Consider the following 72,089-nt stretch of genomic DNA (forward strand, 5'->3'; position numbering starts at 1 on the left):
TGGAGGTGGCCGCCGAGGGCGATGTTCCAATGGAAGATGTCGAGGCGAGGTCCGAAAACGCCGCTAGGATGGAGGGAGAGAGAAACTGCTCGGAGACCGCTAGGGAAACAGGTATCGCGAGGGCGCTGATCGCCAGCGAAAAGAAGCCTCAGCCAGTGGAGGAATGGCTCGAGAAGGAGATCAACGGCAAGACGTTTAAGCTGGGGAGAACCTTAGATAGCGAGACGTAAGACCAAATCGCCAAGGTGATAAGTAGACACCTGGATGCATTTGCGTGGGCTGCTTCAGACATGCCGGGAATCGACCCCGATTTCTTGTGCCATTGCTTAGCAATGGATCCCCAAGTCAGGCCTATCCGCCAAAGAAGGAGAAAGTTCAACGAGGAGAAAAGACAGGCGATCAAAGACGAAACACAAAATCTCCTTGCAACAGGCCACATCAGGGAGATCCAATATCCAGAATGGCTCGCCAATGTCGTTCTGGTCAAGAAGAGTAGCGGAAAATGGCGGATGTGTGTTGACATCACAGACCTGAACAAGGCCTGTCCAAAGGATTCTTATCCTTTGCCGAGTATAGACGCCCTGGTAGACAGTGCATCAGGGTGCAAGTTACTCAGTTTTCTGGATGCCTTCTCAGGGTACAATTAAATCAAAATGCACCCCATGGATGAAGAGAAGACTGCCTTCATGACGGAAAGGTCATGCTACTGCTACAAGGTGCTGCCCTTCGGGATGAAGAATGCGGGAGCCACGTACCAAAGGCTAATGGACAAGGTGCTCGCACCTATGCTCGGAAGGAATGTGCAGGCATACATTGACGACATGGTCGTAACGTCCCTGGAGAAAAACAAGCACGTCGCCGATTTGGAAGAGTTGTTCATCACAATAGCCAGGTACAAGCTGAAACTGAATCCTGAGAAGTGTGTTTTTGGCGTGGAAGTAGGGAAATTTCTGGGATTTCTCCTGTCGGAGAGGGGAATCGAGGCCAACCCCGAGAAATGTGCCGCCATTTTGGCGATGAGGAGCCCCGCCACTGTGAAGGAGGTGCAACAGCTCACGGGGTGGATGACCGCCCTATCCCGATTCGTATCGGCAAGTGGAGAGAAGGGCCACCCATACTTCCAGTGTTTGAAGAGGAACAACAGGTTTGTCTGGACGAAGGAGTGTGAGGAGGCCTTCATAAAGCTCAAAGAATATTTGGCGAGCCCACCAGTTCTATGCAAACCCCAAGCCACAACGCCACTCAGGCTGTATTTTGCCATAACCGAGAGGGCAATAAGCGCAGTGCTCGTCCAGGATCAAGATCAGGTCCAAAAACCCATCTATTTTGTTAGCAAGGTGCTGCAAGGCCCAGAGGTGAGGTATCAAGCCTTAGAAAAGGCAGCGTTAGCGGTTGTATTTTTGGCGAGGAGGGTGCGCCATTACTTCCAGAGCTTTACGGTGTTGGTAATGACTGACTTGCCCATCCAGAAGGTTTTGAAGAAACCAGATGTAGCAGGAAGAATGGTGAAGTGGGCGGTGGAGCTGTCGGAATTCAACACCAAATACGAGCCCCGGGGATCGATCAAGGGGCAAATTTTCGCTGATTTCGTGGTCGAGCTGTCTTCCGAAACAGCGCAAAACGCCAAGGATGACTTTCGTTGGTAATGACTGACTTGCCCATCCAGAAGGTTTTGAAGAAACTAGATGTAGCTCGAAGAATGGTGAAGTGGGCGGTGGAGCTGTCGGAATTCAACATCAAATACGAGCCCCGGGGATCGATCAAGGGGCAAATTTTCGCTGATTTCGTGGTCGAGCTGTCTTCCGAAACAGCGCAAAACGCCAAGGATGACTTTCGTTGGGTACTCTCGGTGGATGGGTCGTCCAACCAGCTGGGCAACGGGGCTAGGGTTATTTTGGAGGGACCCAACGGTGTGTTGATAGATGTACCGACCAGGTCATCGGGTGTGATGACGTGTCTAGCACGTGACTACGTGAGGCGTGTTTAGCAGAGCCCGTGGCTAGAGAAGGGCGAGTGGTTCAGAAGCTAGTGTAGTCGCCGTTCGTGGAAGCGACGTGTTACAACGTGCATGATCGGTTCTCACCAAGATTGTATAACGTTGACTTGTTAGGCGATTCGCGACCAGGTAGCTTGACATCGTGATAAGTGTCTAATTTCAGTAATATTTCATATTAAAATATAGACACTTATGAGGATTTATTGCTAATTTACATATAAAATAATCCCTAATTTATGAATTTATACCTTTTTACATTTTTTACGATCTTTATTTGAATAAGAGTATTTTATTCCTAAATTTGGTGTTAATTGCAGATTTCTAAGGAAGATTGGAGATTTGGATTAAAAATGAATGATTTGAGCTAAAAAGATAAAGATAGAAGGTCACAGAATGGAAAAAGATGCAAAGAAAGATTGGGCCTTTTTTATGTTTTATTATTTAGCCCATTAGCGCGACACAGGAAGCAACCTAACCCTAGAAAACTATGATAAATAGAGGGCTAGAGACTCAACCCTAGGGTGCCAGATTGAGAGGAAAACACCATAGAGTGAATTGTAACCCAATTGGGAGAATGGAAGGTGATAGAAGTATGCGTGGCTAATTCTACCCTTTGGGATTGGGAGTAATCTGCTCAAACTCTTATGTATTGAGGTGATATTTTATATATTAATATTCAGTTCTTGATTGATTATTGGTATTGTTGTTTTACTTTTAATTTTCCGTGACAAATTGAGAATCTTAAATCTGACCGGGAGGTATTTTTAGGGTTCGGACCTAAACAACAATACTTAACATATTTGAGTGCTAGGAATAGACTTGAAATGTTAATTGCTATTAAACGTCTGAGCTTTGTTCTAAGTTGTTCTTATAATTATGCCAGAGATCGATAGTTAGGGGACATTCTTAAGGATTTTATATGCGAGGAATCGATATAAATGATTTTTATACGGGCATCAATTTCAATCAAAGAACTTAATATTGACATGCTAATCAAAATACTTGAGAGTGAGAGAGATGAAACTAATCCTTATTTTTCCAATTGAAACAACTAATTCTTTGTTTGTTTTCTTATTGATCAGTGCCAACACAATTAATTCAAAACTCTTTTAATTGTTCTGTTTTTATATTTAGCGATTATTGTACTCGATAATTCACTGTTCCTTGTGGGATCGATATCCGTCCTTAGGGACAATTATTACTTTTGACAAACGCGGTGCACTTGCCGTAAAAAGTCATCAAGTTTTTGGCGCCGTTGCCAGGGAACAAATTTGATTTGTTGAGTATAATTTCCTAAATATTGTAAATATTTTATTTTTTTATTTGTTTTGATTTTGTTTATTTTATTAAAATTAGATTTGATTTGATTTTAGTATAGATTTGCTGTTTAAAAATAAAAGAAAGTTGTTGATTTTATATTATTTTCTTTTCTTTTCTTTACGTTATTTAATTTAGTTTATTTTTATTTTATTTTGTTTTGAATTTGATTTTGTTTTATTATATTTTATTTTAGTTTTTTTAGGATTAGTTTAGGTAGTTTTATTTATGTTTACGTAACTGTTACTTATTTATTTTAATTATATTTTATTATTAGTTTTAGTTTTTATTTCTACGTAAGCTAGTAAGCTAGTTAGTTAGAATATTAGTTGTTTACAATTATAGTTTTCAATTTTTTTTTTAACTTTATTTTATTTCTAGTATTTATTTTATTTTTTATTTTTTTTAGTACGTTATTTTTTGTTTTTAGAGTTTTCTTTTATTCTGTTTTTAGTTTTTATTTTATCTATATTTTTTTTTATTTTTATCTTCCAATTTATTTTATTTTATTCTTTTTAAAGAAAAAAAAGTTCTCTGTTTTTTTCTCTCCACTAATATGTTTTAGGAAGAAAGCAATATGACAGAACAGCAAGCACCACCTACTAGGAAGACACTTGGAGATTATGTCATGTACCAAGGACCAAGACATTTTTCTAGTATTGCAATACCTACTACTACCAAGGCCTTGGAAATAAATCCCGATTTTCTCACTCTCATCCGTGCCTATCAATTTACAGCAATAGAACATGAGGATCCATATTCACATTTGGATACATTTTATGAATTGGTAGGAACAATGGGTTTTCAATCAGGTGATCTTGAAAATGTTTATATGCGCTTGTTTTCTTTTTCATTGGCAGGAAAGGCTAAGGAATGGCTCAAATCACTTCCAAATCAGAGCCTCACTAGCTGGAAGGATGTAGAGGAAAAATTTTTGCAAAGATTTTTTCCAATTTCTCGCTACATCAAAGCAAAGTCTGAAATCTCTATGTTCAGACAAGGAGCAAATGAAGTCTTTTGTGATACATGGGAAAGATTTAAGATGATATTGAGAAAATGCCCAAATCATGGGTTTGAAGATATTTCTCAACTGAGCATATTCCTGAATGGTCTCAGATCTGACATAAAGATGCTCCTAGAAGCTGCAGCTGGTGGCACAATGATGGCCCTTGGTGTAGAACAAGCGACAATAATTATTGATGCATTGGCATCAACTGATTATAAAGCCCAACATGATGGACAAGATCTTCAGAATAAAGGGTTGTTAGAAAATGCACTCTTGGCTAAAAATAAGATTCTGACACAGCAGATTGAGCAACTAACTGCACAAATGGCTAAATTGCCCCAACAATTATATGTTGTTCATTCATCTCAAAGCCAAAGTCAGTCAATCAGGTGTGATTTTTGTGGAGGTGTTCATCCTAATGGTCACTGTTTTTATCAGAACAATTCACCTGAAGTTGAGGATCCATCCATGCTTGAAAGAATGAATAAAGTTCAAGACGCTCTGACAAAGATTGTGAGCGCGCAGGACAATATTGTGAGAGCGTAGGACAATAGCATGGCCATGATTAGGAGTATAGAGATCCAGATGAGACAGCTGACCAAACAAATTGCGATAATGTAGTGGCTGAAAAAGAAGAAAAAGATGAGATAGAGGGGAAGAGAGATGAGAAAGAGAGAAGTGAGGAGGAAAAAATAAAGAAGAAAAGTGAAAATAAGGAGAGAGGAGTTTTTGAAAAAGATTTATCATATCCTCATTCTCCTTCAAAAAGCGAGAAGGAAAGAAAATTCTTTGATAAATTGCTCCCTAAAAATTATTTTGCAGGAAATTTGAAGCAAGATTCAACATTTGAAAGATTTCGAAAGAATAGGAGCTATATTGAAGAAAAAAATATAGAGCTGGAGGATAGATACAGTGTCATTATTCAAAAAGGCTTGCCTAAAAAATTGAAGGACCCAGGGAGTTTTAACCTTCCCGTGTCTATAGGTGCTTTATTAGTAGCCAATGCTTTATTGGATTTGGGAGTAAGTACAACGCTATGATTGTTGCACTGGCATGGGACATGGAGGTCGAGCAAGTGGAAGGGAACAGCTTGCCCATCAGTGATAGGATTCCCAGAGTGGACATTCGCTGGTGGCAAGGTTCCCCCAGCTAGAACATGCATGGTGTAGCAATAAGGAAGGTACCACTAACGACAAGCGATTGTTACTGACTTGAGCGTCGGAGCGCCACCGGCCGCAGAGGCGCCACCTTGTGTTTTCAGGTTCTCAGAGAGGCTTTCTGTGGTGTGGACTTGAAGGGCACGTGGAGTCAAGCTGGTGAGGAGGTTCGTGACGAGGCAACGCTCTAGCGCTAAGTCAACCGGCAGGATCAATAAGCATGAATTGTTCTTTTTCAGTAAAATTATAACCTGTTGTTTCTTTGCTTAACGTGTTGTTTTTCTGATTCAAGATCACATGTATGACTAGGAAAGAGAAACATATTCTTGTCTTTTGACCATTGACTGACATGCGGTTTTTGACCAACAAATTGATGACTCCACCATCCAGGAAATCATAACTGAAAAGATTTATTGATTGAGTCATGAAAATTCAATCTGAAAAATTGATTTCCAAAATATTCTTGCTCTAATGTAAACTGAATTATGTTGCACATTGTGAAAGAAAATCTGTACAAAATCAGTTTTCATAATATTTTGTCTGATCTTACACTCCTTCTTCTGACCTTATTTTCTTCTATATAAACTTGTGTTTGAATTAAGTACGACCTACAGTTAACAACATTTCTGTAAAATTTGTCCAAGTTACCTTCACTTTGTGTTTTTCTATCACCAATGCACTAATATTATTCTGATTACTAGTTCCTTATCTAACATAGTCTCTAGCTATTTTCCTTTTCTTTTCATTTTGTGCAGTTAAAGCAATACTAAAATGGCATCCTCCACACCAAAAAAGAGAAGAACCTGAGAGCAACCTAGCAGTAACCATGAAGTGCTTGAGAATTAGTTTGCTTGTGATACAAAAGCCATCACAACCTTCATGCACGAGATGAGCAGAAAGCATATCAACATTCCAAAAGTGCTGGAATCTTCTTGGGTGAAAAGTGAAAATTTGGAAGAACCAAGAGCTGTCCTTACACATCAAAGGCTGAAACATTTTCTAGAAATGACTGGAAACATATATCCAAATTTAATAAAAATCTTTTACTTAAATCTCACTCTTGATGGAAAGAATTTGGTCTCATACGTGAAGGGGGTCAAGCTGACCATTACAAATGAAGTTTTGAACAACATAGTTGGGATAAAATATTCTTGACTGAAGGTAAGCAGAGGGAACACAACTGGCATTTAGGAGTTCAATAAAATCCAGTTCTGCAGAAGCTGTGTAAGGAATCCAGCTCAGCTTGAGAATCGGTTCCATGCAGGTAATTTGAACTTAACCCCTCGCTTTTTAGCTTATGTCATTGCATGGCAACTCACACCCAAAGGTAGTAATCATGTTGTCCTTCATGAGGAAGATTTAATTTTGGTGTATTGTATAATGAATAGAATTAAAATCAAATGGGTCTGCATTATGATGGAACACATGGTTAAATCCAAAAGGCTCACAGATTATAGGTTTCCATATGCCATTTTTGTTTCCAAACTCATTGACTATTTTGAGATTGACACCACTGATGAGAGAAATGAAACTATCAAGGCTGTTAGTGAGATAGACAATGCTACTCTCGCCAAGATGGGTTTTCAGAAGGAGGAAAACGCATGGGTGTACAGAAGGAATGTTGCTCCAAGAATGGAACATGAAGCATAAAACCGAGGCCATGCAGATGAAGATGATGATGCTCCACATGTAGAAGATTAGACAGTGGAAGCTGCTAAGGCATCTTGTTATGAGATGCATAACTCATCGCCTCACAAAATGCATTCACTAGCCTCATCTATTCAAGAGGAGTTTGTTGCAAAAGACATGAATGCTCTTGTTGCTTACCATGAACCTGAGTATCATGGGGAACCCTTATCCAGGTTTGAAAGGCAAGTTCTTCATCGCATGGATATTCTTTCTGCTGACCAGAGGGCTTATTTTGAGATGACACAAACTAGATTTCAGAACCTAGATCATCAAATTGAAGGCATTCAAGAGCAGCTTCCAGAGCTCTATTATAGGGACAAGTGATTTTTCTTCTATGTGCTTCATAAACTATTTTTTTTCTTCTGAACTATGGTTTTACTTTTATGCATTGGTTTTTATTTTGGACTGTAACGTGCTTAGACACTTTAAAACTTTCTCTGAACAATTATGCGTGTATGATTATTGCTTGCTTGTCTTTTTCTTTATGCCCCAACCCTGTTTGATGAAAACAAAGGGGAAGACGAAGTTTAGGTGCAGGTGCAGGTATTATGCATGTTCTACATGTTCTGTTTTGTTATATTTTTTTTATGTAGGTACATTTTTCTGTGAAAGCCCTGGTATATTTTTTGTCCAAGTGCAGAAGCTATAGATTTGGCCATAAGTCTTCCTTCAATGCAATGGGGATTTGTCTCCATCAAACAAAGAGAAATTGTTGAAGATAGATGAAGACTCTACTCAACTTAGATAAGGAAGTGTTTGATGAAGAAAATTTGCTTGAAGGTTTATGTACATTGTAATTCATGGTCCTTGTTAGGTTAGAAATTGTTAAATAGTCTTTTGCACTATGAATCTATCTTATATCTCATAACCATAGTGATGAGCTCAAGCACAAGGGTTACTTAAAAGTGTTTTAAAAAATTTGTTTCAAGTTTTTTTTTAAAACTAATTTACTGCACAAAATTTTAATTTGTTGTTTGACAAAACAATTGATTCTTTTTGTACTTGTGCAAATTTATTAAGCTTTTTCAAAATTCTGTTTTAACTAAAAAGTCAGTTTTGTTCACAGTTACCGTTATGAACTTATCTGAAAGTGGTTATGTTACCACCAAGAGTATTTTCAAAAAGCAATATGTTCTTTTGAACTTCAATATGTTATTTTTATAACAGTGCTTAACTGTTTTTGGAAAATCAGTTTGGATTTGAAACCTATAAAAAGGAAGGTTGGTTTTAGGTCAAATCATCCCTTGCAATCATGTTTTGCATACAGTTTTCTAGTGCTTTAATTTAGATTTTGAATTGAGTTTCAATGTTTCAAGTGCTCTTGTGCTGGTGCCTTTTGGTTAAAGATTCAAGGTTCTGTCAAAGTGTTGCAGCTGTAAGGGTCCTATTTTTTGAACTGTTGTATACTGCAATCTAGGTGTTTTCCTTCTTATACTTTTCTTTTGTAAAGGTGTTTGTAATTGTACTTCTTGATAGGGTTTCTAGAAGTAAGTGTGTTGCTGAAATAGAGTGTTTTAGCTTGTGATCTTAGTTCTTGAAGGGTTCAAGAACTAAGAAGTGTTTGTAAAGATTGCTTTGAATTAGTAAAATTCATCTTGGTATAAGATATGACTGGATGTAGCTCTTGTTGAGTGAACCAGTATAAAACTGTGTGTGCCTTTCTCCTTCCTTGATCACTTCTTTAAATCTAAAATCTGATAATCTGTAATAAAATGAATCTGTTGTTTTAAAATTGAATATGTTGTTTTAAATGTTGCTAGGTTAAATCATATACTGTTCTTCAAGATTTTGATAAGGCCTGTATGTTGCTTAATATTCACTGTATCTGTAATCATTGACTGAATAATACCAGTGTTAAAATTCAATTAAGTAATCTTGTTCAAAATTCTTTTGTTTTTGAAACTGTTATTTGTAAGTTCTTTTTTGAAAGCTACTTGTTTAATTGAATTTCTGATTTGATAATCAAATAATATTGTATCTCTTGGTTTTAATCATCAAAGCATTTTTCTTATCAATCTTTTGTGTTAAAGGTAAGATATTGTCACCACTACTTATCTGTACAGAAAGTCTGAATCTAATAACTATGAAATAAAAATCTGTTGAATCTAAAACCAATTTGTTATATTTCTGAAATTGCTTATTGAGATTAGAAAATAAATTTGTTGTTCCTCAAATCAATCTGTTCTTTTCTGTCACGATTTATTAAACAGTTTTCTTGGCCAAAAATTTATAAGTCCAATTCACCTCCCTTTTGAACTTAGACATTAATAAACCCAACAAGGTCAACCCTAGTCTCTATTGGTTGGCTTTCTCTCCTAGTTCTTCTAGGTGTAGGTTGATAATAGTCATTGATTCTAAGGCTCTCTTTCTTAGCGTGGGAGTCACTAGACCTAGAACTATATGCATGTGATTTTTTTAATTTCCTAATGTATTAATCTTTTTCTCTAACAATTTTCAGCTCTTCTTCTAAGATTGCAATATGGGCATCTCTTTCTTTCTTTTCTTCCAAAATTTGAGTTTCATGTTGCAATTGTCTAAGTGATAGTGTTTGAAAATCTCTAGCCAATTGTTTCAAAATGAGATTTTGAAGATTTCCTATCACTTTCACTATGACTTGAAGAATAAGTAGACATGTTTAGAGTTATGTGATAAAAGTAATTTCCAAAGAGAAAGATAGATGGAGTGAAGTAGGTAATTTCCTCAGAAAGGGAGGTGGATCACTGGGATCTCTTAAGTACCAAGCCTTTCCTTTCTTGATACTATCCCACACCACTTTTACAAACCTTTCCCTAAACAATTTACTTAGAGCACAATAAAAGATGAAAACAGAATTTTTGATGCAAGAAATATGCAAAGCAATAAAAAACACAATTGAAAATTGCTATTTAGAAAGCTTTTAAACTAGGCATTTCCTAAGGTAAGGCTTCTTGGCACTTTTGAACCTTAAAGACACATTCACGAATAAAACGAATTTAATCCACTAATTAATCAAAGTCTTGCAAATTACAACTCAAAGAAATACAAAGAAAAATTAGGACAACAAGTTTATGCACTAAAACTAAATTGCCTATTCTATGCACTCCACAACTTGTAGCTCCTTTTGTATTTTGTGTATATTTTTGTGTGAGGTTGTTGTTGTCTCTTGCTTTGCCTCTTTAGAATATTGAACCTAAGATATTCTGTTTTTACCTCTTTAGTGATGTAGCTTGCACCAAAAGTTTTCAGCTCCACAACTCACCAAAGCAAATTAGGTCACTTCCACCAAAAGAGGTCAAACAATTTCAAAGCAACAAAAATCAAATTTAAAATTGAGGACTACTGCAAATGGAGTTCGTAATTGACATGACTTGAAAGAGTGATCAAGAAATTGACAAGAAAAAAATTAAAGTTCACAAGAAAAGGTAACACACAAATTGAATCCTAGAGAGTGGAACTAAAATAGATGAACAAAACCAAAATAGCACTACAATATTTTTGTGTAAAATTTTATGAACTTGTTGAATTTATGTTGGACAAATTACTTCAAATTTGACTTTTCAATTTTAACCACAAAAACTTCAATGTGTAAGCTCTAAATGGGCGCTAGAATTTCATAAAGATAGTGCACCAAATAATTGCAATAAGGTTTTCAAATTCACTGCCGATTTAAATTTTCCAGAGTTAGATTTTTTTACACTCTGTCCGTATTTCATTTGCCATTTTTTCTATTTTGAATTTTGATGTACTTTTTCTTAACACATCAAACTGATCAAATTCATAATTTTTCACCGACATAATTAATTTTGATAAATGTTTTCAGTCAGCACAAAAACTGTGAAACGAGGAAAATCCTAAACTGGAATTAAAAACAACATTGGAAACTTCAAAAACATAATGGAATTGAATGGAAATTGAACTTGTATGGAACTAATAACAAGTGTGAACTCAAATTCAGAATATAACTTGTACTCAAATTAAAAACAAGCAACCAAAATTAACAACAAAAGTACTACATAAAATTGATGACAAATTTGGATGAACATGACATTAACAATACTTGAATGGATTCAAAAATTAAAATGACTCTACCAAATTGATTTGCACCGATTGAAATCTCAATAAGACTCTAATAAAACTAAAACAAAACAGCATTCTCAATAGAAACCTATAAAATTGCAATCGGAATGTTCAAGAACAATTGAACACAAATATAAACTGAACAAAATTTTCCAAAGAGCATTATGATCATAAAATTGAAATTAAAATAGCAAGACAATTAAGCAAATGATGAACAACATGGAAATGAAGCAAACACAAAAAATAAATGAAGAAAAGGCACTTTTTCTCTTGAAGAACCAAAGCTCATGATACCAAATGATGGTGTTGCCTTCATGACCAATTGGTTTCTTGGATTTTTTATGGACTTGTGCAGAAGCTTGATGGATGAAATGGACAAGGAGGGCTCCAATTGAGCAATGGGTTCCTTGAAGGTGGATGAGAGGTAGGGAGAGTGATTGGTTGGGCCATATCACTTGGAGAGGTGAAGAAGAAGATCAAGGTGTCTATCCTAGAGAGTCTAGACAAGGGAGTAAAAAGGCTTGCAAACTTGGGCACCAATTCACTCATATATTGATCTTAGTAATTCATGAGCCAAACACCTCAATTTATAAGAGAGAGGGTTGAACATTTTGGAGCTCAAATTTGAAAATTCAAAATAAAACTCTCCAATAAAAAAATGTCATGTGGAGTCATGTTTTCCATGTCTAGTTCTTTTGTTTAAATTAAATGTGGTTAAATCGGAAAATGAAATATACTTTTAGCATGAATTAAAGGTACAAAATAATTTTGAAGGGTTTCTTTAAGTTGGGGAAAAAGGTGTGGATAATTAAAGGTGGCTGGCTTTGAAGATAAGCCAAGAATGGCTGGCTTTGATTTCTTGTCTAATCATCCTACCATTGACTTACTTAGAGACGTTTAATTTTTCTGAATAGAAATCACACTAAATGACATTTTATCTTGTAGAATTCTCAAATTTTGATCTTATCCACATTACACTACCCAAAGTCTCAAAAATTATTTAAGTTAATTGACACCTTCCCATAGCTAATTATGTTAATGTAATACATGGTACTTTATGAGATAATTGGGATATTTGCATTGTGTTAGTTCTATATGTGTCCTACCATGAAAGAAATACATATGCTCATAAACTTGTCAATTTTAGCTTATATGATAATATTTCTTCAAAACGATGGATCAGTTTACCTAATTTCATAAATTACGATTTCTATATAAAAAATATGTGGTCTTTCAATTTACCACACATTAAGGATAGAAATGAGAGGTGCTGAATAAGGGTTTTTGTGTATGTTAATAGGAGAGAGAATGAATGGAAGGCATAGAGAGACAAAGGAGGAAAATACTCATATATACAAAAATCAATTAACTAATATAGAGGTGTGAAATATATAGGCAAAGATACACGCATAGTAATGACTAAACTAACTTAAGTAATCAATAGTGTAAAAAAACTTTTATATATCCTTTAAGTTTTACTAATTAATATTTTTTTAAATATATTAAACTTTTTAACATTTTGAAAATTACTTTCCAAAATTCACTAGTACAAAAATAAGAAAAGAGCGCTCCTTATTTAATGCGGTTCAGTGCTTAAACGCATTCGTAAAAAACGCGGTGGTATTTTTGAAATTATTTTTATTTACAAATGCGTTTTTTACATTTAGCCGCATTTATAAATGGTTTTTACCCTAAAAATTTTACGCGCTCAACAGTTTCGTTCATTCTCTGTTTGCGCTCATATCTGTTCTTCGTTTTCTCTGGTTGCGAAGTTCTGCATTTTCGAAGGTATGTAACTGCATTGCCCCTCATTCTCTTATTTCCATTGCCCTTAACAACTGCATTGAAATCCAATGGCTTTCGCTTTTCATATTGCTTTCGTTTTTAATGGGTTTCGCTCTGCATTTTGAAGGTTCCATTGCTTCCGCCGCAGTCGCATTTCGCTCTCGCCGCTCCGCCACTGCTTCCGCCGCCGCACTCGCCGCTCCGCCACTGCTTCCGCCGCCGCACTCGCCGCTCCGCCACTGCTTCCGCCGCCGCACTCGCCGCTGCTACCGTGTTTCCTCTTCTCCCCTTCCACTCTTCACCAACACCGTGCCCCTAAAATCCCAGCTCATTCAGAAGAATATACAAATGCGGCTATTTCAAATAACCGCATTCGTAAATCGAATTTGTATTTCTCTGATTTACAACTGCGTGCTGATTAAATGCGGCTCTATAGCCGCATTTGTAAATGTAAAATAGCCGCATTTGATTAACATTTCTGCGCTAGTGATTACTAAACTTTAACATTTAGGATAGTAATGTTTTGTCATTTTTCATAAATAAAAATAACAAATCTTTACATTTGGAATATATACTTCATCCCATCTTAAATCCCCACATAAATTGACCGTGATATTAACTAAGCATTATATTCTAAAGACAAATAAAATCATTGAATATATTTTATTGAAACAATTAATAAAGAATTCAGGTAACATTTTGTTTAAATAGTTATTACATTCATTATTCACTTGGTAGAAAACTTATATACATTATTGTTATATATATATATATATATATTTTTTTTTATCAACAATGAATAAAATTAATAAAAGAGACACTTATGGGGTGTTCCAACTCCCTTGTACAAAATACTAACCAAAGAACAATCAAATACCATCTAAAGCCTATAGGACTGCATAAACAACAGCTAAAACCAAACAGATTATAAGACTAATAACCATATTGGCTATAAGCTTTGCAAATCTCTGAAACCTCCACACATAAACCATCCTTTACTGTGGTCTTTGAACAACTAATTAGAACTACTTCCTTCATAAATGCTGCTCAAAAGACTTGAGACTAAAGTATAAAATTACTAAGCAGATCTAACACCTTCTGGACTCAAGTCACCATAGCATCTTGAACAGCAAGCAAGACCCTTCTTTACACTTGTTATATATGATATTATTTTTTTAAATGATGTATCAATCGTCTTAGTTTGAACGGATCTTATTACAATGGATAAATTTTGGATATACATATCAAGAAATATACTTGAATATATGAAAAGTTTGTATAATTTTTTGGACTTTTCAGGGAGTTTCAAGAACGTTAAAATCGCAAAAAACATTAAATATAATTTTTGCTAAAAATAATTTTTCTTGTAGTGTAAGTTAGGAAGAGTGGATAAGTTTTAGTTTTAGTTGTTAATATGTTTTTAAGATACTTATTTTCTCTTTGTTTTAAAGAATCAATTATGAAAACTTCCAACTTCCAACTTTATTTTAACTTTATTTTAATATCTTGTGTAATGAAGAATTAACAAGTTTATTAAAGAAGTTTGTTAATATGGGCATTGATTGACTATGGTTGTCGAAAAATCGTCATCATTCTCAGTCGTTAATAGCTTATTGTGCACTAGTGTCACTGATTTCTCGTAAGATGAAAGGAGAGAGGCTAGTAGAATTATCACTTCATCTTCATCATCTACGTGTTCTGAAGCTCCATTAAAATTTACATAAGTTTATGAAGATGAATTTTTAATGACATACCTTCTTCATACACAAGCAAAACAACCTCTTTTTCAATAGATAAACCACACTAAATAAATAACATTCTTTTCTTATTTTTTCTTATTTTGCACTAGAATTTGTTTGAAATGAACTTTGTCATGAACAACTTTTTTAGCTTCGGCCACAATGGCATTAAAATATTCTCTTCACAACCTCATAAAGCATATTCTCTAACAAATATAAAAGAATCATCAAAAGTTTCTTTTCCTAACTACTTTAGAGCACGTCTTGCGTACACCCCTTGCTATTTGAGCAAATCTCTAAATTTGATTCTCTAATTATTAAAATTGTTCTTTCCATTAAATTTCTCAATCTTAAATTTTAAAATTAACATTCATCTTTCTTTCAAGAACTGATTATTAACTGTAGATATAGATCAAAATTGGCTTTGATACCATTTTGTTGTAGTGCCAAATTAAGTCCAAAAACAATTAAAGAAGCAGTGAATTAATACTTATTGTCACATATATTAATAATAGAGTTCGTATAAGTATCATTGTTGTACTTTATGTTCAACAAGGATCAACCACCCTTACAAGACTACAACAAGATATTACAAAGTTAGTTACGGTTAGAAGTACTTCAAGACATCCAAACTAACTTAACAGAATAAGCTATTAAATGTCGTCTAAGACTAGAAGACCCTGTCGTAAAAATAAATTTATTACAATATCCAACCCTTAAAATTAGAGGAAGTGTGATCAATGTAATTAAGCATGACTTAATGGGATGTTAGTGTAATTTCTTTCTAAAATTAATAATATTATTAATATCATTAATATATTAATAATGATATATAGTTAATATCATTAATATTATTAATATATTTATATTCTTATTAATAATGTAATTAATATTATTAACATTGTCAATATTGTTAATATTATTAATATTATATGAATATTCACCAACTTCATCTTCATCAACTGTGAAGAAGACCAAACAAAACTGCAGAGAACGAAAGTGTAAGTGGTGAGCATAAACAACAATTTTTAGGTAAAATCGCCATCTATATCTCCACTAGTTGCAATATACAATGGTTTTTCTAAAATGGTTGTGTATGTTACACTGATAGACTACGATTCTTAGGTAAAATCACCGTCTATATCTCCAGTAAATGGAATATACGACAATTTTAAAAAGAACTGCCATATATACTTTCGTTTTAATTTAAAAAAGATCACCACGTTTTGATGGACAATATTTGACACTTAAAACCAGTGAATATAGACTGTCGTAAATAGATTTTTCTGCACTAGTAAAATCTCCTTATTTAAACATAACATTTAAAAGATAAAACAAATAAACTCACTTGAAATTCTTATTTGAGAATGATTTAGAAATTGTGAATTTTTTTAACTAAACACAAGGTAAAGGAATTTCTTGAATCAACCCTTTAAACGACTGTTAAACAACAATGCTTAACAAAATTAAACAAAGATTCGAGCTTTAAACTGTCAATATTTGGATGTATTTTAGAATGGAATCGTTTTTTGTCTTTTGTCTGTTCAATTACAAAGTAACCACTTAAAAAAAAGCATTCTCACACACAAACAAACATGTAAAGGAAAGTAATTAAATATATGATAATATCCCAGAAGTGATTTTGTTATTACATTATAAGCTGTAGTAGTGTAAACATATAAATGAGAGTAATAAGTAAACATAGGACAGTATCTAAGAAGTGATTTTCTTATTACATTACAAGCTTTTAGTATGTTTTATTTTCACATTTTCACTTTATGGAGAATGATATGAGCACCATACTGTGGTTGAAGAGTGATTAACATAGCTGGAGCATGAGCATATGCTGGAGAAAGTTCAAATGAGAAATGCTGTAAAATCATTGACAAAGCCATCTTTGCTTCCAATAAGGAGAAGTTTTGTCCAATGCATATTCTAGGACCCCATCCAAAAGGGAAAAATGAAACTCTACCCTTTGTTGCTTTTAGAACTCCTTCAGAAAATCTCTCAGGATTGAACTGCTTAGCATCTTCACCCCAGAATTCACAGTTATGGTGAACCAAAACAGTTGGGAGGAAAATCTGCACTCCAGCAGGTAATATTATGTTTCCAAGTTTCAAATCTCTTTTAGCAAGTCGATTCATCCCAAGTGCTGGTGGGTATAATCTAAGAACCTCATTCAAAATCATAGTGACCTGATACAAAAAAGATTTGTAGTGAATATAGAGGACATATAATTTAGCATACGATATATAATACAGTACTTACAATCTTTAGGCGATTTAAACCATCAAAACTTGGCTTTTGATTGCCAAAGACTTGCAAGACTTCCTCCCTTGCACGTTCTTGCCAATCAGGGTACCTACTCAGTAACACCATTGTCCAAACCAGCAAAACTGAAGTGGTTTCCTGCCCTGCAAAGTAGAATAGCTTGCATTCCTCGATTACATCTTCAAGACTCATTCCAACATTCTTATTGTCTCCCTTTGCATGTTCTTGAATTTCCTTGTGATTTGACTCCAAAAGTATGCCTAATAGGTCATCATTAATGGCTTCACCCTTCTTTAGTGCTTTCTCCCTCTTGTAAATCATATCCTTCAACGAAGCTTTTATATCTCTGTCAATTTCCTTCATTCTCCTATGGCTTTTAGTAGGTAAAAACCTACAAATATACATTGTTCCATCCCATTAAGTTTGTACATGAAGAGGATGGTTTTCCCTAACAGATAGAATTTTGCTATTGCAAGCTGTAAATTGAGGTAGAACATATCTTTGCCACACATTTGGTAGATGTTACTTGCTAGTAGTCTCAGTTTAACATTGAATGAACCTTTTCCCTATTGAATTTGCATTTAAGAGAAACCAAATATTTCCCTTCTAAATATTCGGTAAATTTGTTGTTCTATAAATTAAATTTCTCTGATTCCTATTATATTTTATTATTGCTAATCATTGTTTCATGCATTCCATATATATAGTAAGGGTAATTTAGTGAAAAAAACTCGTTTAATAGGCTTGAACTTGCTTTACTCATCAAATGAAACCAGCAAGTTACCTCCATCCAGGGATTTGAATTTTTAAGATAACTTGCAATGCAAGTTTAGCTTGCTCTCTTTGAAGTTGAAATATTCTTCTTCCTTCTTCAAAGCTACTTCCAAATGCTGATCGAGCGATAACATCACTAGTCATATTCTGAAGGAAAGGCCATGCATCTATTTCACATGATCCGTCGGAAGACAACATTCTTTCCCATTTGTTAACCAGATCATTGCAACTTTCGAAGAATAACGGTAACATGGCCTGTGGTGTAATAAGGAAATCACTCGGAGTTAGAATCACTTAACTCAAACTAACCATAAAAACATCCAGGCTTCAATATGCATGTTGCTTATAAACCAAATTTGTGTTGTTAAGAAAAGTATATGCTGCTTGCATGCAATATAGTTGCATAAAAATAGCATGCAGAATCTACTTGTGTATAAAAATAACCGTCAAAGAAAAGGACTTTTCTTTTTCTTTCTATGAATTGTGTATATAAATTCAGGTACCCTTTTGTATCAATATTTTGTTTATGCTTACAAAATATGTTGCTTGCCAAATCTATGCTGCATTTCTAGGGAGAGTACATTTTTCCTTGTTAAAGGAGAAGAAAACAAACACATACACGTACAAACGCAATTCCTTAGTTTTTTTCTGATATGTTTTAAAGCATAACACAAATCCATATCTAGCAAATGCAAGCAACTGACCTTTAATTTTTCTAAATTGAAAGCAGGGTTGATTAACCTTCTGTGCTTGCTCCACTTTTCTCCTTCATAGTCTGCAAGGCCAGTTGCTAGTAACTTGAGAAGTGGATTTATATCAGGCTTTGGGAAGTCATAGATCTTGTTAAATATATCTTTGATTTGCTCTGGATCTAAGATAGTCACCCTTGGCGTTGGTCCTAACCAGATAAAAGAATTCTTACCTGCATACCATCGGCAATTTATAAGGTTCAAACAGTTACACTAAGGATAAAAAATAAAAGGAAAAAAAATCAGGAATTAAAGAGGACATGCAACTTTATATGTGGACAGTTCTAATTTGAGATGAATCACAAACCATGGGAACCTTTTGATACACAATGAATGCACTCCTTAAGTGGATTAAGAGGGAAAATAAGCTTAATAACATCATATATTTACCCATACATTTCATTAAATTTTATAGGAAATATTATCTCATAGCATAATATCTATCACCATATATATTAGTTAAGATTTAATCATTTATCGTCCCAATTTCACCAAAATCTGTTATGTTATGCCCATACTGGAGTTGCTTCTAGTGGATTTTGATTCAGCTACATCAGCCAGTGTTCTGTACACATTCACCTTAAGTGAGCACATGCTCAGTTCTTCTGATGTACATGTTTGGTGCTTGTAAAGAGATGTCTTAACCGAATTTGGAAAAGTTTTGTCCCTTTTTGAGCAGCAATCAGGAGTGTCTCTTATGTTCTCTGATTTGGGGCTAGGACATAATGGAAACAATATATTTCTTCTTCAAATTTGTGATGGCATGGACCTTTAACTTCTTCTCTTCCCTTGATTTGTTTTAGGCATGTTTTTCACTGCTTCTGTAATTTGATCATTCATATATTGAAGTTTTCATTGAGAATGCAATTAGTGGCATAAGGAATGAACTTATCCATACCCACCATCAAATAGAGATTTGACCTTGTTTTTCTGAACTTTCCCCTGTTTTGTGAGAATTTTCTCAAGTTGTTGGACAATATTTTTCAAAAAAATGACCTCATTTTTACTTTCTCAGATTAATTGGAAGTTGTAAAGGATAGTGAGTGTAAACTAAGTCCAAATCAGTGTAAAACAAATTTATAAAGAAAGTTTGCACCTACTGTGAAATATCTTTATATAAAGTGGATATGAGACAACACACTTTGTGGACCATAATGGATGAATAAGTCACTTCTCACCTAATAAATTATTTTTATAAAATTAAGTTAAATTTAAAGTTAACTTCTTAATATCTACTCTTAATATATTTTAACTTTTTAACATATTTTAAAATATGTAACAAAAGTTAATATATTTTAAGATCTCTAACAAAATTTAAAGGTGTCACTTCAATGAAGTGAACTAATGAACACACCATATGCAACTCCTCAACGATGTTATAACATAAACCAAAGAAACACAACACAGTGTATAAGGGACCATAAAACACAGTCACTATATGTAGAACATTGAAAAAGAAAAGGGGTGCATGAGCACGAATTATCAAAATAGAAAAGTATTTGAAGAAAGTAAAAAGATGAAAATTGCAAAAAAGAATAGAATCATAAATAACAAACATACCATGTGACTTGACACTATGATTGATATAGGAAGAGACACGTGGAACTATGTCATCAGAGAGATCCATAGGTTTGGACAAGGCTTCCTTTCTCATCTTGAGAAACTCCTTGCTGTCTCCAACCAAAAGCTTGTATGGATTGCCTTGAAAGCCTTGCTCTCTTAGAAGCTTCTCAAGTCTCTTTGGATTGAACCATAACCAGTTCAGAATCTTCCATGCCCATATCAGAAGAAGTATCACTATGAGAGTCAGAGTTGTGGTCCATGCCGCTTCCATTTCTGTCTTGCTTTCTGGGTAAGGCAATGAGAACAGAGAAAGATGATAAGAGATGAAGAAGAAAAACCAGGATTTTTCACAAAGGTCAAGAGGCAAAAAATGTGCTGTCCTACACTACTCTCTAAGTTATCAACTTCAACTTCTCTTTGCTTTTGTATTTTTCTATTTATTCAAACACGAGAGTAACGATGTTTCTTATGTTTCCATTGTAATCTTTAACTTTAATTATTGCATTAAATGTACAAAATCAATTTCATCTTCTAAAATTTAAAGTATTTAATGTGATTTTAATTTTTTTTTTTTGTAAATTTAATTTGATATCAGTATTTTTTAGAAAATTCAATGCAGTCTCAACTTTTTTGAGACAATTCAATAGGACATTTTAATAGAAGAAACTACGTATTGTTTTATTAAAAAGATTTAAGATCATGTTGAACTTTTTTAAAACATTTTTTTTAATAGGATAATTTAATAAAAGAAACCATTTTTAAAATATTTGAGATCTTGAACTTTTTAAAAACTTTAAGACTAATTGTTGATATAGAGATAAAAAGGTAATTAAGTTTAACTTTATTTTAAGATTAAAAAATACTAAGAAATTCAAAATTTGTTGTAGTTTTTGTTGAGAGGAGTTATGTTGGTGTGAATTTATCTAGAAGAGTATAAAGTATTTTATATTTTTATTTAATTATAAATTATTATTTTGTTTTATTATATATTAACAAAAGCACATGTGCTTATTATATTAAAACATATATAATTTTATTATTTTTATAATTTTAATATTTTTATAAATAATTAAGGAAAAATAATACAGTTTATATATATATATATATAATTTTATAAAAATAACATTCAAAATTATATAACTATTACTTATTTTAAAATAAATTAAATTATTAATTATTTATTTTATGAAATAAATAAATAAATAAATTTTTACTTATTAGAGAGGAAAATTATTAACCTTTTTATTCTAATCACTTTATTTATTATAAGTAATTATTTTTTAAAAAATTATTTTTTTAATAATATTATAGATTCAAAATTTACCCTAAAAATTATTAAATAAATTAAAATAAATTTTCATGAGTTTATTCATTTTCTTACTGATAATGATAAGATATTATGATAAGATACTTAACATTTTATAATATTTTCAAAAAATAAATTTAAAATATTTTTAATTGATTAATAGTATAAAATCTTAATGAAAAAAGATCAGGACCATACGTGTATTTTCAACTAAAGAAATAATTTGTGTCACAGGAAATCTGACAATGTAGAAATAAGTACATTTGAAAATGAAAACTATCATCTATCTTTCATTGTTTGCATACGTCCATTTAAATTAATGAATAAGGACAAACAAATCCCCCCAACCTAGAATCTTCTTCACAAACAAAGTAATTGAATTCCAAAAAATATAAGAGTTCATTCCTCCCCAGAATTCTTAGAAATCAAATCTATAGTTTAATATCAGAACAACTTCATGGAAAGAGCACAAGATAATTCAACAAAAAATTATGATGTTTCCTATCAATTCAAACCAAGACAGGATAAGAATGTATTCAATTTTCAAGGTAAACAATTGTTACTCTTCACTGAGAATCAAACTAAGGAATTTCTCTCTTCATTTCTCACTGGTGAGTGTTTTCCCTCTCTTTTCACTGATTTTCAAGCTAATTTAAGGTTGCCCTTCATTTCCAGTTGATTACAAACACTTTCACAAACATAGATCTTGAGGTCTTTTTCAGGTTGTAATGAGGCTGGGTTACAAAGAAAATTTGGTTTTTCCAGGATAACAAAATGCACACTTAACAAAAGATTAACATATTTGCAATTCAACTTCTAATTGTGTTATCCATTATCCCTTCCATAAGATTCACCCATATTGCTTCTTTTTCTATTTTTGTAATCCCCTTTGCTTTTCTTTTTCTTTTTTTTTTCTTTTTTTTAGAAAAGAGAATGATTTTTTTTTTTCTTTTTCTTTTTCTTTCATTCTCAAAATCCCAACAGCCACACCAAACCCAATTCTTTTAATTATAGAAATTTGAATTGCACCTATGCTCTCCTTTTGTTAGCATACCACAAGGTAGGACAATATATGTATATCAGAAGCTAGGGTGCAATAAAATAATTTTGGCTCAAAATAGGGTTATTTTTCTGCACATTTCATCATATATTGCAAAGATTAGCTGTTTGGCTTTGAATTTTCTCACCTCCAACTTTATTAAACATGCCTCAATCATCTCCATATTTGATTTTGTGATGTAAATTGACTAGAAAATTAGGCAACCTCAATTAACTCTTCACTAGTGAAAGTCTCTCAAACTGTTTAAAGGTTTCGCACTCTCACTTGGTTGGCTAATTTCAATTCCTCATTTGTTCTCAGACATTGCTTTCAACTATTTACCTTGTTCCAACTTTTACACATTAATATCCTTTCTCAATTTGAGTGATGGTTCCAGCCACAAATTCTTTTTCAAATTAAGTCCCCGATCAATCCATTTAGTTGTTCTAATTTAAAACTATTTTTTGCTTTCTTTTTTCCAAAAAAATCATACCATCATCTATCTATATACAAGATTTCACTTCACAAAATATGCAAACATCAACCATTATACTAACTTAAGCTTGTCATCAACAAAATTTAAAGTAAGAAATATTAAACCAAACTGCTAAATCAACTTACTAAATTAAACTACTTAAACTAAATTAATACTGAAATTAAAGTTAAAAAAAAAGAAGAAGATAAAACCAGTTTTCTAATCATTCAGCATGAGAAGTATCAATATCCTCTTATGACTTTGTTCCGTTCTGTGCCAACATCATCATTCTGAACTTGGTTTGGATCTTCATCTTTTGTTGCTCCAGATGGTCCAGCTCTCATTTCAGATTCACCTCCAAACGCTCCTGCTGATGGAAACCATCCAGCCACATACATCCACATAATGATGATGAAGAAGAAGCATTGGATTTGAGGACAAATCCTTTTCAAGAGGGAGGGGATGATGGAAGAGGCCCAAGCCCAAGCCCAAATACAAGTTCAAGCTTCAGCTCAAGCCCAACAAATAGAAGATATGGGCCAACTAAGCATCATTGGATGTCTATTTTTGTAATTACTTTTGAGTATTTTTAGTAGAACATAAAGGGAGGTGTAGATATAGATATAAGAGGTGCAAATGTATAAAGCTAAGTCACACCTTCCATGTGACATAAAAAGAAGGTGTAGGTGTAGATTTAGGAGGTGGCAAAAAAAGATACCAAGTCACACTTCCCTTGTGACTAGAAATTGGCTCCAAATTCAAATGCTTCTCATTTGAATCTCCCTCCACTTTCTTTTGAATTTCCAGCCCTCTAAACACTATAAATAAGAGGGCTTGGCTCATGTATTTGTAAGATTGAATAGAGTATTGTTATGCTGCCCATTTAGTGCCATACATTATTCCTTGCCTAGCTTCTAGGTTTTGATCTTCATTTCACCACCTTCAAAGGGGCTGGCCGAACCTCCCCATTTCCACACTCTTCATGCACCTTCAAGGTCACCACACCTCCTAGGAGGACTTTGTCCATCTCCTACATTAAGCTTCCGCACCATCTTCACCAAACATCTAAGAAGAGCTCATAGGAAATGCCATCATTTGGTATCATGAGCTATGGTTCTTCAAAGATGAGTATCTCTTTGCAATTTTCTTTTTGACTTCTTCTTAAATCCGTGTTGTTCTTCATCTTCCATATTGTCTTGCTGTTTTTTAATTTTTGTTTTGATTTGGTGTGCTGTTTGGAAATTCCAATCGGTGCATCTTGTTCAATTGTTCTTGAGCAATCTTTGTGCAATTTTTGGTAGGATTCCATATAGTTTGTGTTGCTGTTTTATTTTAGGTATTTGAGTCCTTATTTCAATTTTATTTGGTTCATTTTGTGTTCATTTGAGTCTTTTAATTTATGAATCTATATGTGTTTTGTCTAAGTCATGTTCTTCCAAAAATGTCATCAAATCATAGTAGTACTTTGTTTGGCTTAATTGTTTCTTGTTTTTGGTATAAATGCTTGATCTGAATCTGCTATGTTTTTTATCCTTTGGTGCTTTTTATTTTTACCGTGAGTTCATATTTGTGTTTAGATCTACACAAATTCCATTTCACCATTTCCATTGTGTTTTTCTTTTAGTATATCTTGCTGTTTTTTTTCCAGATTTACAGAATCCCCTGTTTTGCATAACTCTGTGCTGGCTGTTTTGCTTAAGAAAATTATTTTCCCACATGAGAAAATTCTGAGCCTCTGGATTTTGCAAGATTGAGGTGTTATAGAAAAGACAAAAAAAAGAATCAGTTCAAAAAAACAAATAGAAAAAAATGATAAATATTATAAAAACAGTGTGCAATCCTGACGTTACAACTAGCGTAACTGAGCACTGATTTTAGAAAATTTATTCAAAAAAAAGGTGCATGTTTTTGGAGTGAAACCAACGCCATAATTTTTTTAAGATCTTAATCTGTTTGCATATAAATTTTCAGAAGCAAATATTAAAAGGCCAGCTCAGCATAAATCAGTGAAAATCACGCTCTCTGGACCACAACAATTATTTCAGTGGTGCTGTTTTTGATTTTTAAATCAAATCTAGTGCTATTCTATAAGTTCCATTTTGTGTGCATCCTTTCTTTGAGTACCTTTTTATTTGCTTGTCTAATTTCTTTGGAACTCATTCTAGTTGTCACATTTAATTCCATTTGTGTGGTACTGTTTTTCAAATTAATTTGTTTCTTGCTTTAATTCTTTGACCTCTAAGTTTGGTGTTGGATTAATTATCAATTGGTGCTTGTTGAGTGGAAATTGACTTGAGAGGAGTCTAGCTTTGCTTGACAGGTGCTGGATTGAAGATTTCAATTACCTAATTCCAAGAGGGACAAAGGCAAGGGCAGAAACAAACACTTCTTAAACACACCACATCCATTGGAAGGCCCAACAAAGAAGAGACAACAAAAGAAGTGCAAATAGAAAAATCTACAAAAGGGAGTTTAATCTAATTTTATTTGCAACTTAACTCTTGTTAATTACTTGTTTAATTACGCAATTAGATGGTGAGTGTGTCTTCAAGGGCTCCAAGTGTCCAAGAAGCCTCACCTAGGGCGACTAGTTTAGAACTATCTAGCTTAGTTTTGCTAATTGCTTTAATTGCATCTTTTTGTCTTTAATTGGCTACGCTTATTAATTGTTTTTGTCTTGTTTAAGCTTTGTTAATTTTTGCTTGGGTTGTTAGAAAGCTTGCATTGTTTCTTGCATTAAAAATTTGATTTCTACATCCTTATTGTGTTTTAAGTGATTTACCTAAAGAAATATTTGTGTGAAGATATTGAGGGATAGTTTTTGGCTAAGGCAAAGACTTGGTATTTAAGTAGTCCATTGTGACTCACATCTCTTACCTGGAAAACTACCTTCATTAACTTTCCTCATCTTTCTTAAAGTAAAACATTTCTATACACAAAGCTTTAGTCATGTCTTCCCACTCCTCTAAATCTATTGGAAGTGATATGAAGTCCTTAAAATCTCTTTTAAAACAAATTTCCAAGGACGTTCAATTAATTTCAAATAGACAATTGGATAATGAGGCCAAAATTAACGAATTGGCTAAAGCAAAGGATGAGAAGTCTCACATTTCAAAACAATTACCTTCTCATGCATCTATCTCTAAAGATCATGATTCTCTTGGGGAGGGAAGCCTTAGAATGAATGATCAAGCACCCCCTAGAAGACATAGACGAGATAGAAGAGAACAAGAAAACCCAAGAGAGGATAGGGTAGACCAACCCCATTTCCATGGAAAAGAAAATATAGACGCTTGCCTAGATTGGGAAATGAGGGTAGAAAAATTGTTTGCTTCCCATAAAGTAAGAAAAGAAAGAAAGATACAAAAGAAAAGAGAGGAAGACGAAGGGAAAGCTAAAGAAAAAGAAATAGGAAAGCCAAGTGAGGGGTTGTGTGAATCTAAGAATGAGGAATATCTTATAACACCCCTTACAAGCATAGTCAAAATAGAAAAGCATGAACAAACCCTTGAGAAACAAAAGGTGTGGGAGAAGAGTGTTCCTTCCCACAAGGTCATTCAACAAGACAAAAGATTTAAAAATAACTTTGAAAATATGTGTCTTGTTGAACAACCTAGCCTTTCCTTTTGTAAAGGAACACTTGCAAGCATAATAAAAAAAGAAGAGTCTTTAAAAGAAGCTTGCATAGATAAAGATGAAGTGGATTATTTCTCATATGTCTTAGGATATCACCAAGTGAATGTCAAGTTATCTATAAGCATCTACAAAAACAATTTTTTTATGTGAAGTAGTGCCTAAAGAAACTTGTCATGTCTTATTGAGCCAACCATTGCAAAGTGTACAAATTCTCATAAACAATGGTTGTAACAACGAGACTACCTTTACACATAAGAGAAAAAGTCTTCATGAAGGAGAACTCATGGGTCAAACTAGAGTTGATAAAACTCTAGAGCTTTTAAAAGGAAAACTTTTGTCACCCAAGAGAAAAGAGGTTCAAAGACATTACCTTAGGTACAATTGTTGTTTTAAAACTACACCTAAGGCAATGTCTCAAGAGCTCTATACTCCTTCACCTTTTGCAAATGATCCTTGGGAAGACACAAGCCTAAATTTCATATTAGAGCTTCCTTGGACCACAAAAGGTATTGATTCCATTTTTGTGGATAAGCGCTTCTCTAAAGAAGTAATGAGACTTCATAGTTTACCTCTAAGCATAGTATTGAAAAGAGCTCAAAACTTTGAAAACCATTTTTTGAGGATACTTTTAGAAAAACTTGGAACTAAGTTGTACTCTTCAAATTCTTATCATCCTCAAAAGAATGGTCAAACTGAAATTAAAAACATAGCTCTTTCTACTATCCCTAGAGTAATCATGAAGTGCACACACAACTCTAGAGATGAGCATGCATACAATGGAGTAGTCCACAAGATTACTAATATTTCTACATTTGAAATTGTATGTGGACTTAATTCTCTTTCTCCTTTTAAGTTGTTACCATTTCCTAAAGGAACTATGCCTAAGGAAAAAGTAACTGTTATTCGAAATTTTACAAAACATAAGAGGATTAGAGGACACATACAACCATCAAAAGGGAAATATTGTGAAAAGTTGCCAAAAACAAAAGAAAAACAAAAATGGTAACTTCATACAATCAAGTTTTCTCCAATTGCTCACACTAACTCTTTTGCTTTGTTTCAAGATTCCCATAGATGGACATTTGATCCTGGAGGACGAGCCTAGTTTTCAAAATAAGAATAAGGCTGTTGTTCGAGATCAAACTTGTAGATCTGAGGACAGATCCTCTCAAGAAGGAGGGGATGATGGAAACCATCCAGCCACATACATCCACATAATGATGATGAAGAAGAAGCATTGGATTTGAGGACAAATCCTTTTCAAGAGGGAGGGGATGATGGAAGAGGGTCAAGCCCATGATAGAAAAAGCCCAAGCCCAAGCCCAAATACAAGTTCAAGCTTAAGCTCAAGCCCAACAAATAGAAGATATGGGCCAACTAAGCATCATTGGATGTCTATTTTTGTAATTACTTTTGAGTATTTTTAGTAGAACATAAAGGGAGGTGTAGATATAGATATAAGAGGTGCAAATGTATAAAGCTAAGTCACACCTTCCATGTGACATAAAAAGAAGGTGTAGGTGTAGATTTAGGAGGTGGCAAAAAAAGATACCAAGTCACACTTCCCTTGTGACTAGAAATTGGCTCCAAATTCAAATGCTTCTCATTTGAATCTCCCTCCACTTTCTTTTGAATTTCTAGCCCTCTAAACACTATAAATAAGAGGGCTTGGCTCATGTATTTGTAAGATTGAATAGAGTATTGTTATGCTGCCCATTTAGTGCCATACATTATTCCTTGCCTAGCTTCTAGGTTTTGATCTTCATTTCACAACCTTCATAGGGGCTGACCGAACCTCCCCATTTCCACACTCTTCATGCACCTTCAAGGTCACCACACCTCCTAGGAGGACCTTGTCCATCTCCTACATTAAGCTTCCGCACCATCTTCACCAAACATCCAAGAAGAGCTCATAGGAAATGCCATCACCTGCTTCCCCTAAAAAATTGTGCCTTCCTTTCTTCAAATGAAGGTCCAACTTTTCAGCTCTTCATATCTTTGTTTCCTGTCTTCTGTTGGCTCAATATTTCTTGGTGGGCTAGGTGACTCAACTCTAGCTCTTTTGGCTTTGTTAGACCGTGTTGGGTTAATAGTTGGTGAAGTTTTGGTACAACCCATCTTCCTGCACATATAAAAATAACATTTCTCAAAATCAAAGCATTTTATTTGATTGGCATTTCAACAAACACTTGATATGCAATGGATAAAATAAAATTGAATGAGTACTTTTTGTTTTGGTATTTTATCCATGGAAACCATACTTAACTTTGATTATCCTATTCCACAATCCTATTCAACATCAAGACATTGAAATTTCAAAAAGATTGAATCTTTAAAAAACATCGAAACTATAAAATGGAACCAGCAGAAACATGCATGTCTGGACTGTGAAATGGAACCAGCAGAAATCCCAACAGCCAGATTGAATGAAAATGATTAAGGAGAAGAGTAATTACTTACCTTGACCATTGGAATGTAGATGAAATGTTTGTTTGAGAATGGTTATGTAGATGGAAGCTTTGAGATTTTTTTTAGAACAGAGGGCGCTTCTGAAACTGTATTAGGGTGCAGGTTTTTTAAAATGCGATTTTTATAAAATGCTGCAGATTTTTTTTTTTTTTATAAAACCCACTAGCTTAGGCTAGATTTTCTTAGCTCAGGCTAAAATTTGGCAGAGAGCAACAAAGTTTTCTAGCTCAAGCTAGCTCGTTTTAGCTTAAGCTAAAATTTGGCAGAGAGCAACAAAGTTTTCTAGCTCAAGCTAGCTCTTTTTAGCTTAAGCTAAATTTTGACAGAAAGCAACAGAGTTTTCTAGCTCAAGCTAGCTCGTTTTAGCTTAAGCTAAATTTTGGCAGAGAGCAACAGAGTTTTCTAGCTCAAGCTAGCTCTTTTTAGCTCAGGCGAAAGTTGCAGAACAAAATTTTTTCTTCTTTTTCTGCATATCTAGCTTAGGCTCAAAGTTCTAACTTAAGCTAAAATTAGTCTGCAATGAAATTTTCTTGAAAATTTTCATTTTGTCTTTGCCAAAAGTTTCAAACCTTTCTAAGCTTTCTTCCATCCATTCATTTCACCAAACATTTCAAACCTACATGACCATTTCACATATCAAATTGGTTTTAAAAACATCAAATGTTAAAACATACTACTAAATCAAAACAAAACTAAAGACACATTTCAAAACAAAACACTGGGTTGCCTCCCAGCAAGCGCTCGTTTAACGTCATATAGCTTGACGCCTGATTTACTTAAGGATCATTGAAGTGGATCATAGTGGTGTGCCTTTCAACTTCACCACCAAAATAATGCTTCAATCTTTGTCCATTAACCACCCAACTTCTTTTTGAGACAGGATCTTCCAATTCCACTGCTCCATATGGTTTTACTTGTTTGACTTGGAATGGTCCTGACCATTTTGATTTGAGTTTTCCAGGGAAAAGCCTCAACCTGGAATTAAATAACAACACCAATTGACCTGGTTCAAAAGTTCTTTTCAAAAATTTTCTGTCATGATAAAATTTGACTCGATCTTTATAAAGTTTTGAAGATTGGTAAGCATTGAATCTCATTTCATCAAGTTCATGAAGTTGCACTTTTCTCTTCACTCCAGCAACTTTAGGATCAAAGTTTAGAAACTTGATTGCCCAGTATGCTTTGTGTTCCAGTTCTACCGGAAGATGACATGCTTTACCATAAATCAATTGGAATGGAGACAGAGATGTAGGTGTCTTAAATGCTGTTCTATAAGCTCACAGAGCTTCCTCAAGCTTGTTAGACCAATCCTTTCTAGAAAAAGATACTGTTTTTTCCAAAATCTTCTTAATTTCCCTGTTAGAAACCTCTGCCTGACCATTAGTTTGAGGATGGTAGGTTGTTGCTACTTTATGTCTAACTCCATAATGTTCTAAAACCTTTTGAAGTTGAGCATTACAAAAATGTGAACCTCCATCACTTATCAAAACTCTAGGAGTACCAAACCTGGTGAAAATATTTCTCTTGAGAATTTTGATTACAGTTTTGGCATCAGCTTTCTGAGTTGCAGCTGCTTCCACCCATCTAGAGACATACTCAACTGCTAGTAAGATACATTCATTTGAGAATGATGATGGCAGTGGTCCTATTAAATCAATTCCCCAACAATCAAATATTTCAATTTCTTGAATGTTCTGCAATGGCATTTCATGCCTTCTTGTAATAGCTTCAGTTCTTTGACAACTATCACACTTATGAACATGTTCATGTGCATCTTTGAACAGAGTTGGCCAATAAAATCCAGATTGTAACACTTTAGCTGCTGCCCTTTGTCCATTGAAATGACCTCCATATGGTGAATTGTGACAATGCCATAGAATATTTTTAGCTTCATTTCTTGTAACACATCGCCTTATCAAATTATTTGCACCAATTTTGAATAGATAAGGATCATCCCATACATAGTGATTAGCATCTTTGAAAAACTTTTTCTTTTGGTGTCATCCAAAATCTTCAGGAACTACCCCTGCAGCTTTAAAATTTGCCAAACCTGCAAACCATGGCCTTTCTTGAATTGCAAGGAGTTTTTCATCAGGAAACTCATCTATCACTTCTGATTCAAGTGCAGTTACTTCCTCATTTGCAAGTCTTGATAAGTGATCTGCCACATTGTTTTCACTGCCCTTTTTATCCTTTATTTCTAAATCAAATTCATGCAGCAGAAGAATCCATCTTATTAGTCTTGGCTTGGAATCTGATTTTGTCAACAAGTACCTAATTGCAGCATGGTCAGTAAAAACAATCACTTTAGAACCAATAAGGTAAGATCTAAATTTTTCAAGTGCATACACTATAGCAAGCAATTATTTTTCAGTAGTTGTATAATTATTTTGAGCATCATTTAAGACTTTACTTGCATAGTGTATCACATGAAAAATTTTCTCTTTTCTTTGCCCTAATAATGCTCCTACTGCATAATCACTAGCATCACACATCAGTTCAAAATGATAAAGCCAATTAGGTGAAGTGATTATGGGTCCAAAAATGAGTTTTTCTTTTAAATTCTTAAAAACAATTAAACAGTTTTCATCAAAATTAAATGGAGTATCCTTATTCAGTAAATTGCAGAGAGTGTTGAACCAAATGGTGTTCAATGTTTTGAAGAATCCAAATCCTTTGAAGGATGATGAAGCCTCTGTTTTGCTTGATGCTGTTGTGCTGGTTTTAGCTTTGTTCTGGGGTAGTACAATGTTGTAATCAACCCTTAGATTAAATCTCAAAGCAATTAACATCTCATTTTTATGAAAGCAAAATGTTTTTCAAACTAAGTTGAAACAACCGATTGTTTTGTCGAAACAACCGATTGTTTACACTTAGATGTTTTGAGAAAGTTTGAAAACTGTTTTTGAATGGTGTATTTTGTTAAGTAACAAAAAAACCGATTGATTCGAGGAAACAATCGATTGTTTGTTTTAAAACCATAACAGAAAAACTGTTTTCTTTGACTGAGCTTTAAATGCTTTAACTGAATACGCTCCAGTCATTAAATGCTTTGACCAATCAACTTTAAATGCAATTAAGAGTTTGTTAAGATTTGATAACAAACTATATTCTTAGATATATTCTGAAAAACTGTTTTAATGTTTTAAGAATCTTGAAACATAGTTTTTAATCTAAGAGTTTTTCAAAAAGTTCTGAGATTGCTAAGAGTTGAGAGATTGATCAAGGTGCTGAATAGGATTTTACTTGTATTGATTTCAAATATTCATCTGTAACAAGTGTAATCTTTGTAAACTGCTGAACAATTTGTTTGTGTGTGTTGCTGAGATTGGTTGTGTTTTCTTGAGGTGTTCAAGATCAGCAATCTTAGTGTTGACCAAGGAGAGTGTGTGTCTTGAGGTGTTCAAGGTCATTCTCTTGGTTGTGGTGTAAGTGATGAAGTGGTGATTGCTTAGTGGATATCCTCAGGGTTTCTGAGAAGATTGGATGTAGCTCTGGATTGGAGTGAACCAGTATAAACAACTGTGTACAATTTCTCTATCCCTATCTCTTTAATTCAGTTTTGTTATTTTTGGAACTGGTATAAACAACCGATTGTTTCGCTAAAACAACCGATTGTTTTTCCAGCTTTGTGCTTTTGCTGTTTGTTTTGGAAAAACTGAATTCCTAATCAAGGTTCTTTCAAAGTATTTTCATTCTAAGGTTAAAAGTCTGCGAAAATCTTTCTTAAACAATTCACCCCCATCTCGTTTAAGGCCATATATTCTAACAATTGGCATCAAGAGCTTGGTTCTTGAAAGTTATTCAAGTTGATCTAAATTTTTTTTTCTATGGCTGGAAAACAATCTTTTGAGGAGGGTGCTTCAATCTACAAACCACCTTTATTCTGTGGATAGAATTACAAATTTTGGGAAGCAAGAATGAAAATCTTTATTGAATCTATTGATCAAAGAATTTGGGACTCAATTGAGAATGGTCCTTACATTCCAAAATTAAAAAAGGAAAATGCTTTCTTTACAAAACCTTTGTCCAAATGGACAGATGATGAATGTAAGATGGCTCAGCTTGATAAGTCTGCTCAAAACATTATAGCATCCGCACTAGAAACTAATGAATATTTTCAGAATATCAAACTGCAAAACTGCTAAGGAAATGTGGGAGACACTCAAGGCTGCTCATGAACCAAAGGAAGCAATGACAAAGAGTCAAGCAAGAAGAAAGAAAAGGCAAAACAAGAAAAGCCTCAATCTTTGCTTAATGGCCAGAACGGAGGATGACTCATGTAGTGTAAGTTCATCAAACTCTTCAAACTCTGAAAATTATGGTCAATTGCTTCAAGCCTTTCAAGAAACTCATGAAGAAGCCAACCGATTGGCTCTCTTGAACAATCGATTGAAAGAAAAGAATAGCTGGCTTGAAAACATAGTAAAGGCACTGGAAGAGGATTTAGAAAATTCAAAAATGGATTTTGAAAACCTGGAAATCATTTACAAAAACTCCTCTTGCAAGTGTGATACTCTAGTTTGTGAAAATTGTGAAAATCTTGAAAAGAAGGTCCACTATCTTGTGAAAACAGTGGATAAGTTTTCTAAAGGCCAATCTAACTTTGAGAGTGTGCTAGCATCTCAAAATTGTGTTTTTGGAAAATCTGGATTGGGTTTTAATCCACAAAACAAGCAAGATAGATTTTCAAAATCTTTTTCGAAAATGCCCGAAAAACAATCGATTGGACCATCGAAACAATCGACTGTTACATGCTTCTATTGCATGAAAAGAGGTCATTTTGTGCGATTCTGTAAAATCAGAAAACATGCTGTTCCTAAAGGGCTTATGAAGTGGATTCCCAAGAAAAACAAAGCTTGTATTGATGAGTATAAACCAGATGGACCCATATTCATAAGGGGACCAAACCTATGTACTTGAAAATCTTTTTTCTAGGATTTCTTGGAGGAAAGAAAACAACTTTGGTACTTGGACAGTGGATGCTCCAAGCATATGACAGGGGACAAATCAAAGTTCCTGAGAATATCCTTCAAGCAAAAGGGTCATGTCACCTATGGAGACAACAACAAAGGAAGAATCCTTGGGAGAGGATCCATAGGAGATGAAAGCATCTTGGTTATTCATGATGTGCTCTTTGTTGAAGGCCTAAAGCACAATCTTCTGAGTATTAGCCAACTTTGTGACAAGGGGTATCAAGTGATGTTCAAGACAAACACATGTGAAATCTGTCTACCCAACACCAAAGAGGTAATGTTTGTAGGTAAGAGAGTTAATAATGTGTATCTTCTTGATATCTCTTCACCATGTTCAATTGGATGTCTTCTATCCAAGCAAGATGAATCTTGGCTTTGGCATAGAAGAATTGCTCATATTCACATGAATCATTTGAACAAGCTAATATCAAATGATCTTGTGATTGGGCTGCCAAAACTCAAGTTTGAAAGGGATCACATTTGTGAAGCTTGCCAAAAAGGGAAACAAGTGAAGAGTTCTTTTAAAACCAAAAATCTTGTCTCTTCATTGAGACCTCTTGAACTCCTTCACATGGTTCTCTTTGGACCCTCTAGAACTATGAGTCTTGGTGGAAATTATTATGCTCTTGTTATTGTTGATGATTTCTCTAGGTACACTTGGACTTTGTTCTTGGAATCAAAGAGTGGTGCCTTTGCTGCATTCAAAAAGCTAGCAAGAAGGCTTCAAAACACAAAGAACAGCAACATAGGTTCCATAAGAAGTGACCATGGAGGAGAATTCCAAAATGAGAAGTTTGCAAAGTTCTGTGAGAAGTTGGGGATCCTACACAATTTCTCTGCTCCAAGAACACCACAGCAAAATGGAGTTGTAGAGAGGAAGAACAGATCTCTTGAAGAGCTTGCAAGGACAATGCTTAGTGAATCATCACTTCATAAGTATTTTTGGGCAGATGCAGTGAGCACCTCTTGTTATGTGATGAATAGGGTGCTTATAAGGCCCATCTTGAAGAAAACTCCATATGAGCTGTTCAATGGAAGGAAGCCCAACATCAGTCACCTCAAAGTCTTTGGCTGTAGCTGCTTTGTTCTCAACAATGGAAAGGAAAGCTTGGGAAAGTTTGATTAAAAAGCTGACCTTGGCATTTTCATTGGCTATTCTCTCACAAGCCATGCTTATAGAGTCTACAACAAAAGGTTGATGATTGTAGAAGAATCAGTTCATGTAGTCTTTGATGAGGTAGATCGCAGAACCAGTGAGAACCCAAAGATCAGTGCTGAGGAAGACGAACAGAGCATCAGTTTGGAGAAGCTAGACATCTGTGCAGAAAAACAACCGGTTGATTCACAGAAACAACCGATTGAAATTCTGCAACAGAGTGAGCTGCCCAAAGAGTGGAGGATTCCTAGAGATCTGTCAGTGGATAACATCATAGGGCAAATAAAGGAAGGTGTCTCCACACGTAGCTCTATCTAAAACTACTGCAGGCACACAACTTTTGTCTCTCAAATTGAACCAAAGTAAATTGAAGAAGCTCTCAAGGATGAGAAGTGGGTTGAAGCTATGCATGAAGAGCTAAACCAATTTAAAAGAAATGAGGTATGGTTTGTTGTCCCTAAAACTAATGAAATGAATGTTATTGGTTCAAAATGGGTTTTCAGGAACAAGCTAGATGAGGATGGAGTGATCACTAGAAACAAGGCAAGGCTAGTTTCCAAAGGCTAGAATCAAGAAGAGGGCATAGACTATGGTGAAACCTTTGCTGCTGTGGCTAGATTGGAGGCTGTGAGGCTGCTGCTCGCTTTTGCATGTATGAGTGGTTTTAAACTCTTCCAAATGGATGTAAAGAGTGCCTTATTGAATGGCTACATCAATGAGGTAGTGTTTGTAGATCAACCACCGGGTTTTGAAGATCACAAGTATCCCAATCACGTCTTCAAGTTGAAGAAAGCTTTGTATGGTCTGAAACAAGCACCAAGGCAGTGGTATGAGAGGCTTAGCAACTTTCTGCTATCACATGGTTATGAAAGAGGAATGGTAGACAAGACTCTCTTCATCAAGAAGTCAAATGCAGAAATAATTCTTGTGCAACTCTATGTTGATGACATCATTTTTGTTGCTACTCAAGATAGGTTGTGTGAAGAGTTTGTGGCTGCAATGAAAGGTGAGTTTGAAATGTCTATGATGGGAGAACTATCTTTCTTTCTTGGATTGCAGGTTAAACAATCAAAGGATGGGATCTTCCTAAGTCAATCAAAGTATTGCAAGGAAATTCTCAAAAAGTTTGAAATGGAGAATTGCAAAGAGGCAAGCACTCCAATGCCATCAAGCTGCTACATGGATGCAGATGCTGCTGGAAAGAGTATAGATCAAACAAAATACAGAGGTTTGATTGGTTCATTGCTTTATCTAACAGTAAGTAGACCGGACATCATGTTTGCGGTGTGTCTATGTGCAAGATATCAAGCAAATCCTAAAGAGTCACACTTCAAAGCTGCAAAAAGGATTCTGAAATATCTCAAAGGAACATCATATGTAGGTCTATGGTATCCTTCTCATTCTCCAACACACTTGATTGGTTATTCAGATTCTGACTTTGCAGGTTGCAAGCTAGATAGAAAGAGCACAAGTGGCACTTGTCATCTTCTTGGCTCAAGTCTAATCTCATGGCATAGCAAGAAGCAAGCATGTGTTGCTCTTTCTACTGCTGAAGCAGAATATATAGCTGCTGTTCGCTGCTGTGCACAAATCCTATGGTTCAAACAACAACTTGCAGATTTTGGTTTACAAATCAGCAAGGTTCCCTTGATGTGTGATAACACAAGTGCAATAAACCTTACCAAAAATCAAATTCAGCACTCAAGGACCAAACATATTGAAATAAGACATCATTTCATCAGAGATCATGTGCAAAATGGGAACTGTGAAGTGAAGTTTGTGGAAACCAAACTACAACTAGCTGACATCTTCACAAAGCCTTTGCCAAAAGAGAGGTTTTTCTTCTAGAGAAATGAGTTAGGTATTCTTGATCTTAATAGTCTCGCTTAAATCTATTTTTGATACATGTTAAAGTCTATTTGTGAAGACAAATAAGGGGAGAATTATTGGTTCTTGTATATCTATGTCTGTTTTGCATAAAATCTTTAAATCTTTGAATATAAAATTGCTTTCTGCTACTGCTAATAGAAACAACCGATTGTTTCGTGTAAACAACCGATTGTTTATCATGTTTAAAAAGTTGTAATCTAACTTGCTGCTGTAAGAAGCCTTGGATAGTATGAATGCTTTCTCTGCAGGAACTGCTTCAGATTTAATCAGTACAACACAAGCACCAGTGATTTATCTTCATCAAATAGGGGGAGATTGTTGAACCAAGTGGTGTTCAATGTTTTGAAGAATCCAAATCTTTTGAAGGATGATGAAGCCTCTGCTTTGCTTGATGCTGCTGTGCTGGTTTTAGCTTTGTTCTGGGGTAGTTCAATGTTGTAATAAACCCTTAGATTAAATCTCAAAGCAATTAGCATCTCATTTTTATCAAAGCAAAATTTTTTCAAACTAAGTTGAAACAACCGATTGTTTACACTTAGATGTTTTGAGAAAGTTTGAAAACTGTTTTTGAATGGTGTATTTTGTTAAGTAACAAAACAACCGATTGGTTCGAGGAAACAATCGATTGTTTGTTTTAAAACCATAACAGAAAAACTGTTTTCTTTGACTGAGCTTTAAATGCTTTAACTGAATACGCTCCAGTCATTAAATGCTTTGACCAATCAACTTTAAATGCAATTAAGAGTTTGTTAAGATTTGATAACAAACTATATTCTTAGATATATTCTGAAAAACTGTTTTAATGTTTTAAGAATCTTGAAACATAGTTTTTTAATCTAAGAGTTTTTCAAAGAGTTCTGAGATTGCTAAAGAGTTGAGAGATTGATCAAGGTGCTGAATAGGATTTTACTTGTATTGATTTCAAATATTCATTTGTAACAAGTGTAATCTTTGTAAACTGCTGAAAGATTTGTTTGTGTGTGTTGCTGAGATTGGTTGTGTGTTCTTGAGGTGTTCAAGATCATCAATCTTAGTGTTGGCCAAGGAGAGTGTGTGTCTTGAGGTGTTCAAGGTCATTCTCTTGGTTGTGGTGTAAGTGATGAAGTGGTGATTGCTTAGTGGATATCCTCAGGGTTTCTGAGAAGACTGGATGTAGCTCTGGATTGGAGTGAACCAGTATAAACAATTGTGTATAATTTCTCTATCCCTATCTCTTTAATTCAGTTTTGTTATTTTTGGAACTGGTATAAACAACCGATTGTTTCGCTAAAACAACCGATTGTTTTCCAGCTTTGTGCTTTTGCTGTTTGTTTTGGAAAAACTGAATTCCTAATCAAGGTTCTTTCAAAGTATTTTCATTCTAAGGTTAAAAGTCTGCGAAAATCTTTCTTAAACAATTCACCCCCCCCCCCCTCTCGTTTAAGGCCATATATTCTAACAGAGAGGTTTCTTTGAAAAATCCTTGATGAATCTCCTGTAAAAACTAGCATGACCCAGAAAACTTCTGATTCCTTTGATGTTGACTGGTGGAGGTAGCTTTTCAATAACTTCAACTTTGGCTCTATCTACCTCAATCCCTTTGCTAGAGATTTTGTGTCCTAAAACTATATCTTCTCTCACCATAAAGTGACATTTTTCCCAATTGAGAACAAGATTGGTCTCCACACACCGTTTTAGTACGGTATCTAAATTCTTCAAACAAGAACTAAAAGTAGCTCCATAAACAGAAAAATCATCCATGAAAACTTCAATTCCCTTTTCTAAGAGATCTGTAAAAATAGCAAACATGCATCTTTGAAAAGTTGTTGGAGCATTACACAATCCAAATGGCATCTTTCTATATGCAAAAATACCAAAAGGACAAGTGAAAGCAGTCTTTTCTTGATCTTCTGGATTTACAACAATTTGATTATAACCTGAATAACCATCCAAAAAGCAGTAATAAGCTTTGCCTGCCAATCTCTCCAGCATTTGATCCATGAAGGGTAATGGAAAATGATCTTTTCTTGTGGCTTGATTGAGTTTTCTATAATCAATACACATCCTCCAACCTGTGACTGTTCTTGTTGGAATTAACTCATTTTTGTCATTATGAATTACTGTCATGCCACCTTTCTTTGGAACTACTTGCACAGGACTGACCCAGGCACTATTTGATATAGGATAAACATCCCTGCTTCCAACAGCTTCTGAACTTCTTTCTTTACTACTTCCTTCATAGTAGGATTTAGGCGTCGTTGAGGTTGAGCTACAGGTTTGAAGTCTTGTTCCATGTGAATTTTGTGCATACAATAAGAAGGACTTATGCCTTTCAAATCAGATAGAGTCCATCCTATTGCTCCTTTATTTGACTTTAACACTTTCACTACTTCCTCTTCTTCTTCTGCTGTTAGAGAATTGCTGAGAATGACTGGTTTCTCCCCATTTTCTGCCAAAAAAACATATTTCAAATGAGTTGGTAGCTGTTTCAATTCTATCTTTTGAGGTTGAGAAATTTCTTCTTTGATTAGATCTTGCTTTTGACTAGCATCATAAAAAATCTCTTTAGCCTTATCTAACTCTTCAACACAGTCCTGTATTTCTTTTCTTTCCCCTTCATCTATGTCTTCAATACTATCCATGATAACTTTCATTAAAGGTTCAACTGTTAAACAATTTTTTTGAGTTTCAAAACAAATATCATCAATCACATCCACTCTGAAACACTCTTTTTGATCATTTGAATACTTCATTGCTTCAAAAATATTGAAGCTTACTTCTTCATCTTGAACACAAACCTTTAATTTTCCTTTGTCTACATCAATTATAACTTTGGCAGTTTTCATAAATGGTCTTCCCAATATCAAAGGTACTTCAACATCTTCTTCAATATCCATAACAACAAAATCTACTGGGAAGAGAAATTTATCCACCTTTACCAACAAATCTTCAACTATTCCATGTGGATATTTGATTGATCTATCAGCCAACTGCAAAGTCATTCTTGTTGGTCTCACTTCTACATCTCCAATTTTCTTCAGCATTGATAGAGGCATCAAACTAATACTAGCTCCAAGATCCAATAATTCCTTTCCAACAGTGAGATTTCCTATGGTAACTGGCAAAGTGAAACTCCCAAGATCTCTGGATTTCTGTGGTAATGATTTTTGAATTATAGCACTGCATCCAGCTTCCAATTCAACTATTTCCTGGTCATTGAACTTTCTTTTCTTTGTCAATAATTCCTTCATGAATTTAGCATATGTAGGCATCTGCTCTAAATCTTTAGTAAAAGGAATGTTAATTTGCAGTCTTTTGAGAATATCCATGAATCTTGCAAATTGTCTTTCTTTGTAGGAGCATGTGGATAAGGTACATCTTTTATAGGAACACTCCTCTCTTGTTTTTCACTTTTTTGATTTTTTTCTATTTTCTCTCCAATATCTACAACATCTTCCTTATTCCTTCCTTCTCCCCCCTTACACTCAATTTGTTCTTTTTCATTTTCTCTCTCACTTAAAACCTCTTCCTCAACAAATAAATTATCTCCAATTCCTTTTCCTATAACTTTCCCACTTCTAGTGGTGATAGACTTGCAATGCTCTTTGGGATTGGTTTGTGTATTTGCTGAAAATTGACTTCCTTGATTATCAGCTAACTGTTTAGCCAGCTGCCCCACCTGCGTTTCTAAATTTCTTATTGATGCTTCAGTATTTTTCTGATTAGATAGAGAGGCTTGCATGAGTTTCTCAAAAGTATCCTCCAATTTGGATGTTCTCTCATGAACGGAAGGATAATGTGGTTGCTGCTGATAAGGAGCTTGTTTGTTAGATGATCCAGCCTCTTGCTTCCACCCAAATCCTTGATTTGGATTATTCCTCCATCCTTGAGTCATGTTATTTGGAAAATTATATGCAAAGCCACCTTGCCTTCCTTGATTATTCATATACTGAACCTCTTCCTCTGATGGATTTTGGTAAGAGCATTGACCATTAAGATGTTCTCCCCCACAAAAATCATACTTCAAAGCTTGATTCTGAATTGAATGAGAATTTACTGCATGTAATTGTTGAGGCAATTTTCACATTTGCTTGGTTAATGCCTCAATTTCCCGAGTCAAAATCTTGTTTTGTGCTAAAATTGCATCTGAAGTACTAAGATCCAACACCCCTTTCTTTTGCACTGTATATCTATCATGTTGAGCTTGGTAATCTATTGAGGCTAAGGCATCAATGATTCTTGTAGCTTGTTCTGCATCAACACTCATCATTGTACCTCTTGCTGCAGCATCCAAGATCATTTTAGTATCAGGCCTCAAACCATTGTGGAATATGTTCAACTGAGCAATATCCTCAAAGCCATGATTAGGACATCTTCTTAACATCACTTTAAAGCGTTCCCAAGCTTCACAAAAAGGTTCTTCTGGCCCTTGCCTGAATGTGGAGATATCAGACTTAGCCTTGATATATCGAGAGAGAGGGAAAAATCTATGTAGGAATTTCTCTTCTACATCATTCCAGCTACTTAGACTCTGGTTTGGATGCGACTTTAACCATTCTTTTGCTTTGCCTGCAAGTGAGAAAGGAAATAGACACAAATAAACAGATTCAATATCATTTTCCTCGAAGCCCATGGTCCCAACCAACTCATAGAATGTGGATAGATGAGTATAAGGGTCCTCATGATCCATTCCAGTGAATTGATGAGTGCTGATTAAGCTAAGAAAAGCTGGCTTCATTTCTAATGATTTGGTGGCAGGAGGTATGGCTATGCTGGAGAAATGCCTCGGTCCTTGTTGCATAGCATAGTCTCCCAATGTCCTTCTAGGTGGATTTTGTCTATTTTCAGCCATTTGGAACTCTGTTTGATTGTGTGAGTTGAGAGTGTTGGAAGATTCTCCTTTTGTTTGTCCTTGCTTCTTCTTTTCTTCTCTCTTCTTGCTCTGATTTTCTCTAGCTATCTTCTCGATTTCTGGATCAAATTCCAATTAATCTTCAGGAACCTGTCCTCTCAATAACATGTATCTAAGACAACTCAAGCAAGGATTAGCACAGGATAAAAGAATAAAATATAAACAAGTGTATGTTCACAAAGAAAACAGAATATTCACAATACTCAGTGAGTTATACTTCAGAAATTCTTAAAAGAAATTGTTCCCCGGCAACGGCACCAAAAACTTGTTGATATTTGTACCGCCCTGGTGGTCGGGTGCGATGACGTGGCATCCTGCTACAGTATAGGCGTGTTGACAAGGCGCCAGGTTGACAGTTGGGAAGGAAGTCGGGAGGCACGTGTAGTCGCCGATAGTTAAGTTGGCGTGTTCCGATCTCCAGCTTACCAGAATAGGCGATCGCCAGGTTGGGGATGAAGTCGCCAGATGCAGACTCAGGCGACCAGGCAGTCGGAGATCGCCAGAACAAGCACATCGCCGAAGATGAAGGAGAAGCAGATTATGAAGGCGGCCGGCGAGACCACAGGGAAGGTGTATGAAGGCCCTACCTCGCCAGTTTCAGTAGAGATCGCACTCCTGAGTTAGCTATGCACTGGGCAGTACCATGCATAGGTAACTTAGCCAAAATGAGAGTAGAAGCAGCGCCAAGTCAGAGAGCCCCAGATGATGGCACGTGTACAGTTGGATACGAGCCACGTGTCCAAGTCTGTAACTGCCAGGAGAGAGAAAACCACCAGGTATATAAGAGTTCCTAACAGATTTTCTAAAGGTATGCACGTTCAGTTCATACACTTTACGCTTGCGAGTGACAGAGCTGTTTGTGAGAGAGATTTGCACGATTCCAATTCTTAGTATTTGGTGATACCGCCACTGACTTGAGCGTCGGAGTGCGATCGGCCGCAGCGGCGCCGTATCGTTTCTTTGCAGGTTCTTGAGATAGATCCAGAGGAGGAACGGAGGTGAGAGGCGGCGCGCACGTCGATCCTTTGACGAGGCATTCTCCAGCGCTCCGGTCAACAGGCAGGATCAATATTTCTCGGCAAGTGTACCGAATCAACTGTAATATAGTACTTTTTAAAGTACAAATGTCGAACCCACAGAGAACAATTCTAATTAAGATGTTCTGTTTTAAAACTCATCAAGTATAGAAAATAATTTTGATTGTTGAGAACTTGTTCATTAACAAATTAAAGATTTCACTAGTAACTAAGAGATATAGGGTTTGATTCAACCAAATACAAAACTAACTTATCAATTATAGAGAAAGATACTTGGGATTGAATTGCGTCTATCTCAATCATCTGTATTTTGAAATAATACAATATATAATACTCAAAACTACTTATTCTTGATGCTTAATTTAAAGTCATTCATCTTGATTCCTCACAAATGAAATTCATAAGATAATTTCTCAAACACTGATTCCTCAGATATTTAACAAATCATCCAGCTTTAGGAACAGAATTATAATGCAATTAATAACCTAGAATCTATTCCTAGCATTACAAGTTATCAAGTATTTTCATTTATTTCATATCCTTAAAGGTACTTTCCAGTTAAATTTAAGGATCAAAATCAAGACTCTATTGATAAGACAGAATCAAGCAATAAGCATAAAACAAAAATACCAAGAACAAGTACAAAAGAGAATTATATATATATATATATATATATATATATATCACCAAGAATACATTTGATCAAGGTAAATTACATTCAATCCCAAGTTAGAAAGAACTTAGCCACTCATGACAACTCCTCCAATCTTCATTCTTGATCTGGATTGCATAAGAAGGGCTGATCTGAGCAAGTTTTGTTGAACCAAGTGGTGTTCAATGTTTTGAAGAATCCAAACCCTTTGAAGGATGATGAAGCCTCTGCTTTGCTTGATGCTGCTGTGCTGTTTTAGTCTTGTTCTGGGGTAGTTCTATGTTGTAATCAACACCTAGATTAAATCTCAAAGCAATTAGCATATCAAGTTTATCAAAGCAAAATGTTTTTCAAACTAAGTTGAAACAACCGATTGTTTTGTCGAAACAACCGATTGTTTACACTTAGGTGTTTTTTAGAAAGTTTGAAAACTGTTTTTGAATGGTGTTTTTGTTAAGTAACAAAACAACCGATTGATTTGAGGAAACAATCGATTGTTTGTTTTAAAACCATAACAGAAAAACTGTTTTCTTTGACTGAGCTTTAAATGCTTTAACAGAATACGCTCCAGTCATTAAATGCTTTGACCAATCTATTTTAAATGCAATTAAGAGTTTGTTAAGATTTGATAACAAACTATATTCTTAGATATATTCTGAAAAACAGTTTTGATATATTAAGAATCTTGAAACATAGTTTTGATCTAAGAAGAGTTTTTCAAAGTATTCTGAGATTGCAAAAGAGTTGAGAGATTGATCAAGGTGCTGAATAGGATTCTCTTGTATTGATTTCAGATTTCCATCTGTAACAAGTGTAATCTGTGTAAACTGCTGAACAATTATGTTTGTGTGTGTTGCTGAGATTGGCTGTGTGTTCTTGAGGTGTTCAAGATCAGCAATCTTAGTGTTGGCCAAGGAGAGTGTGTTTCTTGAGGTGTTCAAGGTCATTCTCTTGGTTGTTGTTGTAAGTGATCAAGGTGTGATTGCTTAGTGGATTTCCTCAGGGTTTCTGAGAAGACTGGATGTAGCTCTGGATTGGAGTGAACCAGTATAAACAACTGTGTACAATTTCTCTATCCCTATCTCTTTAATTCTGTTTGATATTTTGGAACTGGTATAAACAACCGATTGTTTCGTTAAAACAGCCGATTGTTTTTCTAGCTTTGTGCTTTTGCTGTTTGTTTTGGAGAAACTGAATTCTCAATCAAGGTTCTTCTGAAGTATTTCCATTCTAAGCTTAAAAGTTTTCAAAAAATCCTTCTTAAACAATTCACCCCCCCCCCCTCTCGTTTAAGGCCATATATTCTAACAATTGGCATCAAGAGCTTGGTTCTTGAAAGTTATTCAAGTTGATCCAAAAATCTTTTTTCAATGGCTGGAAAACTATCTTTTGAGGAGGGTGCTTCAATCTACAAACCACCTTTATTCTGTGGATTGAATTACAAGTTTTGGGAAGCAACTATGAAAATCTTTATTGAATCTATTGATCAAAGAATTTGGGACTCAATTGAGAATGGTCCTTACATTCCAAAATTCAAAAAGGAAAATGCTTTCTTTACAAAACCTTTGTCCAAATGGACAGATGATGAATGTAAGATGGCTCAGCTTGATAAGTCTGCTCAAAACATTATAGCATCCGCACTAGAAACTAATGAATTTTTTCAGAATATCAAAGTGCAAAACTGCTAAGGAAATGTGGGAGACACTCAAGGCTGCTCATGAACCAAAGGAAGCAATGACAAAGAGTCAAGCAAGAAGAAAGAAAAGGCAAAACAAGAAAAGCCTCAATCTTTGCTTAATGGCCAGAAGGGAAGATGACTCATGTAGTGTAAGTTCATCAAACTATTCAAACTCTGAAAATGATGGTCAATTGCTTCAAGCCTTTCAAGAAACTCGTGAAGAAGCCAACCGATTGGCTCTCTTGAACAATCGGTTGAAAGAAAAGAATAGTTGGCTTGAAAACAGAGTAAAGGCACTGGAAGAGGATTTAGAAAACTCAAAAAATGGATTTTGAAAATCTGGAAATCATTTACAAAAACTCCTCTTGCAAGTGTGATACTCTAGTTTGTGAAAATTGCGAAAATCTTGAAAAGAAGGTCCACTATCTTGTTAAAACAGTGGATAAGCTTTCTAAAGGCCAATCTAACTTTGAGAGTGTGCTAGCATCTCAAAATTGTGTTTTTGGAAAATCTGGATTGGGTTTTAATCCACAAAACAAGCAAGATAGATTTTCAAAATCATTTTCGAAAATGCCAGAAAAACAATCGATTGGACCATCGAAACAACCGATTGTTACATGCTTCTATTGCATGAAAAGAGGTCATTCTGTGTGATTCTGTAAAATCATAAAACATGTTGTTCCTAAAGGGCTTATGAAGTGGATTCCCAAGAAAAATAAAGCTTGTATTGATGAGTATAAACCAAATGGACCCACATTCATAAGGGGACCAAACCTATGTACTTGATAATCTTTTTGTAGGACATATTGGAGGAAAGAAAACATCTTTGGTACTTGGACAGTGGATGCTCCAAGCATATGACAGGGGACAAATCAAAGTTCCTGAGAATATCCTTCAAGCAAGAGGGTTATGTCACCTATGGAGACAACAACAAAGGAAGAATACTTGGAAGAGGATCCATAGGAGATGAAAGCATCTTGGTGATTCATGATGTGCTCTTTGTTGAAGGCCTAAAGCATAATCTTCTGATTATTAGCCAACTATGTGACAAGGGATATCAAGTAATGTTCAAGACAAACATATGTGAAATCTGTCTACCCAACACCAAAGAGGTAATGTTGGTAGGTAAGAGAGTTAATAATGTGTATCTTCTAGATATCTCTACACCATGTTCAATTGGATGTCTTCTCTCCAAGCAAGATGAATCTTGGTTTGGGCATAGAAGAATTGCTCATATTCACATGAATCATTTGAACAAGCTAATATCAAAAGATCTTGTGATTGGGCTTCCAAAACTCAAGTTTGAAAGGGATCACATTTGTGAAGCTTGCCAAAAGGGGAAACAAGTGAAGAGTTCTTTTAAAACCAAAAATCTTGTCTCTTCATTGAGACCTCTTGAACTCCTTCACATGGATCTCTTTGGACCCTCTAGAACTATGAGTCTTGGTGGAAATTATTATGCTCTTGTTATTGTTGATGATTTCTTTAGGTACACTTGGACTTTGTTCTTGGAATCAAAGAGTGATGTCTTTGCTGCATTCAAAAAGCTAGCAAGAAGGCTTCAAAACACAAAGAACAACAACATTGGCTCCATAAGAAGTGACCATGGAGGAGAATTTCAAAATGAGAAGTTTGCAAAGTTTTGTGAGAAGTTGGGAATCCTACACAATTTCTCTGCTCCAAGAACACCACAGCAGAATGGAGTTGTAGAGAGGAAGAACAGATCTCTTGAAGAGCTTGCAAGGACAATGCTTAGTGAATCATCACTTCCTAAGTATTTTTGGGCAGATGCAGTGAGCACCTCTTGCTATGTGATGAATAGGGTGCTTATAAGGCCCATCTTGAAGAAAACCCCATATGAGCTGTCCAATGGAAGGAAGCCTAACATCAATCACCTCAAAGTATTTGGTTGTAGCTGTTTTGTTCTCAACAATGGAAAGGAAAGCTTGGGAAAGTTTGATGAAAAAGCTGACCTTGGTATTTTCATTGGTTATTCTCTCACAAGCCATGCATATAGAGTCTAGAACAAAAGATTGATGACTGTAGAAGAATCAGTACATGTAGTCTTTGATGAGGTAGATCGCAGAATCAGTGAGAACCCAAAGATCAGTGCTGAGGAAGACGAACAGAGCATCAGTTTGGAGAAGCTAGATATCTGTGCAGAAAAACAACCGGTTGATTCGCAGAAACAACCGATTGAAATTCTGCAACAGAGTGAGCTGCCCAAAGAGTGGAGGATTCCTAGAGATCTGTCAGTGGATAACATCATAGGGCAGATAAAGGAAGGTGTCTCCACACGTAGCTCTATCTCAAACTACTGCAGGCACACAACTTTTGTCTCTCAAATTGAACCAAAGTAAATTGAAGAAGCTCTCAAGGATGAGAAATGGGTTGAGGCTATGCATGAAGAGCTAAACCAATTTGAAAGAAATGAGGTATGGTTTCTTGTCCCTAAAACTAATGAAATGAATATTATTGGTTCAAAATGGGTTTACAGGAACAAGCTAGATGAGGATGGAGTGATCACTAGAAACAAAGCAAGGCTAGTTGCCAAAGGCTACAATCAAGAGGAAGGCATATACTATGGTGAAACCTTTGCTCCTATGGCTAGATTGGAGGTTGTAAGGCTGCTGCTGGCTTTTGCAAGTATTAGTGGCTTCAAACTCTTCCAAATGGATGTAAAGAGTGCCTTCTTGAATGGCTACATCAATGAGGAAGTCTATGTAGATCAACCACCGGGTTTTGAAGATCACAAGTTTCCTAATCATGTCTTCAAGTTGAAGAAAGCTTTGTATGGTCTGAAACAAGCTCCAAGGCAGTGGTATGAGAGGCTTTGCAACTTTCTGCTATCTCATGGTTATGAAAGTGGAATGGTAGACAAGACTCTCTTCATCAAGAAGTCTAATGCAGAAATTATTCTTGTGCAAATCTATGTTGATGACATCATCTTTGGTGCTACACAAGATAGATTGTGTAAAGAATTTGTGGCTGCAATGAAAGGTGAGTTTGAAATGTCTATGTTGGGAGAACTATCTTTCTTTCTTGGTTTGCAGGTTAAACAAACAAAGAATGGGATCTTCCAAAGTCAATCAAAGTATTGCAAGGAAATTCTCAAAAAGTTTGACATGGAGAATTGCAAAGAGGCAAGCACTCCAATGCCATCAAGCTGCTATATGGATGCAGATGCAGCTGGAAAGAGTATAGATCAAACAAAATACAGAGGTTTGATTGGATCATTGCTTTATCTCACAGCAAGTAGACCGGACATCATGTGTGCGGTGTGTCTATGTGCAAGATATCAAGCAAATTCTAAGGAGTCACACTTCAAAGCAGCAAAAAGGATTCTGAAATATCTCAAAGGAACATCTTCTGTAGGACTATGGTATCCTTCTCATTCTCCAATACACTTAATTGACTATTCAGATTCTGATTTTGCAGGTTGCAAGCTAGATAGAAAAAACACAAGTGGCACTTGTCACCTTCTTGGCTCAAGCCTAATCTCATGGCATAGCAAGAAGCAAGCATGTGTTTCTCTTTCTACTGCTGAGGCAGAATATATAGCTGTAGGTAGCTGCTGTGCACGGATCCTATGGCTCAAGCAACAACTTGCAGATTTTGGTTTACAAATAAGCAAAGTTCCCTTGATGTGTGATAACACAAGTGCAATCAATCTTACCAAAAATCAAATTCAGCACTCAAGGACAAAACATATTGAGATAAGACATCATTTCATTAGAGATCATGTGCAAAATGGGAACTGTGAAGTGAAGTTTGTGGAGACCAAACTGCAGCTAGCTGACATCTTCAAAAAGCCTTTGCCAAAAGAGAGGTTTTTCTTCTTGAGAAATGAGTTAGGTATTCTTGATCTTAATAATCTCTCTTAAATTTGTTTTTAATACATGTTAAAGTCTATTTGTGAAGACAAATAGGGGGAGAATTATTGGTTCTTGTATATCTATGTCTTATATGCATAAAATGTTTAAATCTTTGAATATAAAATTGCTTTCTGTTGCTGCTAATAGAAACAACCGATTGTTTCATGTAAACAACCGATTGTTTATTATGCTTAATGAGTGAAATCCAACTTGCTGCTGTAAGAAGCTTTGGATAGTATGAATACTTTCTCTGCAGGAGCACAAGCACCAGGGATTTGTCTTCATCAAATAGGGGGAGATTGTTGAACCAATTGGTGTTCAATGTTTTGAAGAATCCAAACCCTTTGAAGGATGATGAAGCCTCTGCTTTGCTTGATGTTGCTGTGCTGTTTTAGTCTTGTTCTGGGGTAGTTCTATGTTGTAATCAACACCTAGATTAAATCTCAAAGCAATTAGCATATCAAGTTTATCAAAGCAAAATGTTTTTCAAACTAAGTTGAAACAACCGATTGTTTTGTCGAAACAACCGATTGTTTACACTTAGGTGTTTTTTAGAAAGTTTGAAAACTGTTTTTGAATGGTGTTTTTGTTAAGTAACAAAACAACCGATTGATTTGAGGAAACAATTGATTGTTTGTTTTAAAACCATAACAGAAAAACTGTTTTCTTTGACTGAGCTTTAAATGCTTTAATAGAATACGCTCCAGTCATTAAATGCTTTGACCAATCTATTTTAAATGCAATTAAGAGTTTGTTAAGATTTGATAACAAACTATATTCTTAGATATATTCTGAAAAACAGTTTTGATATATTAAGAATCTTGAAACATAGTTTTGATCTAAGAAGAGTTTTTCAAAGTATTCTGAGATTGCAAAAGAGTTGAGAGATTGATCAAGGTGCTGAATAGGATTCTCTTGTATTGATTTCAGATTTCCATCTGTAACAAGTGTAATCTGTGTAAACTGCTGAACAATTATGTTTGTGTGTGTTGCTGAGATTGGCTGTGTGTTCTTGAGGTGTTCAAGATCAGCAATCTTAGTGTTGGCCAAGGAGAGTGTGTTTCTTGAGGTGTTCAAGGTCATTCTCTTGGTTGTTGTTGTAAGTGATCAAGGTGTGGTTGCTTAGTGGATTTCCTCAGGGTTTCTGAGAAGATTGGATGTAGCTCTGGATTGGAGTGAACCAGTATAAACAACTGTGTACAATTTCTCTATCCCTATCTCTTTAATTCTGTTTGATATTTTGGAACTGGTATAAACAACCGATTGTTTTTCCAGCTTTGTGCTTTTGCTGTTTGTTTTGGAGAAACTGAATTCTCAATCAAGGTTCTTCTGAAGTATTTCCATTCTAAGCTTAAAAGTTTTCAAAAAATCTTTCTTAAACAATTCACCCCCCCTCTCGTTTAAGGCCATATATTCTAACAATTTCTTCTCCTAAGAACAGAGGTTTCTTCTCTTTCTCTCACTAGTCTCTCTCTCTATAAAAACCCAATTTTTTTTCATCGCTGGTTTTGAGTTGTGTTTCAAAATTTATATAATCAAATTTAGCTCAAGTTAGCCCGTTTTAGCTTAAGCTAGATCTTTCGGTGCATTTTTAGCTTGAGCTAGCGATTCTAGCCTGGGCTAGAATTGTATTGCACCTTTAATCAACTCTGGACAGTTTTAGCTTGAGCTAGCAATTCTAGCCTGGGCTAGAATTGTACTGCACCTTTAATCAACTCTGGACAGTTTTAGCTTGAGCTAAATCCTCTAGCTTGAGCTAAATCTTCTTGTGATCCAATTAAGTTTTTACTTTCTTTCTTTCAATGCCAGCTTGAATAATTCTTTCAATGCTTCATATTCATCTGCAATTTACACAAAAATTGAGATTAAATTTCTTCATTTGTTTCTTGGTTCAAAATATATAATCAGATTCAATAATTCTCATATTAGGGTAACTTTCTTACATTAAGAAACAATTAAGTTCCAAAGTATTCAATTTTATCAATCATAACAACTACACAACTACACATTGGCACTTATCAGTATGTTACACTAATAGACTACGATTCTTAGGTAAAACCCCCATCAATATCTCCAGTAAATGGAATATACAACAATTTTAAAAAGAACTGCCATATATACTTTCGTTTGGCCACAGTGTTTGACACTTAAAACCAGTGTATATAGACTGTCGTAAATGGATGGATTTTTCTGCACTAGTAAAATCTCCTTATTTAAACATAACATTTAAAAGATAAAACAAATAAACTCACTTGAAATTCTTATTTGAGAATGATTTAGAAATTGTGAATTTTTTTAACTAAACACAAGGTAAAGGAATTTCTTGAATCAACCCTTTAAACGACTGTTAAACAACATTGCTTAACAAAATTAAACAAAGATTCGAGCATTTAAACTGTCAATATTTGGATGTATTTTAGAATGGAATCGTTTTTTGTCTTTTGTCTGTTCAATTACAAAGCAACCACTTAAAAAAAAGAATTCTCACACACAAACAAACATGTAAAGGAAAGTAATTAAATATATGATAATATCCCAGAAGTGATTTTGTTATTACATTATAAGCTTTACTGTAGTAGTGTAAACATGTAAATGAGAGTAATAAGTAAACACAGGACAGTATCTAAGAAGTGATTTTCTTATTACATTACAAGCTTTTAGTGTGTTTTATTTTCACATTTTCACTTTATGGAGAATGATATGAACACCATACTGAGGTTGAAGAGTGATTAACATAGCTGGAGCATGAGCATATGCTGGAGAAAGTTCAAATGAGAAATGCTGTAAAATCATTGACAAAGCCATCTTTGCTTCCAATAAGGAGAAGTTTTGTCCAATGCATATTCTAGGACCCCATCCAAAAGGGAAAAATGAAACTCTACCCTTTGTTGCTTTTAGAACTCCTTCAGAAAATCTCTCAGGATTGAACTGCTTAGCATCTTCACCCCAGAATTCACAGTCATGGTGAACCAAAACAGTTGGGAGGAAAATCTGCACTCCAGCAGGTAATGTTATGTTTCCAAGTTTCAAATCTCTTTTAGCAAGTCGATTCATCCCAAGTGCTGGTGGGTATAATCTAAGAACCTCATTCAAAATCATAGTGACCTGATACAAAAAAGATTTGTAGTGAATATAGAGGACATATAATTTAGCATACGATATATAATACAGTACTTACAATCTTTAGGCGATTTAAACCATCAAAACTTGGCTTTTGATTGCCAAAGACTTGCAAGACTTCCTCCCTTGCACGTTCTTGCCAATCAGGGTACCTACTCAGTAACACCATTGTCCAAACCAGCAAAACTGAAGTGGTTTCCTGCCCTGCAAAGTAGAATAGCTTGCATTCCTCGATTACATCTTCAAGACTCATTCCAACATTCTTATTGTCTCCCTTTGCATGTTCTTGAATTTCCTTGTGATTTGACTCCAAAAGTATACCTAATAGGTCATCATTAATGGCTTCACCCTTCTTTAGTGCTTTCTCCCTCTTGTAAATCATATCCTTCAACGAAGCTTTTATATCTCTGTCAATTTCCTTCATTCTCCTATGGCTTTTAGTAGGTAAAAACCTACAAATATACATTGTTCCATCCCATTAAGTTTGTACATGAAGAGGATGGTTTTCCCTAACAGATAGAATTTTGCTATTGCAAGCTGTAAATTGAGGTAGAACATATCTTTGCCACACATTTGGTAGATGTTACTTGCTAGTAGTTTCAGTTTAACATTGAATGAACCTTTTCCCTATTGAATTTGCATTTAAGAGAAACCAAATATTTCCCTTCTAAATATTCTGTAAATTTGTTGTTCTATAAATTAAATTTCTGTGATTCCTATTATATTTTATTATTGCTAATCATTGTTTCCTGCATTCCATATAGTAAGGGTAATTTAGTGAAAAAAAAACTCGTTTAATAGGCTTGAACTGCTTTAGTCATCAAATCAAACCAGTAAGTTACCTCCATCCAGGGATTTGAACTTTTAAGATAACTTGCAATGCAAGTTTAGTTTGCTCTCTTTGAAGTTGAAATATTCTTCTTCCTTCTTCAAAGCTACTTCCAAATGCTGATCGAGCGATAACATCACTAGTCATATTCTGAAGGAAAGGCCATGCATCTATTTCACATGATCCGTCGGAAGACAACATTCTTTCCCATTTGTTAACCAGATCATTGCAACTTTCGAAGAATAACGGTAACATGGCCTGTGGTGTAATAAGGAAATCACTCGGAGTTAGAATCACTTAACTCAAACTAACCATAAAAACATCCAGGCTTCAATATGCATGTTCCTTATAAACCGAACTTGTGCTGTTAAGAAAAGTATATGCTGCTTGCATGCAATATAGTTGCATAAAAATAGCAGGCAGAATCTACTTGTGTATAAAAATAACCGTCAAAGAAAAGGACTTTTCTTTTTCTTTCTATGAATTGTGTATATAAATTCAGGTACCCTTTTGTATCAATATTTTGTTTATGCTTACAAAATATGTTGCTTGCCAAATCTATGCTGCATTTCTAGGGAGAGTACATTTTTCCTTGTTAAAGGAGAAGAAAACAAACACATACACGTACAAACGCAATTCCTTAGTTTTTTTCTGATATGTTTTAAAGCATAACACAAATCCATATCTAGCAAATGCAAGCAACTGACCTTTAATTTTTCTAAATTGAAAGCAGGGTTGATTAACCTTCTGTGCTTGCTCCACTTTTCTCCTTCATAGTCTGCAAGGCCAGTTGCTAGTAACTTGAGAAGTGGATTTATATCAGGCTTTGGGAAGTCATAGATCTTGTTAAATATATCTTTGATTTGCTCTGGATCTAAGATAGTCACCCTTGGCGTTGGTCCTAACCAGATAAAAGAATTCTTACCTGCATACCATCGGCAATTTATAAGGTTCAAACAGTTACACTAAGGATAAAAAATAAAAGGAAAAAAAAAACAGGAATTAAAGAGAACATGCAACTTTGTATGTGGACTGTTCTAATTTGAGATGAATCACAAACCATGGGAACCTTTTGATACACAATGAATGCACTCCTTAAGTGGATTAAGAGGGAAAATAAGCTTAATAACATCATATATTTTACCCATACATTTTGTTAAATTTTATAGGAAATATTATCTCATAGCATAATATCTATCACCATATATATTAGTTAAGATTTAATCATTTATCGTCCCAATTTCACCAAAATCTGTTATGTTATGCCCATACTGGAGTTGCTTCTAGTGGATTTTGATTCAGCTACATCAGCCAGTGTTCTGTACACATTCACCTTAAGTGAGCACATGCTCAGTTCTTCTGATGTACATGTTTGGTGCTTGTAAAGAGATGTCTTAACAGAATTTGGAAAAGTTTTGTCCCTTTTTGAGCAGCAATCAGGAGTGTCTCTTATGTTCTCTGATTTGGGGCTAGGACATAATGGAAACAATATATTCTTCTTCAAATTTGTGATGGCTTGAACCTTTAACTTCTTCTCTTCCCTTGATTTGTTTTAGGCATGTTTTTCACTGCTTCTGTAATTTGATCATTCATATATTGAAGTTTTCATTGAGAATGCAATTAGTGGCATAAGGAAAGAACTTATCCATACCCACCATCAAATAGAGACTTGACCTTGTTTTTCTGAACTTTCCCCTGTTTTGTGAGAATTTTCTCAAGTTGTTGGACAATATTTTTAAAAAAAATGACCTCATTTTTACTTTCTCAGATTAATTGGAAGTTGTAAAGGATAGTTATAGTGTATGTTAAGTCCAAATCAGTGTAAAATAAATTTGCACTAGTTGATATGAAATTTTTTACACATCCGAAAGTACCAACTTATAAAATTAAGTTAAACTTTCTTAATATCTATTTTTAATATATTTTAATATATTTTAAGATATGTAACAAAAGTTAATATATTTTAAGATCTGTAACAAAATTTAAAGGTGTCACTTCAATGAAGTGAACTAATGAACACACCATATGCAACTCCTGTATAACATAACCAAACAAACACAACACAGTGTATAAGGGACCATAAAACACAGTCACTATATGTAGAACACTGAAAAAGAAAAGGGGTGCATGAGCACGAATTATCAAAATAGAAAAGTATTTGAAGAAAGTAAAAGATGAAAACTGCAAAAAAGAATAGAATCATAAATAACAAACATACCATGTGACTTGACACTATGATTGATATAGGAAGAGACACGTGGAACTATGTCATCAGAGAGATCCATAGGTTTGGATAAGGCTTCCTTTCTCATCTTGAGAAACTCCTTGCTGTCTCCAACCAAAAGCTTGTATGGATTGCCTTGAAAGCCTTGCTCTCTTAGGAGCTTTTCAAGTCTCTTTGGATTGAACCATAACCAGTTCAGAATCTTCCATGCCCATGTCAGAAGAAGTATCACTATGAGAGTCAGAGTTGTGGTCCATGCTGCTTCCATTTCTGTCTTGCTTTTTGGGTAAGGCAATGAGAACAGAGAAAGATGATAAGAGATGAAGAAGAAAAACCAGGATTTTTCACAAAGGTCAAGAGGCAAAAAATGTGCTGTCCTACACTACTCTCTAAGTTATCAACTTCAACTTCTCTTTGCTTTTGTATTTTTCTATTTATTCAAACACGAGGGTACGATGTTTCTTATGTTTCCATTGTAATCTTTAGGTTTAATTATTGCATTAAATGTAAAAAATCAATTTCATCTTCTAAAATTTAAAATATTTAATGTGATTTTAATTTTTTTTTCTTGTAAATTTAATTTGATATCAGTATTTTTTAGAAAATTCAATGCAGTCTCAACTTTTTTTAGAGAATTCAATAGGACATTTTAATAGAAGAAACTACGTATTGTTTTATTAAAAAATTTAAGATCATGTTGAACTTTTTTAAAACATTTTTTTTAATAGGATTATTTAATAAAAGAAACCATTTTTAAAATATTTGAGATCTTGAACTTTTTAAAAACTTTAAGACTAATTGTTGATATAGAGATAAAAAGGGAATTAAGTTTAAATTTTATTTTAAGATTCATAAATACTAAGAAATTCAAAATTTGTTATAGTTTTTGTTGAGAGGAGTTATATTGGTGTGAATTTATCCAGAAGAGTATAAAGTATTTTATATTTTTATTTAATTATAAATTATTATTTTGTTTTATTATATATTAACAAAAGCACATGTGCTTATTATATTAAAACATATATAATTTTATTATTTTTATAATTTTAATATTTTTATAAATAATTAACGAAAAATAATACAGTTTATATATATAAATATAATTTATAAAAATAACATTAAAAATTATATAACTATTACTTATTTTAAAATAAATTAAATTTATTAATTATTTATTTTATGAAATAAATAAATAAATAAATTTTTACTTATTAGAGAGGAAAATTGTCTATTAACCTTTTTATTCTAATCACTTTTTTTATTATAAGTAATTATTTAAAAAAAATATTTATTTAATAATATTATAGATTCAAAATTTACCCTAAAAATTATTAAATAAATTAAAATAATTTTCATGAGTTTATTCATTTTCGTACTGATAATGATAAAATATTATGATAATATATTTAACATTTTATAATATTTTCAATAAATGTATTTAAAATATTTTTAATTGATTAATAGTATAAAATCTTAATGAAAAAATATCAGATCCATACGTGTATTTTCAACTAAAGGGATAATTTGTGTCACAGGAAATCTGACAATTGGAAATAAGTAAAGTACATTTGAAAATGAAAACTATCCTCTATCTTTCATTGTTTGCATACGTCCATTAATTTAAATGATGATAAGGACAAACAACATGAATAAAGATTTTTCTGTTTTCAGTGCTGAAGAGAGAGATAATGAATTATTGGAGGACAATTAATTTTTAAAAAATAATAGATTTTTTTTATTTTTTTTCAAATTAATAAATAAAAACTTTTAAAATCTTTTCTTATTTCTCATATATTTCTACTTTATTAAAGAATTAAATATTTAATTTTATTTCTTACTTATTTATGTCTTCTCAGCCTATTTTTATTTTTTTTTATCAGAAACCAACAATTCATAAAATATACGGTTAAACCTTCCAATCTTGTAATTTCTTATTTTTATTATAGATTAAATATATTTTTAAATTTTTTATGTAAAATTGTTTTCGTTTTAGTCCAAATTTTATACTTCTACCTGTAGTAAGAAAACTATTATTGTAAGAAAACTAATAGCTTTTGTCATTTCTTTTTTTTACAATTGACTAGGATGTTAAAATATTTCAGGTTGAATCATCATTGACATGAATGCTTATAATATTATAATACACGCTTGAAATTCGTTTATCATGTAAAAAAAGATATTGATAAGGATTCATCCCAATTGTTTTTTTACTACAAGTATCCATAAGGTATAAAGTTTGGACTAACGACAAAAATTAATTTCACATTATAGCACAGTAACAAAAAAACATATTTAACTCTTTTATTTGCCCATTGATTTCACGTTTTCTTTGCCAATCAATCATATAAAGATTTTTTTCCTTTAATAGAGTACAACAAACTTAACTTTACAACCTAACTGATTTTATAAACTAATTCAATTTAAACATGTACTTTCAAAAGGATTCATTCATCCTCAATTTGTACAAATGATGATAACATGTATTTTAATGGAAATAGGAGAAAAACTACATACAAAGGTTTATATTAGTTTGTCTTTCATAACATACTATATCTAGTCCTCAATTAGCGGACCGAATTTCACTAAGTAGGCTAATGTTGTGAAGTACATTTTGAGTATTTTGGACTCAGGACAACTTTTGGTTAACCTCTTGAGTATTGTTTGGGTTCGTAGTCACTCGTAGTTAATTCCTTAAGTATTCTTTCCACACGCCTCTTCTGGCTTAAAGAGTATTCTTTCAGCTCCCAACCACTCGTGTTTGATCTTCTTGAATATTCTTTCTCAAGCCACTTGTACCGGGAAGGAGTGCTCGGGATCTCGAGACCTCGATTTGAGCATGTGGATAGGTCAGCTCAGTTGTTGGCCCAAAGGGTGGGTCATGAGTTTGGCCCAATTTTGTTAGTAAGGTCGATGGAGAATAATTAAAATAATAAGTTTTGTCATATATTAATAAGAGGTTGTTATATATATATATATATATATATATATATATATATATATATGTTAATAAATAATTGTATGCGTCAATATATTTGTAGTTGTTAACTGAATAAACATATGCATAAAGTTGTTAATTGAAAATATAAAGTTGTTAATTGAAAATATAAAGTTGTTAATAAGTAGAGAGCACCCTAGAATAAAGGTACATAAGATTCTCTTCTATTGTAGCACCATGAGTGAAGGTGCCCATGAACAAAATGTTTTTCTGTTACGTATGCTTTCGGTTGAGATTATATTCTCGTGAGTGAAAGTTGTTACAAGAGTAGCTATAAAAAGGGTTTGAGACCCCAGGTAAAGGTACGTTGTTTTTTAATACTAGACTAAAACTGAATACTTATCTTATTTTGTATGTTCTCACTAACTTGATCATCGGAGTGTGATCAACAGGTAGATCCCTCTCTGTCCCAACAGAGCCACATTCTAGCACTTCGAGAAAACGCATAACAAAATCTATAGGAGATAGGTTAGAAGCAGAGCTTTCCACTAAACTCAACCGGTGAGAAAGTCAACTGGTGAGAGCATTTGGCGCCCACCGTGTGGCCTAATAAAACCTGATCTCACCCACATTCATGTTTAAAACCTTCCCACATGATGAGAAACACTAGGCAAGGACCACTGGGATCCGAAGGAAGTGATACCCCCACCTTACAACAACTCATGGAGACCATGAGGACTCTCCAGGAAGCCAATGAGCAGTACAAACAAGAGCATGAACGAATTCAACAAGAAGCTAAAGCCGAACAAGAGAGGATACAAGCAGAAGCCCGAGCTGAGCAAGTGCTTTTGCAGGATCAGTTGATGGCAGAGACCAACGAGGAATTACGCAAGACCAACGAGGACTTGTGCAATAATCTACATTAGCGTCATCGGCGTTCTACAAGGGAGCGAGGTTTGAATTTTCCCTTGAGAGACCCTAGGCCATTTTCGCAAGCGATCATGGATGAGCTTGTGCCACTGCACTACATCACACCCAAGATTGTTTTCACAGGGGTGGAAGACCTTGAAAATCATCTCACGACATTCAATGCCCATATGATTGTTTTTGGAGGAACGAAAGCTATTAAGTGCAGATGTTCATGAGCACATTCACAGGTACAACCCTACAGTGGTTCAGTGGGCTTCTCGATGGCCACATCACCTCTTTTGCGCAGTTCTCCAAGCTGTTTAGAGAACAATTCTCTGTCAACCAGATCAAGCCTCCAATGTTGTATGACCTCTTCAACGTGAGACAGAGGGAGGGGGAGTCGTCGAAGGATTACTTGAATAGATTCCGGGCACTTACAGTAAGACTCCATACCCATGATAAAGATGTGATGGTCACCACTTTTGGAACAAGGGATCGCGGCAGAACCATTCAGTGATTCGTTGATTAGAAATCCGGCGGAGACATTCTTCGAGATACGACAACGGGTTGTTGCCCATATCAATTTGGAGTAGGTTGTGGCCACGAAGCATGATAGCTCGTTTTCAAGGCAGCGTAAGCCTAAGGAGAGCAACCGAGCCCGAACTTTGAGGGTTAACGAAACTTCAACGGGGAAGAGAGCAGACTCGAGGTATGCATCATACACAACCAAGAAAAACGAGCCCAAGTCAAAGGCCAGGAAGGAGTCGGCATTTTGACCCAAGTTTCGAGTATCCTACAAGGAATTGCTAGGCATGCCAGGGGTAGCGGACAAGCTGAAGTTTCCCCAAAAGACTGACAAGAATTTGGAGCCACAAAAGGACGTCTAGTGCGAGTTCCACAAGGGGTTTGGGCACAACGTCCAGCGGTGCATAACTCTGGATCACTAACTGGCGAGCTTGGTAAAGGAAGGGTTCCTGAAGGAGTACTGATGACTTTCTATGGTAAGTGAACTACGTTTGTCAGAAGTAATAATGGTCCTTAAGGACGGATATCGACCCCATAAGGAATAATGAATTATCAAGTACTGTTCCTACCGGTTGACTGCACTGCTAGTTGACTTTAGGTTGAACGCGACCTCCTAGGTCTATTTCCTCTAGAACTAGAATCATGTCTCCTGGTTGCAGCTTAGAATAAGACTCCGTTGGGACAGAGGGCGCCCTACCTGTTGATTACACTCCGACGATCAAGTCAGCTAGTGATGGAGATCAAGATCAAGAAGAGAAAGAAGCCGAAGATGAAGATGCTCAAGAGGATATTAGCTCATCATCCTTTTTACCTCAAAGGATTACAAGGAGCAAATTTAAAGAATTAGGAAGTAATGGTCAAATGTTTTCTCTTTTTGTAGTTTCTTTTGTATAAATTGTAAAATGTTTAAATATATAGTTTTTAGAGGGTGCTAAGATGGAAACCTAAAGATACCTCTTATGTAAAGCATCTTTAGATATTAGTTTTAGAATATTCTAGTAGTTGACCCTTCATACCTCACTATAGGCTCTAGAAGTGGGAGATGTGCAAGGGACCTTTGGATAGCTTCTTGTGTAAGCTTCTTGTACTTCATGACCGGTCCTTCTCCTATATAAGGAGGGCTTGGGTCCTTCTAAATACATAATTGATATTTTGACTACCGAAATTCTCCCAAATTGGTGAGTGCTTGAGAGACTTGTGTCTTCTCTTACCTAGTCTTATCTTGAGAGCAATCTTGGAGCCTCAAGTGGCGGCATCTACACTCATCTTGGAGCTTTACTTCCTCCAAGTGGCGTGTTCCTTTCCAAGGACTCCAACCACATAAGCTCTCTTCTCTTTTCCATCTTATTCATCCATTTCCATGTCCATTTAAACTCTAGAAACGTGTCTTAAGCTTTTCTTGCACTTTTGTTCGGTTCATTTGTTCCAATTCTTATTTTGTTTGGTTCATTTCATTTGTTAGCCATTTTAATCGGTTCAATAGCTTTCTTTCTTGCTTTTGTTCGGTTCATTTGATTCCTAGATAGTTTTAATCGGTTCCTTTGCTTTCTTGTGCATTTCAATCGGTTGATTTGGCAAGAAAAGAGTTTCTTCATGAGTTTTGGTTTGGTGGCTCAAGTTTTGGTGAGTTCTTGAATGAAAGAACATTGATCCAATTCTAGAAAAGTGTCTATTCATATTCCAACTCAAGTTGATTCCATATCATGTCTATGAAACATCTCTATCTTACTACCGAAAAGCAACAATAAAACCCAGTTTAGAAAGATGTGCGAAAAACAACATACCTTTTTCTGGAGACCTATTCTCCTTTTTATCACTGCTCATGCAACATGCAACCACTCCCCCTGGAGCTCAGGGAATCTTAACTGAAAATAGTTAAACTTTTATTGGTAACAGAAAACCACCTGCCGCGAGCACCAATGATCTTCAGGTCCTATCCGCAAGTCCACTTTCTGTTACCCAAACAGCTCCCTATATTATTAGGGTTGGTAGCAACTAGCCATGTGTAACTGATATGCAACAGAAAAATGCAACATATTTATAACAGAGACAAAATTGTAAAAAATAACGAGATTATATCCACCACCCAAATATATCTTTTAACAGGTGCAACAATGAAATTACTTTGTGTACCCATCCTGCGCACTAGGCCTAACCTGACCAAAGTGATTGGCCCATGTTTACATAGACTCAAACACCAAGTAGGTCTCTCATGGCGTAAAAGAACCGAGCAGGCCTCGTGGTGCAAAAGAACCGAGCATACGACGAGAATCGGGCACTGGTCAGTACAAGTACAATAATCGCCAAATATGAAACAAAATAATTAAAAAGTATTGAACTTAAAGCTTTGATGTCTCTAAATCCATGAAGATTGCTTGAAGACTGGGTTGTTGCTTATGGGCATGGGTTCTGGGTAGATTAGAATTTGTCAATCCACTCTTAGCTTAATCCAAAACTGAATCAATCAAGTTCTTTCAAAAGAAAAGTGTTTTTCAAAGTAGTGAAAAACAACCTGTTGATTTATCATTTCAATCGGTTGTTTTATACTTAGTAGTTTTAAAAAGGATTTGAAAAAGCTGAAATTGGCTAACCTCACAGTCAAGGCCAATTCAATCGATTGAATCGAGCTTTCAATCGGTTGAATCGAGCTTTCAATCAATTGTTTTTTTTTTAAATATTAACAGAATTGGTTAATTCTGGTAAATATGTTTTCCATGATTCTAAACTGTTTTGGCCCCTGATTAAAAGTCTTAAACGACTATTTTTTAGGCTATATAATTGGTGTTTACATCTATGAAATTAAGATAGATCAAATTACGAAAAAGATTAAAGTTTTTCAAGATTGTAAGATTGCTTAAGGTTTGCTTTGGTTAAGAGTGGAATGTGGAACTGTTGTAATCCTTTTGTGTAAGGTGTGATCTTTCCTGTTCTTACTTGTATTTCATTTTATATTTGTAAAACATGTAAGGTACTGGTGTCTACAGTCAGAGTGTTATGACTTGTAGTGTTTGTGTATCAAAGAGGGTGAGTATTCTTGAAGGGTTCAAGATCACCTCTTTGGTGTTTGTGTTGTGTAATCTGTGGTTGATTACTTAGTGGAATACACAAGGGTTTCTAAGGACTGGATGTAGCTCAGGTTAAGAGTGAACCAGTATAAATATTATGGTAAATTCGTCTAAAGCTTCAATGAAGAATAATATGTTGGATTTCAACGTGATCAATTTTTTTTGTATTAATATTCGTACTGGTAAAGTTCTTCATCCTCTTCCTGTTAGATGGGAGTTTCCTTCACCAGGATGGGTTAAAATTAACATTGATGGAGCTGCTAGGGAGGTATTTTCTGTGGGAGTATGGGGGAATTTATTGGAGCTTTCTCTGCATTTCTTGAAGTTCAGACTACTTTGGTTGCTGAGTTTTATGAGGTTATACATGTTATGGAAGAAGCTCAAAAGATGGGGCCTACTAATGTCTGGCTGGAATGTGATTTTGCGTTTACTGCTAGGACTAATGTTCCTTGGATGCTTCGTAATTGATGGATACTTGTCTTAATTACTGTGGGAAAATCAAGTTTAGGTTACTCATATTTTTCGGGAAGGAAGCGTGTGCTGATAAGTTTGCTAATTTAGGATTTATTCATAAAGAATCTTTTCATTGTTATAATAGGCTACCACTTAGTTTGTTCTTAGAATTCTTTATGAATAGGTATAGTCTACTATGTATCGTTTTTGTTAGCATATGAGTTTTGGTCTAGTCCCCACATATTTTTGTATTTTCTTTCTTTTTTCCTTTTTTAATAATATTTTTTTATGTGATGTCAACATAGTTGAGATGTCAAGTTGCATAATGACGCCTAACATAAAAACTTTTATTTTAAAAAAATCATTATTGCACTCCTGGATTATGTTTCGAAGTGATGAATTATTATTATTCTCGTGGTGCATTATAAGTTTGGGAGTGAAGGCATACCCTAGATTTCGAAAACAGAGTTCACAATTGTATTCAAAAATCCTGATGAATAGATCAATTAATTGATCAAGTTGGGAAGTTCTGAATCGGATTGGGCACTGGTAACTTCACCCTCAAATTCTCCAAGGAAGAACGAAGGATGTTGAGTGGTGGCATAATAAATGAACTGTTTAATTCATTTGATGATTGCTTCCGAACTTGGAATTGGGGATTGGTAATACCTAAGTTTGAAGGTTTTAGTGAGAAAAGCTTGAGTTTTTCACTCAGCTTTAATATATATATATATATATATATATATATATATATATATATATATTCCTGCTAGGTAAGGGTGGTCATGGATTGGATTTTGGGTAATCCATTCCAAATCCAAATATTTGGATCAGATTTATAATCCAAATTCATATTTTTAATAAAAACAATTTGGATATCTAAATCCACATATTTGGATTGGATTTTAGGTTTTAGGGTTTAGAGAGAGAGAGAGAGTATTTGGATTGGATTTTAGGGTTTAGGGTTTAGGGTTTAGAGAGAGAGAGGGGGAGAGAGAGAGAGAGAGAGAGAGAGAGAGAGAGAGAGAGAGAGAGAGAGAGAGAGAGGGAGAAAGAGAGAGAGAGAGAGAGAGAGAGAGAGAGAGAGAGAGAGAAAACCACAAATGAGAGAAAGTATAGAAAGATGGTTTAGATAAAATAGAGAATTTGGATTGGAAATCTCGATTTTCTAATTTTGAAGATCCTTATAAACAAAATGGATATCTGCTCTGAAAATATAATAAAATATGGATCAAACTAAAAACTGAATTTAAATAAATGGATTTTTAATGGATTAGTGTAGTGCAGAAATGGAGTAATTTGACAAAAGTGGATTTTTTGCCCAGCCCTACTGTTAGGTTGATGGGACCTAGAGAACTATTGAAGGCTTTGTCTTCTTCCTTCCTTCGAGCAGGTTGCTAAAGCTTCGTTGTGATCTTTCTGGCCTTCGCGTTAGTCTTTCGGCTCTCAGTCTCTCAGTCTCGGGTGAATGCCAAATGGGGGAGGTACCTGCAAAAGACAGTCTGACGCTTAAGGCAGTAAAGAGGGTATTCAACACTTGGGTGTGTACAGTAATAATGACGTACCTTTCTTCTTGGAATGTGCACTATTTATATTATTTTAATGGACTTACCTTATTGGGCCTGATTAGTGGAATAGATCTCACACTTATGATTGCATTACCTAATTCTTAATGGTAATTTAACTTCACTGACCTTGGTTTGAGCGTTAATGGTTAAATGTGTCGGTCAGCCTAACCGTCCGTAGAGTTTCAGTCAGCTCGATCAGAAAAACCGAATTGTAGTATTCATCTGTCGGCGCATAGTTTTATATATATGCATTTGTGTGTAACAAAGGTCAAAAAGATACACTATGATGTGATAGCAAGAGTGTAGATTCTTGCACCCGCCAAGATGGCTACATGAAAAGAAAAAGAAAATGGCAGACTGACGCATTAAAAGACACATAATAATAACATATAAAATACATATATTTATGTAACAATCATATAGACCAAGCTGAATGGATTTATTACTTCAATCCTTTCTACTATTTTTTTAGGTTATTTCCTTATAGGTGACTAAATTATGTGGTTCTGGTTTGGTTGTCGGTTCTAAATAATAAGTACGAAAAAGAGAGAACGAAAAAGGGATTTAATTTATAATTGGTTTAGGAGGATAGTGAAGTTCATCGTGTTCAAGTGATCGCATAGAAAAACTCTTGAGCCATAACACCTTCCAAAAATATATTTGATCAAGAAATTGATAGAAGTAAGATCAAAGGTTCTTCAAATTAAGTAACATAAAACACACATAGTTATTAAATTTCTTAACCACCATTTTGAAAATTCTCTATAGAGTGAATTAAGTATATAATATAGAAAACTTGAAAGAATCACGTAATTTGTAACTTAAAATACGAAGGAAGAAAGTGGTACATCACGGAAGGATATTAATTTTGTGTAAAGACTTTAGAAAAGAATAACCTTCACTTACTTTAAATTTTTTTTTAAAAAAAATTTATCATAGAAGAGTATCTTAGTACATTTAACATATGAATAAAGTAGAAGAAAAGTTATTATGGCGATATAAACATTACAAAAGTGATAAAGCAAGATCAATTATTATTCAAGCAATAAAGAGATATTGATTTTGATTTTTTTTTTTGAAAATTCTTGTTATATATTCTAGAGGTGATATAGTATTTATGTTGTAGTATATAAATACAATATAAATCACTTGTTTTTTTTTTAATTATAAAAGGATAGATACCCTTCTGCATTTATTTTAATTCCTTTGCATATTATAAAAAGAAAAGAATTACTCATATTCATAAATAAATTATTTAATATTGTCCACAATATTAAACAAAATAAATTTTTAATTATAATGAAATAAGAGATGAATTTATTTATTATTATATAACATTACATTTTTATATTAAAATTTATAAACTTGAGTACATATATTAATGAAAAAATACATAAAAAATATAAATGGATTTAAATATAGTAAAAAAATTAGTTTAATTTGATCTAAGTTTATTTTATAATTAACTCGAAATAAACCATCGAAGGAACGCTGCCATCTATAATTTGTAAATTGCTTTCTGCACCACCTCAATTTGAACCTGCACCATAGCTTTCGGAAAGATTATTTTATCTTTTTAAAAGTGATTTCTGGATTATTTGTTCTGAACATCTTTCTAGAATAATTATTTTCAGAATTCATGAAATACATCCTAAAAACACTTTTAGAAATTAATTTTAAAATAATTTTTTTGGAACATATATAATACTTTTCAGAATGTATTTTTCAGAATGAGTTTCCCACCACACATTTCATGCGATTTTATGTGTTTTGGAAAGAGTTTTTCAAAATACATTTCATATGTTTCGGAAACAACTTTTCAGAATATATTTCATATGAAAAGCTTGTTCCAGAATGATTTTTTTTTTTTTCTTCTAACTACAGTGTGAGCTACTATGATGGTGGCCAAGACAACAAATGGTGACATTAATGGTCCTTTTGTTTTGTTTTGTTTTCTTATTTTAATTGATGTTTGAAATATTTAGTGTGTATGATGATGATTTTTTTTTTTAAGTATTTTAGGTTTTTAGTACGGTTAGTGCTTTTATTAGTTAGATTGATGGTTCTAAATGGTTCTAATTAGAAGTTAGTTATTGTGTAATTTTGTATAAGGGTTGAATCATCCTTGAAATGATTATTATTTATTTATTTTTTATTATTGATAAAAGAAATAGTAGATTCCACTTTGAGAGAAGAGGACGGCTAATCTTATCATTTTACCCAATTGTTGGATACAGGTTAAAAATAGGCATGTAAAGGAAATAATTCCCCTATAACTTTATGATAAATTATTTGCGCACCATATCAATTTGAACTTACTCAATTTATAAGTAAAATGTTCATGAAAAATGAGAGTGTAGATAAAAGAATACTTTCAGAATTCCTTTTTTAGAATACAACACATTTCTGAATTTTGGAAATTATTTTTTCCGAATGCATTTTCAGACGGATTTTTTTTTAAAATATATTTTTTGCATTTTGAATATACTTTTCTGAAATGAGATTTTGATTTTCTAATTGTATTTTGAATTCTAGATTTTCAAATCTAGAATAAAAAATAATTTTGAAAAATTTAGAAGGTAACAGGTGCAAGTTCAAATTGGTATGGTGCTGGAACCTAACTTTACTTGCATTGTCATTTCTTGCCTTCTAAAATTTCGTGTTCAGTATCCAAGAACTTGACAATCGAGCTCAACTTGGGCTTCTCCGAAGTCTTGATCTTATTGAAGATTTATTTATATAAGTTTTCTCTTTTCCCACTCCTTGCTTTTTCGTCTTTCACCTACATGTATTTTCAAAAAAATTCTAATGTTATTTTTTTTAACATATTTATAATCATGGAAGTAGTATTCTAAATTACAACTTCCGAAATTTTCTTTTCAGAATATCTTCTCCAAATGCCAATAATGCTATAAATATTTTTAAAATGTCTTTTACCATTTCAATTGATCATTTTAAAAATATTTCATCTTATTTTAAAATACATAATTCTTAATCTGTTAAATACTGTTTCAGTATTTTAGAACACTTCATCCTTTAATTTATTATTTAGAATGTGTACTTCCAAAGCTTTTAAATATGTTTAAGATAGTAGAAAAGTTAACAAACAACACTTTTATCAATCAGATATATTTGGGGGAGACCTCTCCATAATTTTTTTTCCTGAAAATGATTCGTGCTATATAACACAATATTACAAAGAAGGATTGAAAACCATTGAACTAATTAATAAATGAGTTCTAGAATATTCAACTAAAAAATGAATGTAATACATGCATAGTGAGATTATTAATTTAAAATAAAATTTATTGTAAATAAAGTAATTTCAAAAGTTTTTTTTTCTCCTTGACTAAAAGATTATTATTTATTTATTTCATTATGTTTTTGGCATTTTATATTTGGAATAATTTTGCTTTTAGTTCCTCAAATAATTGTTTTTCCAATTCCTTAAAATTAAAAAATCGATATAATTTTAAATTCTTAAATACTAAATTTGAAAGACTCAAATGAAATAACAAATGTCGTAGTAGTAACATGCGTATTCGTTAAGTGGTGAATGTTTTAATTAACACCGCTAGAAATATTATATTTTTTGTTGTTGTTAAGAATATATTTTTAATAGTCAACCAATTATGAAGTAAAGAAACATTTTTTTTGCACCGAAAGAAAGCCAGAACATTTTATCATGAAAAGTAAAATGAGTGAGATTTGTTTAGTTATGAAAGATTGGGGTTTAAAAAACTTATTTAAGTGATTACTACGGTTTTTTTTAATTAATTATAATTATTTGTATATGATTGTATAATATAAATTTCCCATTAAATTTTTTCTATCACTTTGTACTTACTATGTAACTATTTTCGATGAAAATATTATCCACTAACAATACTTTAAAGGTTTAATTACCTTTTCGTCCCTATATTTATAGCCAATAGTCAATTTGGTACATTGGTTTTTAAAAAATTCAATTTGGTCCCTAAGTTTTTTAAAATGTATTTAAAATGGTCATTTATGTTAAATATCACCAAACGGTGTTAAGTGGTGCTTATGTGGCAGACACGTGTAAGTTACGTGGATGGTGCTTACATTACTTCAGTGAATACTGAATTAGGGTTTAGGTTATTCAAATTGGGGATTTCGAATTTCTGATTTAGGGTTTTTGATACGAGGATTGCTCCCCTAGTTGGATTCTGTGGTGCGCTTCCCTGCTTCGATTCCATTCGGAGGTGTGCTCCCCTCATTCGATTTTGTGGTGCGAGTGAATTCGGAGGTGCGATCTTGTGGTTTGTGATTCGTTCGTGGGTGTAGTTCCGTTTGTGGTGGAAATGTGTGCATATAGATCTGCATCTGTATCATCATGTAGCTGTAACCGAATGGAAGTGCAACAACAACTATCGAATTCTAGCCATGGTGGTGGGAGTAGGACGACTTTTGTTGCTCCCATTTGCGATTGTGGGGAATTTACGATTTTGAGAACCGCAACAACGGTCAAAAATTGTGGGAGGCAATTTTGGGGGTGTCTAAAGTATAAGGTGAGATGTATTAAACTATGGCTTATGAAAAAAAAATGCATTGGTATTGATTTTTTGCTTATGGTTTTGTCTAATACAGAGTAAGAGTGGCGTAAGCATGGGATGCAATTTTTTTAGATGGTGCAAGTGCATTGAAGACATTGAGGATGACAAAGATGGAACTATTGCTAGACAAATAAAAAAGATTTGTAGCTTGGAAGCGTTTGAAGATGTCAAGAAAGTGGATAAAGATGTTGTTAGTAGGGTTGTGTGTTGTTGTTGTAATAAACCTTGCTATGTTGATTATTTTCTTAAAATTCCCTTGAGTGACGTCTGAATGTATGTTTTGGTTGAGATTATGATTGAAAGAATTAATGTAATATGTATTAGTTTGTTGAGTTGATTATGTTGTAATATGTATCCTGAGATCTGTATCAATGAAAAATGAATTTTAGCAAGTGGTTGGCATAGAAGTTATGTACTATTTTGTTGTTTTGTGGTGCTGCATAATTTTGGGGTTGAATAAGTTGGCATTGTGGAAAATAAGAATGGTGTAACCAAATTAAGATGCAGATTCATTCTTGAAATCAGTATCAGAATAAACTAACATGGGTTAGACTTGCTTAGCTTGAACATTAATGTTAAATATTGCATCTAGTATACATCTTAAGCTTTTACTTTTTTATGAGACAATAAAGTTCAGCTATCCTGTGTCTGAATAAGGTGATATGCATCTCATAATGGTCTAATGGACAATTCCACAATGGTTGCAGTGAGCGAAGTAAACTTCATAATTGAAACTATGTTGGTTAACTGATTTGCAATTCCCAAGGCCAAGGCTACATTGTAAACTTAAGTTTATTATATGTAAATGAAACCTGGTTGAAGATTTCACAAAAGTGATGTGAGGGTACATCAAATACGTTGGTTGTTTAGAAGATATTTATAGAAAAGATAAGCAATGATATTCTCAGAAAAATTTAAACAACATTTAAAAATGTGCAATCCCTATATAAGTTTTTTCTCCAAGGACTTGAGATTAAAAGGTATTATACAATTGAAATTAAGAATCAAACAGATTAGTATCATGAACAATTAAGAACTCTGATTTGGACAACACAACAAGAAAATTCAGAGCAAGCAGAGGCCAATCTCATCAAAGACTAAATAAAGAAAGGAAAATTGTGATGTTATAATAATATAAAGGTAAAGTATGTAAAAGTAATACAAAAGATATGTAATACATTAGAAGATAAAGCACAAACAGATTTTTTTCACTAATGAATCCATAAGAGCTACCACAGTTTGGTCCTATAATAATTGTTTTTCAAAATACATATGTTTAGAAATGAGTGAGTTCCAAAAGCATGGCTTCCAAAAGCGGCCTCTGATGGACTGTAACTTAAGCTGATCTTGTTGTCCTTCGAGCTGCCTGAGATGACCCTGGTATTCAAACTGTACGCAAATTGTACGCAAATTGTTTTACACCCTTCTGCCTACATGATATTCAAACTGTACGCTAATGTATTTTATATAATAATAACCTTCTGCATATATCTAGAACAAAGAATACAATCTCAATTTAAATAATGCTTGCTTTGGACAAAGATTTTAGTTTCCAGCTTTAACTCAGTTTCTGAAATATTGCAGTTGATCTTGTTGTCCTTCGAGCTGCCTGAGATGATCCTGGTATTCAAACTGTACGCAAATTGTTTTACACTATTCTGTCTACATGGTATTCAAACTGTACGCTAATGTATTTTATATAATAATAACCTTCTGCATATATCTAGAACAAAGAATACAATCTATCTCAATTTAAATAATGCTTGCTTTGGACAAAGATTTTAGTTTCCAGCTTTAACTCAGTTTCTGAAATATTGCAAGCAAAACCAGGGACATTAATTCTAGATAAACGAAATGATTATAGGAAGGGATTGATAAAGAAGCATGGAAGCAGCTCTGTGGACGACTCTTTCAGATACAAGCACCTAACATTCTGCCAGCCAAGAGGAATTGTGTTGCAATGAAATTAGATAACCTCCACAAAACTGCCTACATCACTTTAAAGGCTGAGCCAATGCAGAAACTGCACACCACATATGTATCTGAAGCCCCCTTCCAAATTGAATCTGCATAATTTTGAATCCCAACATCACAAAATCATCTGCACATGGATAAAGAGCTGCAGGAATAGAACAAGTTATGTTTCACACATTAGCAGCTACTATAATCTAAGTAAGCAGTTGAATGATGGACCCTTGAGGTGGAGAAGTATTGTAATCAACCCTTCACTTACAAACCAAACCTTCACTTAAATGTTGGACCACACATCACAAAATTATGTCAGAGACCAAATGTTGGACCACACATAAAAAAATGTTGCACATGGTGGACCCTACATCATAAACAACTCTGTATATGTTCTCTAAAAGTAAATAAAAAACAGAACTACTCTAAAACTAAGTCAAAAATTACTAACCTTATAAAGGAGCAACCACAAAACGACACCACGGTCTGGATCGCAATGACTGCCCCTTCACCACCTCTGGACCGCACCACATAATCGCTCCTCCAAATCGACCATGGGAACGCAACTCACCATCGTAACTCACGATCGCACCACAGAATCAAATGAAGGGAGCACACCTCCGAATGGAATCGAAGCAGGGAAGCGCACCACAGAATCCAACCAGAGGAGCAATCCTCGTATCAGAAACCCTAAATCAGAAATTCGAAATCCCCAATTTGAATAACCTAAACCCTAA

The 72,089-nt window shown here is 34.2% G+C and overlaps 2 protein-coding genes and 3 pseudogenes across 2 annotated transcripts; 1 reads left to right on the top strand and 4 right to left on the bottom strand.

The window, feature by feature from the left end:
• Positions 1 to 4,281: 4,281 nt before the first annotated feature.
• Positions 4,282 to 4,387, bottom strand: LOC137836273 (small nucleolar RNA R71; annotated as a pseudogene).
• Positions 4,388 to 16,343: 11,956 nt separating this feature from the next.
• LOC137835104 (cytochrome P450 72A68) lies at positions 16,344 to 20,541 on the bottom strand. Its single transcript, XM_068643451.1, has 5 exons — positions 20,100 to 20,541; positions 18,495 to 18,712; positions 17,801 to 18,045; positions 17,014 to 17,407; positions 16,344 to 16,940 (listed from the first exon to the last, which is right to left on the bottom strand). Exons 1-5 carry the CDS (start codon positions 20,371 to 20,373, stop codon positions 16,509 to 16,511), a joined length of 1,563 nt encoding a protein of 520 aa, XP_068499552.1. The 5' UTR covers positions 20,374 to 20,541; the 3' UTR covers positions 16,344 to 16,508.
• A 9,262-nt stretch (positions 20,542 to 29,803) lies between these two features.
• Positions 29,804 to 42,048, bottom strand: LOC150027471 (uncharacterized; annotated as a pseudogene).
• On the top strand, positions 41,384 to 41,489 carry LOC137836272 (small nucleolar RNA R71; annotated as a pseudogene).
• Positions 42,049 to 51,679: 9,631 nt separating the features above from the next.
• Positions 51,680 to 55,898, bottom strand: LOC137835105 (cytochrome P450 72A68). Its single transcript, XM_068643452.2, has 5 exons — positions 55,350 to 55,898; positions 53,839 to 54,056; positions 53,145 to 53,389; positions 52,361 to 52,754; positions 51,680 to 52,287 (listed from the first exon to the last, which is right to left on the bottom strand). Exons 1-5 carry the CDS (start codon positions 55,621 to 55,623, stop codon positions 51,856 to 51,858), a joined length of 1,563 nt encoding a protein of 520 aa, XP_068499553.2. The 5' UTR covers positions 55,624 to 55,898; the 3' UTR covers positions 51,680 to 51,855.
• Between the last annotated feature and the right edge of the window lie 16,191 nt (positions 55,899 to 72,089).

The sequence above is a fragment of the Phaseolus vulgaris genome, chromosome 5 (assembly GCF_051622355.1).
Source record: "Phaseolus vulgaris cultivar YP4 chromosome 5, ASM5162235v1, whole genome shotgun sequence".
Lineage (NCBI taxonomy): Eukaryota > Viridiplantae > Streptophyta > Magnoliopsida > Fabales > Fabaceae > Phaseolus > Phaseolus vulgaris.

Excerpts from the sequence above, each read along its gene's own strand:
- LOC137835104 (XM_068643451.1), bottom strand. The coding sequence starts at position 20,373 with ATGGAAGCGGCATGGACCACAACTCTGACTCTCATAGTGATACTTCTT. Across the intron at positions 18,046-18,494 it reads TCAATTTAGAAAAATTAAAG|GCCATGTTACCGTTATTCTT; the intron begins GTCAGTTGCTTG and ends ATTACACCACAG. Across the intron at positions 16,941-17,013 it reads GTTTAAATCGCCTAAAGATT|GTCACTATGATTTTGAATGA; the intron begins GTAAGTACTGTA and ends TTTTTGTATCAG.
- LOC137835105 (XM_068643452.2), bottom strand. The coding sequence starts at position 55,623 with ATGGAAGCAGCATGGACCACAACTCTGACTCTCATAGTGATACTTCTT. Across the intron at positions 53,390-53,838 it reads TCAATTTAGAAAAATTAAAG|GCCATGTTACCGTTATTCTT; the intron begins GTCAGTTGCTTG and ends ATTACACCACAG. Across the intron at positions 52,755-53,144 it reads GTTCAAATCCCTGGATGGAG|GTTTTTACCTACTAAAAGCC; the intron begins GTAACTTACTGG and ends GTATATTTGTAG.